This window comes from Phaethon aethereus, assembly GCF_964289735.1.
Source record: "Phaethon aethereus genome assembly, chromosome: 1".
NCBI classification, from domain to species: domain Eukaryota; kingdom Metazoa; phylum Chordata; class Aves; order Phaethontiformes; family Phaethontidae; genus Phaethon; species Phaethon aethereus.
This window is the reverse complement of record NC_138575.1, coordinates 22847253-22919341: the sequence shown is the minus strand read 5'-3', so window position 1 is coordinate 22919341 and position 72089 is coordinate 22847253. Positions and strand designations below refer to the sequence as shown.

Sequence of the window (72089 nt, the reverse complement as noted above, 5' to 3'; positions counted from 1 at the left end):
ATAAAAATACATATTTCAATTCTCGTGTGTGTCAATGCTGTATATTCTGTCTCGTTCTGGGTACTATGACATGGTGGTGAAGTCAGAGCAAATGTGTATATATATGTGTGTGTGTATATATATATATTTTTAAAATATTGGATTCTGTTTAAATTTGAGAAATTTATACTGATATGCCCAAGCAAATCGTCCTACCATCTTTCCCTACTCTTAGGGTATTTACACGGAAGATGAAAAGTGAGTTTTTTATGGGTGAGGCTTTTCATCATTTGCTTAACCAGGAATATGTTGATGCACCTACAGCTATGCAGGAAGATACTGTGAACACTTGCCCATACCTACTAAAGTGCTTCAGTATGGATCGTATAAAACGTGCGTAGTTCTACTGAAGTAATTAGACCATTACCACTAAAACAGGTGCCAAAATACTGGGTTGAGTTGGGTTCGAAAAACTCAACACCTTGCAACATCAAATATAGTCAGACACTTTCTGCTGTTTCACTGTGTATCTTCACTTCTGCAAGAAGATACATATAAGCAAAATCTACTGTTTTTAGATACGCGGGTGAAATCCAGAGCACTGTTTTTATCATGGTATTGGAGAAAACAAAAATGTTAATACCTTATTTACCCTCAGAATCTTTCAGAAAGTTGGTGTAGATTCATTAGTCACTCAGCCATCAAACACTAGCGTTTCAGCATAATTTGCATAACTGAAGTTTGGCCTTAAAGAGGCAACCTTTTCTTTCTATTGCATGAGAGAAAAGAATGAATTTTTATAGCTTTTCAAAGCGAGCTGCTTTTAAGTCGCACAAGTTCCATGCCCGTTGTAATTTTTACAATGCCTTTGAGATGGATCAGCTAGTGGGTCTTAGTCATAGCCTATCATTTGAGAAGTGCATACGTATTTTTTTTCTTACTTATCTAAAAGCTATGCTGCTCACGTGTATTAAAGCTGAAAATAGCTTAATCCTCTGAAGACAATGCCTTCCTTTTTTAAATTTTCAGGATAAGAGATTCCCTGCCACTGAAGGGTATTGCTCACATGACAGATACTTCAAGCACAGCAAATAATTGGCATTGCAGGGAAAAAAGTACTTTGGTTTTATAATTGAGGAGCTAATTTAAAATAGTTTTATCTTACTGATATAATGTGCTAAGGAAGATGCATGATACTTGACTAAGTAAACAGTACACAGAGCAGTTATAAGGTCAAAGAGTTTGAAGGGGCATGTACTGCGCTGAATGCCTAATATACAGAGTACACACCTTTGCCTTAAGCTTCTCCAAAGCTCCATCGATCAGCCAACTGGATTGGTAAAGCAGCTGAATTTTTTTAAAACCTTGGCCAGAGTCACCAGTGATGATTTTGCACTACTAACAGGCTTAGGGGAAATATATTGCTGCTCAATTTTCACTGTTGTTGAAGTGGAAAATGGCCACAGTGCACAGGATGATCTTAGGAGGTGTATAGAGTCTCTAAAAAAAATTCCTCCCTTTTTTTACTTCCACCCAGAATAATAGGCTGTTTCACTGGACTTCCCCAGAGTCTAATTTCCTCCTTTTCATTAGGAGGATTGTTGTTAAGTATAAAACCAAAGAGATTATGCAACAGTTCAGAAAGTATGGGCACAGATTTACTGTCTTCCAAATGTGTAAGCCCACACATATAGAACTTTTTAAGTGAATGTTAAAAGTGGCATGTGAATAGCGTTCTGCCTCTTAAAATGTATTTAAAATAAATGAGCGTTTGATGACATAAGGAAGAGGAACTTGGCAGTGGATTTTTTTGTTTTTTTTTTTTTTAATTTCAGAGCTTGGTATAGTTCAGAGAAATGCCTCAGAGTAAGGCGGCTGGTGCCAGTCCACTGCCCAAACTAAATATCTTTGTATGTACTAGGTTGAAGGTTAGTCAAAGGATTGATTTACCAGTGTTTCATTTCCAGAGGGCAAGGAGGCAATGAATTCCTTTACAATTATTAATGGATTGATTAGCTTTAGTGAAACAGAACTTACAATAATGTGATTTATTTTAGAGGACTTCTGGAATACCGCGGCTTCTGTATTGTCCTTCAAGTGAGTTCTTTAAATGCCAGCAGTAGAATACCACAGGACCCTGAAGAAAAAAATCAAGAAGAGAGATGTAGACACAGATAAAGGTATTTCTTGAGTAATGATATATTTTGTTTTGTTTTTAAAAAAATAGCCAAGGATTAGTTTGTAGTGAATAAGTTTTTTAAAGGACAGATACTGTTTTTGTTTTTCTTGCTGGTGTAGCCAAAATGGTTGCCTCTTACACAGTTGTACACATTTACTTATAATAGTTACAGTATAACTGTAGTAATGGAAGAAGAAGTCTTACAAAAGCGTAGTAAAGGTCCCAAATTTCTATTGTAATTCAAATCTCAGTTTTAAAACAGAAAGGTTGACTCTACCGTGAAGATGGCTTAAGATGTTTTTGAACACAAGGAAGAACAGTTTTGAGTCAAATGGGGCAGATGTTATTCTTGGGCAGGACTTGAAGCCATGGGTGACTGAAGTTAAAACCAGCCCAACCAAATTTCCTTCAGGCCCAGTCACAGCAAAATTATGTATGCAGGTACAAGAAGATACAAACAAGGTTGTTTTTAATAGTAAAAAATTTTGAAAAAAAAGCAAGGATACAGAAAAAAATTAATTTCTCTGGTGACGGGCATGGAGGATGTAGCATTACATTCTGGTCAAAGAGAGGTCATTCTGGAAATTGCTTTAAAGTCTAAGAAATGTTTTATTGGTGTAGTAGCTTCAGTTTAAAATGGAGCACTTAAGTCAATTGTGTATGTAAGAGAATAGTCCTATGACTTCATGTGAAACTTGACAAATTCCTTCTTCCAATATTGTACAGGTCTCATAACAATGACTAGTTAGTAATACTTTACCAAGAAAGCTGATACCTTAGAGGGTTTTTTGTCTTATTTTATGTTTATTATATACTTATGTTCTTAAGTTTGTAAGTTTTCCATATTGTCTGTTACGCATTTAGAGTTAGTGAATGAGACTGTACAGTGTTTAATATTTTGAGTCTGTCACTGATCTGTATCTTTGTCTCCAGACTACTTTCAGTCCACCTTCAATCAGTGTTACAGATCTCAAGACTGAAGGCTGTTCCCACCACTGATGTTAACATCACAGAATCAGGATATCTAAGAGTCTTTCAACCAGCTGCCGAAAGCAAGGAGAGTCAATAGTGTCTTTAGATTATGACAAACAAAATGTTTATATGGAAAAATTAAAAATGTTCATTGTAATGTACAAGAATTCTCAACTAGGGAGAAATGTAAAGTGAAAGATGTGCAGACAAAATCCTTTGGGCACACCAATTTCCCCAGCTGTCCTGTACAATCTACACAGAATATTCCAGGATCCAAAACTTTTCCCACCTATTAATAAAAGCAAAGCGGAAAAAGATGCAAATTTCTGCAAAATAGGTCATGCATGTCTTCCCTTTCAAAGAGTGCATTCTTTTAACTGGCCTTTACATCAATTTTCTAAAATACCAGTTAGTGTCCATTTAGCAAATATTTAACTGTAAGTGTCATGTACAGCATTTTTATGAGTATAATGTTACTAACACAGTATAAATCTTAAGTTGATTTGTGTGGTTTATTGGCCATCTGTATCATATCCACCCTTCTTTGCTTCCTCACTTTTTTAGCTGGCTCCAGTCTTTCCAGGTTTTTCTTTTAAGGCAGTCTCCTAATACCAGCTGAAGGTTAGGTTTCCTCAGGAGTCTAGGAAGAACTAGGTGGTGGTCTACCTAAAAGCCTTGTTCTAGGAGCATATTTAATGCAGTGTTTTGATCAGGTCCCATTTAAAAAGCATCTGTGACTACTTTAAATAAAGTGCTGATGCCTGTGTTTTATGTACTAGCTTGAGGATCAGAGCACCTGAGACGATGAGCACTTTGAGCCAGTGTGTTCTCAGCTTGGAGGGGTTTTAAACTTGTATCTTCTGTCTCTGAGCTGCCAATTCATAGATGAATAGGCTGAAATAGATGAATCTACTTAAAAGTGGAAGCCACTGTGGGTTGTATATGTATATAGACTTTGCTTTGATATCATTTGTGCATGATTTGTTTTCAATCCATTCACTATTAATGCAAAATGCCCTGCTTTATTTTTCTTTCCAATGTTTAAGTGCCTTAAGAGAAGATATAATTGCCTTTTAAGAGATTAACTGAGGTATTTGCAAAGTGAACAAAGGTGTATCTTTGCAGTCATGAACTCTTGAGGGGCCAAAGGTATAAGCACCGCCTCTTGTTAGCATTTCCTAATAGTCTCACACTACTTAGTTCTGCTAGGATGCTTGCAATTCTGGACCCTCTTCTCAAGCTCTGCCCACTCTCCATGCACTCTCTAGAGAGCCTTAGTATCTAACTTGGCTTCAGAGTCCTTTCTGAGGAAAAAGTGCCTAACTTGCAGCTTAGGCAGCTACAGCCATTGAAAGTCTAAGAGCACTCACTTATACTTGGATGAGGATGGCCTATATATACTGTGCCTCTCTATAACAACGATTTGCAATTAGAATCCAACTGAAATGAGGTTTCATGACTTCTTTTTTCCTCTCTGAAGTTATATGGAATAATAAGCAGAATAAATGTATCTAGAAACATTTTCAAGTGGGATAAAGTAAGTAAAGGCTTCAGCTCGTTTTGCTCAGGTATATTGCAAATACATAGATAAATATAAAAAATACTTACTTATGAATGCCTGCCCCAATCCAGAAAAGATGGACAACGAGGTGATAAATGATAGAACTGTTCTGTCCATACATCTGAAGCCATTCAGAGCACTTTGGTCTTTGAAAAAGATGCAGGGTTTGTTTATTTCTGGGTTGGTTGGTTGTTTTTTTTTTTTTCCTAAAATAAATAGAACTGTGCAAGACTTGAATAAAATTGTGTTGAATAAGATAATGTGTCATTAACAACTAACTTTAAACTGAGCCCTTAAGTGTTTAGCAGCAGCATTAGTGCAAAAACTGAGCATTGCTGACTGGTACAGAATCTGATAGATCTGAGTCAGTAATTTGTAGCCAATGTTCTATATAAAGGAAGCTCAGAATACAGGCAGTTACACTTTTTTCCAGGCTTAGAGAGTTTAGTCATCTTACTGAAGTGTCTGGCTAGTGCCTCTGGGAATGTGCAGAGGAAGAGCAGCACTGTTCCTTCAGCTGCAAGTGTTGCTCAGCTTGTCTTACCCAGCTTGTACCTGAGGCGGTTTCTATAACCAGATCTGGACGGAAAAGAATGGCAACAGTTCACAGATTCTGGGGGGATGAAGAAAACCACCAACTGGCGATTCCTTAGTAAGTCAAAAACTTCATGTAGGTAATTGTGTACATACCAATTCAAAGTATTGATTGTGCTAAGTGTCGGTTAAGGGATGCGTTACAAGGGGCTGCCCCTCCAGCAGCTCTGGCGCCGGGGCTACCCCCTACCTGGCTGCTGGAGCCCAGCCTGGGCTGTCCTGAGGTCTGGAGGTCTCTGTCCCAGGCTGATGGACGCAGCTGCTGCTTTTCAACCAGCAGCAAGGCTGAGCATGCGTCCCAGAGACACACACACAGAGGACACTGACACAGCTGGCTACAGCCACCACCATCAGGAGGCACTGCTTTCAACAGCACCCACATACAGTACCACCAGGACTCATGGAACCACAGCCAGCCCAAGTCTCCTCATCCTCTTCAGCTCCTCAGGATTGAAGCTCACTAGTGAAAGCACACCCACCCACTGCTCGCTCTATTCACCTGGACAGTCGCAGATCCCTGGAGCATCAACATGGCTTCTCTGCCCACTACCCCTGCCCAGATCCCAAGCCCTCTTACCCACTCCACACATCTCCTACCACCAGGTGGTCCAGTTTGATGGGTGCTAGCAGACACACACACACTCATTGCACAGGCACCCTACACTTGTGGGTCCTCTAAAATACCATGTGGTGAGTTGACGCTGGCTGGAGGCCAGGTGCCCACCAAAGCCACTCTATCACTGCCCTCCTCAGCTGGACAGGGGAGAGAAAATATAATGAAAGGCTCGTGGGTTGAGATAAGGACAGGGAGAGATCGCTCAGCAATTACTGTCATGGGCAAAACAGACTCAACGGGAAAATTAATTCAATTTATTACCAATCAAAATCAGAGTAGTGTGATGAGAAAACAAAAACTAAATACTAAAACACATTCCCCTCATCCCTCCCTTCTTCCTGGGCTCAACTTTGCTCCCAAATTCTCTACCACCTCCTCTCCAAGCAGCACAGGGGGATGGGGAATGGGGAATGGGTGTTGTGGTCAGTTCATCACACGTTGTCTCTGCTGCTCCTTCCTCCTCAGGGGCAGGACTCCTCACACTCCTCCCCTGCTCCAGCGTTAGGTGCCTTCCGCAGGAAACAATCCTCCACGAACTTCTCCAACATGAGTCCTTCCCACAGGCTTCAGCAACTGCTCCAGCCTGGGTCCCCCCACGGGTGCTGTCCTTCAGAAACAGGCTGCTCCAGCATGGGTCCCCCACGAGGTCACAAGTCCTCGCAGCAAACCTCCTCCAGCATGGGCTTCTCTCTCCACAGGGCCACAGGCCCTGCCAGGAGCCAGAGGTGCCACCACTCACTCATGTCTGTCCCCTCCAGAAGCTGTTGTTTGGGACACACATCGTTCCCACCCCGCTGGCTGTGGCGAAGACCTCCACCTGCTCCAGCTGCTGATGCCACCAGCCAGCGTTGTCTGCATACGGGCTTATTCCCGTTCCTGGCAGTGAGTGCAGTCCTGTCTGCCCCTCCAACTGCTGTCACCTTGTCCTCATGGTGCTCCCACACATGGGGTAGAGTGAGATGATGGAGAGATGGTTAAGAAAGGATTCAATAAGATAGGACAGACTGGGCTTATCAAGCTCTGAGCTTGGTCACATGCGTACTGACTGGACACTGTTTAGATGCAACTGGCTCCTTTCTGTCTATTCCCTCTTTGTTCCTCCCTGATCCCCTTCCCTTGCACATTCTTTACTGAGTTTTGTGTAGTCCAACAGGCTCCTCTCAAATGTCCAAAATCCTCATGTTCCTCTTGTTTTCCCCTTCTTACCAGCTACTAAGTCCAGGTTTGCCCTCTCCAAAGCTATGTCTATCTATCAAGCAGATGCTCTCACCTTTGGCATACCCTTGCATTATCCTTTCCTCAAAAAGGGAAGATTCAGAAAAAAATGTAAAGGAAAAGCATAAACTAAATACAGTTTTGATATTAAAACAAAAAGAAGCAGAGCATGTAGGAGGGAAGAAATGAAAACTTAAACTAATTTGACACAGGAAAAAAACCATGCTGGTATGTTTTCACAGAGTGTATTAGTGACTATAATACTGCTGATACCAGCCCCGAGGAGCAGCAATGAGTCTGTTGAGGTCAGTGCAGTCCACTGAGAGCACCCAGCAGACAAGTGAAGTGTGTTAATGTCGGTATTTGTATTGGAGGGAGAAGGGTGAGGGCAGGGACAATCTTCCAGCAATGCTTCATCTTTCCTGCCTTTTTCCTGGCACTGTGGGTGGTGAGAGGTGAAGAAGATACAAGGAGGAATTCTTGATTACTCACAGGAGAAAGTGGCTTGCTTTGGCAGCGAAGCAGTATCACTGGACACAATACTATGGCTAGTAGTTCTACCTGGAAGTAAATCACTTCTTAACTAGGCATTGCTGCCTAGATACAGTATACATGTTTTTAATAGTAGTTGCGTACACAGGGACACACTAGGTGTCTGGTGCACCTGACCTGCCTCTGCTTAAGGCCATATTTTGAAAGTTACATTTTCCAAAGTGGCCCAAATGCAGGATAATTGCAAAAACCGTAATCTCATCGACATTAGGTCTAGCTGTAGGCGCCTGCTTATAGTACAGCATCATCCAGGTAAAACAGCAGCCTTCTTGCACCCCACTGAGCATTTAATTTGCTGCTTGTACTGCAGACTTGTGCGTGAATGACATTTCCAGCCTCTACCTGCAGTTCTGGCTATGTTTTGACTGCTTCTACAGGTTGTAGGCAATGCTCCTGAAGTGCTACCTTACTGTAACGTTTGCCATCATTGCTGAATACTTGTCACTCTTGTAGGAAAGGGACGGGGTGGGGGAAGAGGGTGAGCATCCCCTTGGATCATGTAGATGAAATAAGGATCAATTGTTTTTGGACGATGAAGCTGGATACAGGAGCACTTGGGCAGCTCTTGTTTCACCAGCCTCTCTTGTGGCTCTCTGGGATTTATGTGCTCTGCTGGTACCCTCCGCTGAGTACCTGCCTTGGCTGCACAGGCTCACTCTGGACAGGAGATGTAGGCACGCTCCTGGAAAAGTGCAGCTCCCAAGTAGTTCTGAATCATTGTGTATATTTTGTTGTGATGACAGTAGCACCCCACATGGCTCCGCTCCAGAGCTTGCCCAACATGACAAGAAGCTGTTAAGTTATAAACACTCAGCTGTCCTGTGGTCGATCTTAGTGGCCCTGAGGCAAGATGTCTGTTGCCTGGTGCAGGCAGTACGACTGCACACTAAGTTAAAAGAGGAGTCATGGGACTGTGCTGGCCATGGCCCTTCATCTCAAGACAGCTGGAATAACAATAGTAAGATGTGTGTGCCTATGTTGGTGAGACATGAAAGAATGTAGTGCTCTACCACAGGATACTCTTGCAAAATGTAGTGTGAATGTGGCTATTGTGCTCCAAAGAAGGCTGGGACTTCTCCAGCATGGATGTGAGAGGGACGTACCTTCCAGCCTAGGCATTGACATATTAATGTCAACAAAGTCAGTAAATATGTAGCCAAGGTAGAAATCTGCCTGGAGTTCTGAGCCTAAACTTGTACACAAGTCACAAAATCCATGTCTGGCTGCTTACGTATGTCTGGTGATACACCTGTCCTAACTTTTCTTTCCATGTAATGCTCCTTGAACACACTTGAGCAACAGTGGAGTTGTGTTAGTGGTCTCTCTTGAAGTGGGACAAGTGTGTAGCCAAGCATGCAAAATTTGTGAAGCCAGAGAGCAATTAAGGAGAAGGAACCTGGTCTGATGGTCCAGCGATCAAGCTTGACCCAACAGGAAATGGAAAGTGGGAAATACCGGATTTTGTTTTGTACTGTAATGTCTACCTCTGCATTTTATTAAAAAACCTGAGCAGCAAGGTTACCATCCTGAAAAGTGCAAAATTTGGAGTCAAACCTTCTTGGACTGAGAAATGTTTAGGTTTTAGCTTTTCTATATCCTTGACCAGTGCTCTAATAAAGCTTTAGGGCACAAAGTGTCTATACTACTAAGTGCAAAAGGAGGCACTTCCTATTAAGGGTTTTTTTCAGAGTCTTTATTGTTAAGATGGAGGGAATGCTGGTAGAAGCAGGATAGTATATAATTTGCTATCATCTGTAAAAACATCAAACACAAGATAAATGTTGATTAAAATATAGGTAAAGTGTAGCTAGGAACAAGGAATGGAAGAAATCTGTTATCAAGAAATTATTTTCAAGAATTATAGTCCCATTAAATTTCACATGCATAGATACTTCTACATAAATTATAGTTTTCAAAGAACATGGCATGGGTCTATTATACTGCCCAGGTTTTAGTGGGAATGTTAGCCTAATGGGGGTTCTGTAACCTAAAATAGTAAAAACAATGGATGAACACCATAATTCCAGGATACAAACTATGTAGGCACGGTGAAGTAGATTGTGCTAGTTTAGACATGATTTTAAAAAAGCTTACTGCCAAATAAAGTAAATAACAATAAGGTTGTTTCCTGCTGAACTTAATAACAGGTATTACAGAAACTGTCTGGACTGAAACTCTGTTCCTGCATAGAAGTAGTATACTGTTAGGGCAGTGCTGCTAACCACTTTGTTTGGAAGGTGACAGAGGTGTGCTAAGAAACACCAGAAACAGTAAGAGAGAAGAAAACTTAATAAGTGAGCGACATCAGTCATTTCTATGGAAACCGGAGGAGTGTTACCTCAGGGCTCGATGCAGAAACTAAATTTGTAAACACTACAAATGACTGTTGCTTGGAGCAAGTAATCACAGACCCCATAGGAAGAGAAAGAACTCTTGGTCCCTTTCTTTCCAAGCAGCCACTCAAAAAGCTGCTCTTCAATAGTGGCACAAGTTCAACATCCAAAAAAAATGTGCTATGCTAATGTATAAGTAAAAAAGGAACTATATAAAATGAATAAGTCTCCAAAAGGAAATTAAAAGGAGCAGTTGAAAGAGTAGAAGCTTTCCAGGCAGAAGTAGCTTCTTTGAAAGTAATGTAGGGAAAACTCAGAACAGTACATATATAAGATATCCCCCAAAATGCCACCTGTAAGAAAGCATCTTTTTGCAGCTCCCAGTGCAATATTTTTAAGAAAGGTCAATACCATCTTTTTTTAACCAAAGATGAGAAGGAAGCCTCCTAAAAAGTCTATGGAGCTGACTAGTAATGGAGATATGAAAGGACACCTTTTGCTCAAGGAATCCAATGACATGGTAAAAAAATGAAGTGCTTGCTTGCTTGCAGTGGACTTCATTACATGGGAACCTACTGAAGGGAGAGTCGGAGGAATTGTCTCAGATCTAAGTTTAAAACAAATAATCCAAAAGAATAAGATTGATATCTGAAACAGTAATTAAACAGTATTCTACAGGGTCCCATAAATTGCAATTGAAATTGAAGTTGCAAAACTACTAGCCGTGGTGTGTGCTGAACTGGCTTGCTTGCAGTAGACATACTGGTAAATGATACACTAATGAGAGGCGAAATGGCTTTTTGGTAGAGGGACATCATGCTTCTGATGATTCAGTCAACATCACTATGCTATTGTGTAAAAGATCCTTGATCTGCTTACTCCTGAATATTTTGTGCGGGACCCCCATCTTACAAAAGGATGTAGTAAAAATGAAGAGGTATATTCTTAATCTTAGGAAAAAAATGCTAGAAATCAATAAAACTGTGACTATTTTGGCAAAGGTCAGACGAGAATGGATGTTATCTATTTTTTCTAAAGCAAGAACAAGGGGGGAACCCAAGTGAACTATTTGGAAGCAGTTTTAAAATCAAAACACAGCAAATAAACATAGATTAATTGTGTAACTTATTGCCACAAGAGGTGTTGAAAATCAAAAGGGTAAATAGATGCAAAGAGCTGTTGTACAAATTCATGTAAAAAAGGTCCAGAAACAGCTATTAAAAATGGTGATGTGCACATGGCTTTTTGATCAGGAAATCCCTAAGATCCAGGTCATTGGAAATTGGCAGCAATATAAAAATTAAAATAATCCACAGAAGTAGCATGTTTAACTTCTTTCTTATTTTTCCTAAGCATCTGCTACTGATCCTGTTCGGCAGAGGAGAGTGGACTGGGCATATCTTTGATCTGGTGTATTTTTATGTATAAATGACAAAATTTAATTGTTACTTTTAAACCAAAATCATTAAATAACAATTTGTTCAGTACTGTGATTGATACTGCTCTTTATCTTCCAAAAAAAAAAAAAAAGTCTTACTGGAAAATTGACTGATTGGACTCAGATGAAAGTACCTGAAGTATAGTGGACATATTGGCAAAGTAGACATTGTCTTTTATTTTTTATTAAAAAATATTGGTAAAGCCTGGTCCTAGCAGATGGTGTTAATGGTGTATTCCCTACTTTAACTGATGTAAAAGGTTTTGCAAGAGCACTGAGGACTTGGGTACTGGCACTGTTCTACCGAAAGATACCTCTCAGTTGTGAGCAAGCCCTCTCTATGGAAGAATAACTCCTTATTCCACCTGTGGGCATAATACACCACATATAGCCTCCATACGAACCGGAGAGTGTGTTTCTTGGAATACTTGTTCCTTGCGATGGGTAGTAGGACTATGCAAGGCAGCACCCAGGAAGGCATTCCTGGGCATTTTGTTACGCTACCAGGCGTTGAGGTGGTGTGACTCACTCGTACCCTGCTTTCAGAGCTGGTGGTGTTGAGCCGCTTTGGCAAAGCGTGCACACTTCCCGAGTGCGTTCAAAACCCCCAAACTGGAGATATAAGCTGTAGAACAAGAGGATTCTGTTGATACAATTAAATAATAAATAAAATAAGCCTAAGGCACAGGTTTCTAGGGTAAAAGAATCTGTTTTTCCTGCTGATGAAAAGCGAGAAGCCAGTCTTCCAAGACTACCCACCTCAGCAAAACTCTTTTTCTTTTTATTCAATGCATTAGAAAACCAGGAAAATAAGTAGACATAGGAATGCATTTGGATTCCAGTGAACCTGCCTGGTACATCACTCTAGCAATAAAATTCCCATTTATACATAGAATTTACAAAAAAGAAATTTGCTAAAACCGATCTCAAGCTGACATGCTGAAATCCAGAAGTAAAAGACTTTTACTGTGATTGTTAGAAATTCACGTTTCCCATTTTTTGCTATGGAACATAAGAAATGGGTTGAACATGCTTAATATTTCCCACAACTAGCAATTTTCTGTCTTTGGAAAGTTTTAGAGGGAGGAGCTCAGAGGTGCTGTGGGAGGGACTAAATTTCATATTAAAGTTTTGGCATGAGAGGGAGAATTGTCAGAGTAGAAGGTTTCTTCTGAGGTTTTGCCTTTTTTTTTTTTCAATTTAGGATGATAAGTATTCATGTTCAGATTCTTCTAATAATTCTTTTTTGGAATTCTGATTGTCAGATTATTCCCAGGATTGAAGAATGTGGACTTTCATGTTCTCAGGTAATTCCTTACTTGTTCCTATTTGCTATCTATTAATATAGTAGTTGGGTGCTGCCAAAATAATTGTAAGAAAAGCAAGAAAGCAAAAATAGAACAATATTTCAGCTGTCCTGAACAATCACTTTTTACTCCTGTCATTCTGATTTAAGTATCCAAAGCAGCAAAGATGACTGTTAGGAAGAGAGTAAGAAAATGCATTTTACACTATTTCCAACTGATGCTTTTATTACCTTTTTAAATCTGTCTTTTGTATTTGAGAAAAATGATTACTCTGGAGAGTCAGTTGTTACAACAGCAGCAGTGCCAAAGAGATGAGGAGGGAGGAACGGGAGGTTTCAGAAATTGCTAATTATGTTAGGAATATACAAAACACTGTCTTTCCTGTGAAGAAATGAATTAAGCCTGAGAAAGAGTAAAATCCGTTTTTCATTTTGTGGGATGAATGTAACTGCAGTATTAAATGTAATGACTTATGCATGTGCCTAAGTGTGGGATGTGAGCCGTACCGTCTCTTTAATAGCTTTGAATGTTGAATGTTTCTAAATATCCCCACAAAGGGGCACTGTGGAGATAGTCCGCTTCTGTTGGAGTTCTGAAACTGTAAGAATACGGTAAATTGAAAGAGAAATAAAAAAGGGATAAAATAATAGGGAATCTGACTTTCAGTCTTAGTAGAGGATGGTAACTACGTACTTGCTACAGAGAAGTGGAGCTGATGGCATGAAAGAATATCGCTGTCTGTACAGACTTTTGCTTGAAGATGTCAGTGTTTAGGACAGGCAATGAGACATACTGAAGATTGTCTAAATGTGGTGGTACTGGATATTAAGTTAGTACATGTTACAGCAATTTATTCTATATTTTATATGTTTATCCTAGGAAATATCAGGAATAAAGATGCTTATAAACTACTAGATTGAGAGGAAAAAAACCCCCTTTATATTTAAAGTTGTTTTATGTTCCCGCTTTCAAATTCTATAGTCGCTACCCACTTAGATAATGTTTTCGCAATAATAAAGTATAGTCATAAGAGATTAATCTCTAGATGTATGGGAGCACTTTTCAAGAATGTTTATGTAGTTATGTTTATGAATACAAAACCACATGCATTTTAAATAATTTATGTTCCTCGGTCTGCTGCAATGAGGGTTCAAAATAGAAGTGATTTACCACTCTAATGTATTCCTCCAAAGACCGTATGACTATCAGACTCGGCATGTAAAAAACAATAGCAACCTTTTTCGGTGGGATTCAGTCTAGGGGACAGGATTTACCTCCGGGGACCTGAAAGGGCACCTTTCTCTGTCATATCTTAGGTATGTGTGTTAGGAAGACTGATTCACTAGATGCCTAAGATATAGACACAACCCTGAGGTTTGGTAGGCTGGTTTCCTTTCTTTGCCTTCAAGAGTTTTTCTTACAACTTTTCCAATACTGAGGGTTGGACAACGGAGAAAGGTTGTATTTTTCTTAATTTACAGGGGAAATACATTGTTTCCAGTATAATGGAATCAATCAATCATTTGTGATGTTAAAGATAGGATTCAGTTCATGTTCTCTATGTAATGTTTCTGCTAGTTGTATTCAGTAGAATCTTGAATGCATTAATAACTTTTTAAGACAAAATGTTTTCTCACTGGGAACAATAATGATCTCAACAGGACAAATTACTGCCAGCGTAGCATTTTCAATCTAGTGCAGAACATTTTAGCTACATGAAGTTTAGAGTCTCATGACTAGCTTGTTAGAGAAAACTCCTTCCTTTTCCTTTGGAAGTAACTTCAATTTCCCTACAAAACCGACCACAATTTGTTGCCTCATTCCCATTCCTACCTGAGTTACTTCAAAAGGGAGCAGTTTATCTTCTCCATAATTTATAACTCAATGGTCTTTATAGGGACACTAACCAGGGGTTACAATTTGTCCGTTTCTATGTACAATATATGTGTGCTGCCTTCTGCTACAGCACATCAGGTCACAAGGTAGAGAATCGATGCCTTTTTTTCTAGCAATTTGCTTAATGTGATAATGAGATACTGTCATTTTAAAACTATCACAAGTTTTCTGTAGCTGCTATCACACAAGTGAGTATTATAGGAAATTGATTTTTCCTTCATGAAGTTTTCCCATAAGTTTGCATAGCAGATTTCTCTTCTGCAGAGTCAACCCTGAGGTTGTGTGGTTCTTCATAAAGCAGTAGGGGAATGAAAAGCAATTAATTTGCATTTTTCTACATTTTTCCAACTGTGGGTATTGTCAGAAAGTTTTGAGTAGGTTTAATAAGTGAAACTTCAGTTTGACCAGCAGAATAGATTTTAAGGCAGCTATGTCCCTTGAATATTTGTAAGCAGTTTTGACCTCCTTGGGTACTCCTTATCAGAGTAAAGCATTGGTTGCACTTAAGAGGGAAACAGCGACATAACTGTTTTCAGGTATGTTACCTAAAAACCCTTCACACTGAACTATTTAGATTTTGGATCTTATTACAACTTTATGAATAATTCTTAGTTTACCATGAGTATTCAGCAAGACATCCTTGCATTGGCTTGTATAAGGCGATATACAGGTTTCATTACTATACTGCAAACTGTACTTCTGTCTAGTACAGGAAAGGAAAAACCAAAAGAACATTGGATATTTATGCAAGTTGTACATGACAATATAAAATACACAATTGTGGGTTGAGTGATGGCAAAGGAACAACCAAGCTTTTATTATGTATTATGATTTATTTCTCCTTCCTTATTTTAATGCCTTGGCTTTAGAGCTCATGTGATATTCTGGTATTCAAAGCTTAAATACAATGGGCTTGGTCTCCATGCCTCATCCAATAGCAAACACAATTATCAACCAAGTTTCCCTCTAAAGGCATAGGGGAATCCCAGCCTGCAATTGAAATTGGGTTTGTGCCCTATTCATTTTACAATCCACATTGTGTGCAGGTTGTACACAAAGAAAGAGGCTTAAGCTAAATTTGACTCAACAGCTGGTAAAGATCAAGAGCACTACATTAAAAAAAAACCTCTCCAGAAAAGTATGAAATAATATTTGTATTGTCTGCCATTAAATGTAGTAACATTTCCAAAGTCCATGGATAAAGAAAGAAACCCGAAACTGAATCTGGGATTTCCCTGCAATTATAAAGGTTATTGGCAGCAAATTCTTGATATAGCTGCTGCCTGTTCATGCTATTCATAGACAAAGTATGTGGTGTTTCTTTACTGGATATTTATGCCATGGATCAGACCGTTCTGGCTGAATACTACACACTGCAAAAGCAGTGATATAATACAGCCCTTAGGCCAGTAACTCAGCTGACATAAATTGGCATTCTTTGTTCATCATTAAGGTGAGCAATTCATATTTTAAAAGTGATCCCAAGCCTCTAAAAAATGGACATGATAATCTAGGTGACATAATCCAGTTTTCTCTAAAATCTGTTTGAAAAACTAGACATGGAAAATGTCTAAAGAGACTGATCAGAGACCTGGCTTCCTCAGAATGAGAGAGACAGTGTGATGTTCCAACATAGGAAGATGATTCACCACAAACTTTTTTGTGTATGCAACGATATACCTGATGACTGGAGGGGATGCACAAATATATAAAACATATCCTCTGCTGATATTTGCTGAGATGCAGTACAGTCCGTGAGAGCATGCCCTAGATAGAAAGGCTGGGTTTTGCATCCCTGCCTGCCATAGACTCACTTGTGTGGCCCTCTTCAAGTAATTTCCTTTCTCCAGTTTTCACAAGTACGAAATAGTGCTGACCTTCCTGTGTGATGTGTCTTAATTACATGTTTTAATTAAGCGCTTTGAATACTATAATTAAGTGTTAAGTACTCATTAGTCAAAGCAGCCATACTTAAGGGGCTCAGTGATGTTGAGTCACTGTATTAGAGTGATATTAACCCATTTGCTTAGATATCTCCGCTTGCCTTCTCTGCTGGTAGTCAGGAGAGCTGCAGTTTAGCAAGTTTAGGTGACTTACCTCTTGGACTGTGTTTTATATTTGCTCTTTTAGGGTCAAAAATAGCTTGGCAATGACATAAGGCACCTAGCTTCCAGGCTTCCTGCTGTGTCTTATGCCACTGGTTGGGTGCCATCCCATTTCCTCACCCCGAGAAGAAAACCGCCAGTGACAGGTACAAGCAGGGACTTAACAAAACTCTCCAGTGTTCCTTATTACTAGAACATTTACCACCACTTCTTTCAGGACAGGTGGAAATGGAGAAAGCTCTGCAATTCAGAACTTGCAAAAAATGCAGTGACAGCTCTTCTTTTTTTTTTCTTTCTCGCTTCTCCCTTCCTCAAGAACTCTGGAAGAAGTTTACAAGGTCTGGAAAGAGATAAAACACTGGAGTAGCAAGAGCAGAGGCACTAGACACAGTCATGAAAGTCTGGGACACAAAATTAACAGAACTGGACCTGACAGGGTGTGCTGAAACTGAAACAAAAGGCAGTGCTAGAAGCTTCACCACCATGAGACATCAACTTAAGTATGTACAATCAGTACCCATAGCAGAAGGTAGATATTAAAAAAAAAAAGGGGGATATATAAGCAAGCTCAGCAGGAGATGGGAGCAGCTGACCTTTATTACTGGCTGCAAATTTTAGCTCACAAATCTCTCTCAGCCTTGATCTTAGGGAGGGAAGATATCCTTCAGCTTCATTTGGACCCAAAGCTCAATGGTGAATATTGAGATTTGGGAATAGGTACCTTCCACAGCTGCAGAATATTGCTGTCTGACTGACTGCTTTGCAGTTGGAAAGCGACTTCTAATTTGATCAAGTCTCGGCAGGGCCATTTTTTTAGGAGAGGTAATAACTTTAGTGACACCATGTGTTGTGATCTAGCTGGAATTCTTGCAGTAAGGTCTAGGTTTATCTTAATTTGTACATTTGCTGGAGGTGACGATGCTGTACCTGTTACTTTGTCATGTTCATTTATATTGTCCCATTCTTCCTGTCTTGCCAGAATGCCTGTGCATGGGAGAGAACCAGGGATGGTCAAAAATGAGAAGGACCAAAAAGAGGTTTTAAAAGACTTTCTAAGGATAGCTTTGGATAACCTTCCTGGCTTTTTGTCTCAGCATTGAGAAGCTAGGCCTCACTCCCAGATAGGTGGGTAATTTGGACCTAAGAAAGAAGTTTCCTCCTACCCTTGACTGAAAATCTTTTAATTTCTGGGAGCCATGAATTCCCTTGCACCATGCTGTGTCTACTAGGCTGTTCAAACCAGGAACCCACATTTGAAGTTCTATGCATTGTGTTACCATCCCTAGGTTTTATATGTCAAGTCTGGCACAGATATTTTCGTGGTAGTTTTCATACTCTCAGGAAAATATTTTTCCTTCTAAAACTTTTTTTTCTGGTTTTGTTAACATTTATTGCTGCTTTTTGAAGACCAGGAAATTATTTGCCCTCTTAAAAACAACGAAAATATGCCCCAAGCAGTACTGTGTTGCTGAGGATGTTCCAGACCAATTCTGAAGTACTTGGCTAGGAATGATCACAGAACTGGTAAATTCATGTACACTCAGATGTGATATGGACGCATCACAACCCTGCCTTCACAACCGTAGGAATTCACTGGGCCAGAATTTTCTGAGGTTATGACTAAGCTGGAAAGTCACAGTAGCTAATGATGCTGAACACTGGAATAGATTGCCTGCGGAGCTTATAGAGATCTCCACACATGCTAAGCAAATATCTCTCAGATACGTCTCAGATAAAGATCATTCTTCCTAAGGCAGAAATGTAGAGTAGATGGCATCTTTAGTTCTCTTCTAACCCTAATATCTCTGCTTTCATGCGTCATTTTCTCTTTTGTGGGATCTAAAGATGTTTTTTCAGGTCATATTTAACTTAGTCTTTTGGAACAGTCAACAGAGCCAAAGACCTGTCTTGCTGTACTGCATATCCTGCTCTTTCAGCACATAAAATACGGGACTCACCGTGAAAACTGTATGAGCCATACCATCTCATTCAGGAAGTGTCTATGGAGAAATGAAGAGAGTTTTAGTTTTACTTTGCAAATTATCTGTGTCTCTCTTGCAAGAAACTGTTCAACTTAGCTGCTTTGAATATGTGTGGTAAATTTTAATCATTTCTGGAAAACTGATTGTCTTGGAGTTGCCTCTACTTGCCTGCATATTTTCAGAAATTATGAATCATATAAACAACACTGTACAGTACTAGATGTGCATTCATTGTCTTTTCTTGGAAAAACTTTGAGGAAATAGAATTTATTGCAGTTAATACATTTCACTGTCTCCAGATTTATTTTCCCTTTCATCCCTACATATGCAAACTTCCTTGATCTTTTTCCCACTTCGTCATGTCCTCAACCTGCTGCTCTTACTTCAATGATTGCAATGACAGATTCTTCCTTTTTCATGTTTTGATATCTTTGTATTATAATTTTTACCCATTTGTGGTTTGGTTTTTCTTTAAATTTATTTTTGCAATTCTCATTATAGTATCATGCTTCATGCTTAGTTTTGGTCAGTAGTATGTGTTCTTTTAATTTTTTCCCTCCTTTTCAATATAGTGTATTTATATATGATCGAATAATTTTTAGAGCATGGTCACATCTGTGTTACAGATGTGTTACAGTCTGCCTTTGTAGCTTATTTTCTCTTCCACTTAGGGGGAAAAAAAACACATACGCTTTTTAGGCAAATGTGTGGCATAGGTGGTTTTCAGTGAGTAAGGGCTATCATTAAAAATGAGACATAGTGTGAAGCAATGTATGAAGGTACTGAATGCTGATGGATTTATTAAGCTGAGGCCATGCCCAGGAATTATTGTTGCCTCTAGGGACAACAGCATGATCAGGAGAGTCAGGTGAAACAATGCTGGTGTTGTAAAGTTGGTGGAATCTTCCCTTTTTGGAAGCCCTTCTTTTGGACCTCTGCCTCCTTTAATTGGACTGTGCTAACTTTAGCAACTACAGTACATGGAAGATGCACAAGATAAAGCAAAACTATATGATTATTCCACAGTTTTTGGGTTTTTTCCTTTTTTTCAACCCCTACAGCCCCCTCAAAATGATGAAAAACAGTAGAAAGAGAAATAGACTATGTAATGACTTTTTGAGTAATTATTTTTTATTTTGTATTTTATATGATTTATTCTTCCTTAGAATTTCCAAATTTATTCTTAACTAGCTTCTTATCAGTTATCCCATAATGCAGCTGAAATGTACAGTATAGATATTTTCAGTAGGGCTTTTCTACATGGCAAATTCTGAATGTTTTTTACTTTTTCATGCATTCACACAGCTAGCTCTTTCAGGGTAAGGTGTTTGTTGGTCTTGATAGGAGAGGAAAGACGTGTATGCAGGGATTCTGGTATAAGATTTCTGATGTAGGATTAAGACTTCCAGATGCCATAATAATACAAATATGAATAGTTAGGAAATAAACCTCTCTCTCCCAAATTTTCAAGTATACAGCTGCAAAGAAAAGTTTTTCACCTACATGTACTGAGAAGATTTCCCTCATTTTGCTGTGGCTAGAGTGTTTCTGTAACTCAAGCAAGCAAAATTAGACCTAGCCAGGCATCTTTATCACTAAGTCTTTAATGGAAGCAGTTCCTTAACTGATACTGTGGCACCAGCAAGGAATGCAGTGGCCTCTCAGGATTGCCATCCGATACTAAACCACCGCTTCTAGCACGGCCTGAGGGATCATTTGTATGGCCTTACATCCTTACACAACAACATAACAAGGTAAAGGCTAGAATAAAACCAAAGTCAACATTTAAAAATATTTCTCAGCAGAAAGAGCTGTAATCAGGGGTAGTTCCAAGTTTATTTAGGTTTGAGATTTTTCTCTATTTAAAGCGAAGAGGGGACCTACAAAAACCAGAGACCTGTGCTGCTGTATTTCTCTCCATGGCTTTGAAGGGTGTCTCAGCCCTGACATGTGGCCTCCGAAGTCTTGAAACTGTTATAAGAAATTATTGCCAAGTGTGTTTCTTGTTCTAAATTTTAGTGTGGCTTTGTGATCCACACTGGCAGGGTTGGGATTAGCAAATTAATTTTTGTTTTTAGGCCCCGCTGCCCCCAACATTTCAGGATAGTATCTGTGTAACGTTCACCCATTCTATGACCCTGCTCCTCTCCTATGGTTGCAGGTTATTAAATACAGATTAAATGGAGATCACAAGGAAGCATTAGTGACTTGTCATGGCAGTATGAGAAACCTGCATGCTCAGCATGGTGCTGCCTCAAGTTAGCCAAGGGAAAAAGTTAAGCACCAGGTTAGTCTGAACTCCACTCTCTAGAGCCCAGGCATCTGAGTTACGAACCAGAGTTTGATCTTCGCTCTTCAGAGTTGCTGCTGAGAGCCACTCTTCCGAAGTTTCAGTTTCTGTTTTTTTCTTTTTCTGATGACTGCTTCAAATAAAATATAAGTGGCCTTTGAAGTAGGAAACATCTCCAATTTTAATGTTGAAAGCACTCAGTTTTAAAAATTACAATGCATCTTGCCTGTCCTTCTCTTAGACCTTCATTCTTTCACTTCCTCTCTATATAATATCACTGCTTTGACAGGAGGCCTGGGAAACCCTCTCATTTACAGGGCAGCGTGGCAAAATGGCAACTTACGGTTAGAACTGCTTCAGGTTAAAGAGGATGTTGAACCTGGCTGTCCCTTGAGGTAAGGACTTGAAAGCTAGAGTATAAAGGCTGGAACATGCCCATATTCTGCTTTCCTCTTCTACTATTTCCAGTTTGAAAGCAGCAGGCTTGAGCTTTGTTAGTCTCCTCCAGCCACCCGCTATGCTGGGGGACGTGAGTGTCCTACAAGTGAGTGTAGGCTATCCCGAAGAGCTTTGCATGAGCTAGATGTCATTCTAGCTTCGTTCTGGTCATGAGCTAAACACCAAACTACATTCAACCAGGGAGCTTTCAGATCAGAAAGGGAGGTGCCTAATAAGCTTGGGTGCTTTTAGTGTTAGGTGGCAATTAATAGGGTATTATGTATCATAGTGTTCTGCTGAGATTACCTCAGTTTGCTTAAATCGTGTTTCAGGTACCCAAATCCTCTTTTAGATTCGGCTGACTTAATATTATTTTGCAAATGACTGCAAACTTTGGCTTCATTTCACTACCAGTAGTGGTGCAAAATCCGCACAGAGAAATTGCCTTGCTTGGAAATGACGTGACCCTCTTCTCATGAAGTTTATATAGGTGTATTGGGTTTGGTAGCAGGGCGGCTTCTGTGAGAAGCTGCCAGAAGCTTCCCTGGTGTCTGACAGAGCCAACGCCAGCCGGCTACAAGATGGACCCACCGCTGGCCAAAGCTGAGTCCATCAGCGACGGTGGTATCTTCTCTGGGAGAACAGAGTTAAGAGGGGAAAAAAACTGGCAACAGCAATTGCAGCTGGAGAGAGGAGTGAGAACATGTGAAAACAGCTCTGCAGACCCCCAGGTCAGAGCAGCAGGAGGGGCAGGAGGGGCTCCAGGCGCCGGAGCAGAGGTTCCCCGGCAGCCCCTGGGGAAGCCCATGGTGAGGCCGGCTGTGCCCCTGCAGCCATGGAGCTCCACGGGGGAGCAGATCTCCACCCGCACCCGGGGAGGGCCCCACGCCGGAGCAGGGGGATGCCCGAAGGAGGCCGTGACCCCGTGGGAGGCCCACACTGGAGCCGGCTCCTGGCAGGGCCTGTGGCCCCGTGGGGAGAGAGAGGAGCCCCGGCTGGAGCAGGGTTGCTGGCAGGACTTGTGACCCCACAGTGGGGACCCAGGCTGGAGCAGCCTGTTCCTGAAGGACGGCACCCGTGGGGGGACCCAGGCTGGAGCAGGTTTGCTGGCAGGATGTGTGACCCTGTGGAGGACTGTTGTGGTTTAGGCCCAGCCGCTCACTCACTCCCCCATGGTGGGACAGGGAAGAGAATAGTAAGAGTAAAAGTGAGAAAACTCATGGTTTGAGATAAAGACAGTTTAATAGGTAAAGCAAAAGCCGCGCACACAAGTAAAGCAAAACAAGGAATCCATTCACCACTCCTCATGGGCAGGCAGGTGTTCAGCCATCTCCAGGGCAGCAGGGCTGCATCACACGTAATGGTTTCTTGGGAAGACAGATGCCATCACTCTGACCGTCCCTCTACCCTTTCCTTCTTCTTCGTCCCAGCTTTATATACTGGGCATGATGCCATATGGTATGGAATATCCCTCTGGCCAGCCTGGGTCAGCTGTCCTGGCTGTGTCCCCTCCCAGCTCCCCGTGCACCCACAGCCTTCTTGCTGGCAGTACAGCATGAGAAGCTGGACTGTCCTTGACTGCTTAGCAACAACTCAACACATCAGCACGTTATCAACATTTTCTCATCTTAAATCCAAAACACAGCCTCACACTAGCTTCTGTGAAGAAAATTAACTCTACCCTGGCTGAAACCAGGACAGGGACCCAGGCTGGAGCAGTCTGTTCCTGAAGGACGGCACGCGTGGAGGGACCCAGGCTGGAGCAGTTCATGAAGAACTGCAGCCCGTGGGAAGGACTCATGTCGGGGAAGTTCATGGAGGACTGTCTCCCATGGGAGGGACCCCATGCTGCAGCAAGGCAGAGTGTGAGGAGTCCTCCCCCTGAGGAGGAAGGAGCAGCAGAGACAACATGTGATGAACTGTCAACAACATCCATTCCCCACCCCCCTGTGCCGCTTGGGGAGGAGGGAGAGAATTTGGGAGTGAAGTTGAGCCCAGGAAGAAGGGAAGGGTGGGGGGAACGGATTTTAATACTTAGTTTTTGTTTTCTCATTACCCTACTCTGATTTTGATTGGTAATAAATAGAACTAATTTTCCCCTGTTGAGTCTGTTTTGCCCATGACAGTAATTGCTGAGTGATCTCTCCCTGTCCTTATCTCGACCCACGAGCCTTTCATTATATTTTCTATCCTCTGTCCAGCTCAGAAGGGGACTGATAGAGTGGATTTGGTGGGCACCAGGTGTCCAGCCAGGATGACCCTGGCTGGACAATCAACAACAGGCAAAAATTTTTTCCCCACTTGGGTCAGATTCAAAGTTTATTCAAATCATTGGAAGGAGTTTCACTCAGCCATAGTCCTCCACAATTTGTGAACGTGAGCAGGATGGCATTTATCATTTATAAAGGTCACAGCATACGGCAGAGGAGTGTTCTGTGCTTTGGACTGACTCTAAACAAAATTAAAATGAGTAGTTGCCTAGAGCAAGACGTGAGGGCTTCGCTGCGTATGCCAAAGCACTGGAAAGCCAGGCCTGCAATATATGCCCTCTTCTGCTGACCAGTAGCGTTAGGATATATGAGAAGACAGTAACTGGAATAGAAAAGAAAAGTAAGTTCTTCCAAAAGAAATAACCACTTCTTCCAGCAGCAGCAGGAGGAGCAATTCTATCTTGGTGTGTCTCTTCTCATAATCTTCACTTCAATTCTTGTCTTTTTTTTTTTTCCCCCTCTTTTCTGCGGCAATCTCATGGCCCGCTGGTTCCAGTCACCTCTGAGGCTGCAAGTGTCAGTGCTGTCAGTGCTGTTGAGGGATCTTGACTAAGTTTTTCTTGTAGCCTCTTCTGTGCTACAGAGGTCATTATACCATCCTAACCTCAAAGCATGGGATATCCATGGTTGCCTGGAGAGCTTGTGGAATCTATGTCCTCCAGTTTTTCAAGAAATGGCCAAAGGAATGGCTAACTTGATCTGGTGTTGGTGACAGTACCGCTTCTAGCAGGAGGCTGGACTTGGCGACCTCCAGAAACACCTTCCACCCTAAATTTCTTTGCTTCCATGTTATCATCATCCATATGAGATCTCCAGTCATTCACTGAAATAGCCATTAGAGCTGTGTTAGAATTTCCCTGTCTCATTGTTAGACTAGAAGTGCTGATTTGGTAGATTAGTTGTCCTTTCAAGTAGCTGAGCGGTCTGAAATTTTTGACACTCTATGTATGGGATGGTGCTGATTTATACCAGCTGAGGGTATGGCATTCAAAGTGCACTTTAATTTTACTTTGTCTATTGTATGCAATTCTATTTTTTTAACAACTTGTATTAATATTTTAGGAAACATGACATCAAAATGAATTGACAATTTTTTTTTTTTCTTTTTTCGTTTTTATTTCTAAAAAGAAGAAGCTAGATCGTACTGTTGCTTCAAGCAAATTCTGTTTCTAGTCCTGGAATTGAAGCATACAATAGAACAGGCAGCTTTTATTTCAGACTGTCATAGCTCCCTTTGGTCCAATAAATTTAATAGCAAGTGGTTTCTATGTAGGTCCTTTTTGTATCACAGCATTATTTTTACATAAATTCACTTAAAAAAACTATAAGGGGGGATATTCTTCCCAGTTGTGAGACCTCAAAGGAATATTGTTTTGACTGGACATTCACTTATAGGATAAATGTATGTCACTGCAAAGAGTTCCCAGAAATGTAATTACTGTGCTGCCAACTCTTTCACTTGTTCTGCTCCGTAAAAGAGACACAGCCATGCAGCCACAGTAACAGCTAGAAGACATTATATGCCACGTGCAGTCCAGCTAAAATATGGGACAGTCCAGTTAAAATCTGGGAACGGGGTTCCTCTGCATCACTGCAGGAGGAAGTACCTACTGACTTGAAGACAGAAATCTCTGTTATACCTGAATAGTAGCAGGTAAACAGAAGGACAAAAATCTAAGGGGCCTGAGGCTCTTGTGTCAGTCATGTCTTCCTGCACTGCTGAAGTACTGCTAGACTGTAATGGAAGTGTTGCCTTCACGACAGCAGGTTGTGGAGGACAGGGTCCATACTTTCGCATATACATGTGAAATGACAAATGGTGCAGGAAACAAAAATTGGTAAAAGGCTATGTTTTAGACCACTGTGAAACCTTACTGAAGACAGCCCAATAATCTTCAGTGAACCAAATAGTTTCTTCCCTGTTTGCTCATTGTCAGTTCACTGTTTAGTTGAGAGCACAGCAACATGGCGTTAACCCAGGCATACGTTACCTTGTTGGAGACGTTGGACACAGGCCAGCTCTCATCCAAACAGTGTGCGACCTCGTTAGCACTGTGCTGAGCCCAAGCTTAATATCCCACTTCTCAGTAGTACTTATCCCCTCAGGTTCAGCACTGCACTAATGTGGTGGGATCATTTTTGTTCAGCTTGGAACACACACAGAGACTCGCAGCTGGATAATATGTATGCATGACTCAGGTGTTTTGTTTTTAGCATTCTGTAAAAAAATCCCGCAACATCCAGGCGCTCTTGTAGCAGCAGTAGTTCAAAGTAGTCCAAATAATGCTTTGCTGTAAGTTCAGGTGCCTATTTCTTTTCTGCATGGATAACAGTCCAAATGTTTCCGTCTATTATTGCTTAGTTGATCCCACTGCACGCTGTTCATATGTATCTGATTACCACATTGTCAGTAAAAGTTGAAGAACAACCTTGTGGTTTGCCAAAAATTAAAAAGGATAATCAGTAAGATAGTTTTACCTTGGCAATGAAAGTAATTACACATGACGTCAAAACAAATACAGATGCTCCTTTTGAGAAAAGGTCTTTTGGGTACACTGTATCAGCAGTACTAACTATGAATTTTTAACAGTTCTAAATCATCGTATTATGTGTATTAATCATTATAATTCCTCTGGCTCTCAGCAAATATAATCACAATTTTATTCAATTGCCATGTATGTTCTGTAGGCCTGTTATTTTTCCTTTTCACACATTTCCAATAACATGCTTTTTTTATAAGTAGTTGACCATGATATAGTTAAGACTTCTTTTTGTGGGAGAGGGATCATTATATTATACATGCTTTCTCTTACTGTAAAGAATTCTGTTTCCTTACATTTGGTAAGATAAATACAGTGATGACATTTGTAAGAATAGAACAAGAAAAGTCCTGTGAGGTTCCAATCCTCACCAGCATCATGGACATGTAAAGTGCAAAGCCATTATCTCCTTTGCCTATGAAAATAGTTCTGGAAGAAGCTAAAGCATACTCAGTTGTTTCCATTTGTGAAGTTCTCCCTAGATATTTTCTGGGGCTGAATGTCTTTCTATGAAAGAAATTACAGGCCTTTGTTCATAGTCTGAGGAGCTTATGATACAGCTCTGAATCCTCTCTGTTTCCATCCAAAGTTCTTAAATTGTATAGATCCATATCACTTTGACTGTGGCTATCCACTGCTCAAAGACCTTTTTCTTTATGGAGGTGATTGAGATCACATTAGCATTGTCAGATTTTTTACTAGAGGCCATGAGAGATCATCTAGGACTCTCAGGGTCCAGCATCTGTAGGCTGTTCCCTCCATGAACTGAATGGGGGGAGCAGAAGAAGAAAAGGCGGCTGCCGTGGGATTGCTTACATGGAAAGGGTAAGTAGCTCCCTCTCTGTGTTGGAAGATAACTATTGATATGACATGGTTGTGGTGCTCCCGAGACAAAGAATATTACCACTTTACAAGGCACCAAATAAACCCTAGTGGGAAACTATCTTCAGAACTGTGTGTGGTTCTGGTCACTCCATTTGGACAGATGCATTAAAGTAGAAACAGTTGCTGAGAAGGGTGATGGTAAGAGGAAGGCCTGTTTTATTAGAGAGGAATAAAAGAACTTGCCTTGTATAGTCTCACAAAAAAGCTGAGAAAAGGCGTATTACTGGCTGTAGATAAATGGAAAGTAAATTCCAGGGTGGAAAGCATCTATTTAAGTGAAAAGATAATGAGCACAATCAGAAGTCAGTATAAGCTAACCATCATTGTTTTTACATTAGAAATAAAAGCTTTGGTGCTGTCAGAGAACAGGACTTCTGGGATAGCCTTGGCTATTGGCGCAGTGCATGTGAAAGCCTGACTGATTTTAAAATGAAGCTTCACCAGTTTTTGAAAGGGATTAGTTGATGTGGCACCTGTGGTTATCAGGGGACCTGGGAGATCCTTTTTAATTCTGTGCAGAATAAGATGGATTTGTGCAGAACATCCCCTCTCTACTCAAAATCAGAAAGAACATGATTAGATTAATCATCTTTATCAGCCTTTTGGCTACAATTTGAGCATCGGTTATTGCAATGCACACCACATTAAGACAACGCTTTCCCTGTGTTGTAAGACTATGTACAGTCCCATGCTTGCTTTTAATGGTGGTCAAAGAACAGAAATTGCTGGAATAGAGGGAAATGTCAGAATATATGGTCATGTTCCTTTTTCTCTGCCCTCTCCAAACCTAAAGTAGGAATGTAGCTTTGCCACTGAGTATCTCTCAAAAGGGGGAAAAACTGTTCACTCTACATTCACTGACTTTAATGTATGCACTTTAATGAATGAATGTTATGTGTCTGACAGCCTGATCCCAATTAAAGAATACATTTTAAGGTATTTTCAAGTGTATTACTATTCCTTATGGAATTGTGGAAGAGCTGCCACCAACTCTTCAACAGAGCTAATGGGTAGACCGTGAAACCAAATTTGCTTCAGACTCTTTCCTGCATGACAGAACATTCAGGGAAGAATTTCCACACTTCTGCACTTGATTCAGTGCCTGGAGATATGAGAGGAAATGGGAAGCAGGTCTAATCTTTGTTTCTTTTCCTTGGCAATTTTAATTCATGAAAATACTCTCTATGCCCCCAAATCCAAGTCTTCCTCTGCTGATCTCACTTTCTTCTCTACAGTCTTTAAAAAAAACAATGTGATATTACAATTAGCTTAGACTGAGGAGAAGTTGCTGTGCTAGCTAAAAAGTTGGCACCACACCTTCTATTCAGAATGATGCACGTTGGTGGTGTCTGTTCAGATAACCTCTAGCTACAGTTGAGTAATGCCACAAATGGGGAAAACCCTAGAGAAATAGGAAAATCCCTAACTGTTTGTGCATTGTGTAAGTATATTTTGCCTAGGCTCTTTGCCAAAGCAGATATGAATCAAAGATGCTCTCTGTATAGGAGTAAAATGTACTATCATGTTCAAGATCTTATTTTTGCATAAAAGACACCCACGGCATTTGTGAAAGGGGAAGAAAATTTCCATTCTGGTTTTAGTGTGTTATGTTTTTCTGTTGCATTCATCACTGAAAATTCCTGAAAACAAAAGATATAGAAAGTGGGAGAGGAACTTGGTTAATTTATTTGAGTTATTCTTTGAGACAAACAGTCTCTTTTGACTATTTTGCAAAATCGTTATAAAAAAAAAATACCACCCCCCCCCTTGGTATTGTATAATAAAAAGAAACACTTATTAAAAAAAAGGAATTGAGCTGTGACCAAATGCTCGCTGTAACTGGCAAGTGTTTGTGCAAATGTTTGATTATGTAAACCTTCCCAACAACTCCTCACTCAGAACAAAACCAAGTGCCCAAGAATGACAAAACATCTCCCTACCAGAATAAAAACCTCTTGTGGATATGTTTCTTTTTTCCCATGGAGAAGATGAGAAAATAAATGCAAGATGGTATTGGAAAGTGCTCAGATGGTAGGATTCATCTGAGCAATAGTGAAAACCAAGAATTAATTAGGAGAGACTAGAAGGTATAGGAGGATTTCTGCATCATCCCACAGCCCCACAGAAGTGGGTGGGGTTTTTTTAATGTTTGTAACTTAAGATAATTTATTTATATACACTTTGCATTTTCAAGTGTCATAACAGGGACTCCAAAGCACTGGTCGTCTTTAAGAAAAAGGCTGAATCCTCTGAGTTTTGTGAGATTTTTGTTGTCTGCTTCAATGGGATCTTGATTTTTTTCTAACGTGTTTTTGCACCATGACTGTAACTAGAAAGAATGGTTAGAGAAGTTAGTTTGAAGATGATATTCTAAGAAATTTTGACAGGCAGTTGGGAACTCTCTCAAGCCACCTAATGGAAGTACTTTCAATAGTCTGGCTGCAAAATGGGAAGTTAAAAATACAGAAGTAATTTGCTAAATTATCAACCTCATGAGAGATTAATTTCTTCCAGTTAAGCAGTAGCTCAGCAATTAGTTGATCCAACAGTTAGGTTTTCTCACCAAGAAAGCTAGCTCCCAACTCGCTCACTCAATCTTTTTGCAGTTATTTTGTATATTTGTCTATTCCACTCCCTAAGGCCATGGAGAACCTCAAGTGAAGAGACTGAATCAAAATTGTCCTTCTGCATACTTCTGCAGGGATTGATTACAAATAATTCAACACTAGGGCTTTGAAACAGCAGTTAAAATTCCAGCGGAGTTTTATGTGAGCTGGCATGTTCCACTTTTATTGGTTTAGTGTTGCACTGAATTATTCAGAAAGCTATAATCTTCTCCTTTCTATTGATAAATCTGTATTGGGAGAATCAGCAAACTACCAATGAAGCTTTTTTTTTTTTATTTTGGCAGAAATAATTCATAAATGACAAACATTTCTATGAACACGTTGCAGCAGAAATGAGGCCACATCAGTTACATTTTTCAATCCTTCAGGGGGATTTGAGGAATTTATGAAACCATTGAAATAGAAGTACCCCAGCTACAGAACAGTTATGTAAAGAAGTTTGGTTTCCTTTAGATTTCCTTCTCTGTGTGCTCATGCAGTATTGTGTAGAAACAGCCAAAGAAATATCTTTAATAATGTCACAAGTAATTTTTGTAGTTTTCAGTCTATGAAAGTATATGATCATCTCTGTCTTCTTATAAAAATGCTTTAAAATACCACCTTTTATGCATCTGTACTTTTATGAGTCATAGTGATAAACTGCCAATTGTAAAAGACGACAACTTAGCTCCAGAAGTGATTATTAAAAATAAAAGTGCCAAAAGGTCAAAGGAATAACTACAGGTTAGATACTGGTAACTGGTTTTCTAAAGGCCTTCTTTAAAACAAGCATATCTAGCTAAAAACTTAAAAGCGGCGACGAAGGGATAGAAAACACGCTTCTCGGGTACTCTAGGCAGCTGCCACAGGGTAGCTATCACACTGCCATTTCCTACCTGCAGCAATAATCTGATTTTGCTCTACAGCTGTGTTTATAAAGAGGACAGAATTACCTGTGGATGAAAGCCTCATGGAAGACCAAGCAATAATTATTTTATGATGTGCTAATGCTTGCCCAGGCTGTAAGCCTCTGTGTTTGTCTGCAACTTGAAAACTTCCCAATGTCCACTGAGGGACTTTTGCTGGCTCTGAAACTCGCAGATTGCTGGCTTACTGGCAAGATCCGAAAAGGTTTTAGAGGGACTGAGAGCTGCCAGTCCGCTTGAGAGCGGAGGATGGTGCCTGCTCCTTTTGTGGGTGTGCCAAACGTATCTCTGTGAATGAGGCACTGATTTTAAAAGAAAGCAGAGGGGAACATATATGCTCTATACAAAGGAATACTGATATAAATGCTATGTCAGAAACTTGAACATCAGAAGAGTAGAAAACAGTATTTACTGGGTAAGTAATAGCCTTTCTTTGGAATGTCTTGCGTATTATTCAAAATAAGATTTGTTATTTTTATACTCTACAGGATCCTAGTGTGTGGTTAAGTGTTTATTTTACTGGGAAAATGGATGTAGTCTGTCTGAAAGATAGCTGGAAACTTGCTAAAATCTCAGTTTCGGGCTCACTTTGCCTCTTACAAAACACTTCCCCACTCGAACATGGTAGGTACTATGCCTGAGTAATGAAATTTTCAGGGTTCTGAGCCAGATAGTTATCAGAAATAAAAAGGCAAGTCTTATTTCTAAACTTTATTTGCAATTACTGTAATACTTTCTTCCATTGGCTTAGTGTGATCTTCTAAAAATCATATAATATTCAGAAGTGTTCTTGGATATCTTCCATTAAAAAAATGTTTGGCTTCTTTGCCCTGGTATGAAGCGGTCCATTGTAATGTCTGACAAAACAGTAAATAAGCTATTTGTCAGTGTGAATGGCCATACCTCATAAAACAATATCTGTATTTGGTGGAACTGTTATACTTGTTATAACAATTACACCTCAGTAGAAATACATGAAAATAAGGATAATGCTGATCTTGTATTCCCATTTCTATCAGGTTGTCATATGCAGAAGTGATGTGCATTTTCATTGTATTTGAAAATATTTTTTTCATCTTTAAAATGATTTCTGCTGTGGACTGTAAATACGTTTACTTGTTTATATTTGTTTATATTTGTGTACAATGATTAATCAATATTTATTTTTATTGTTACCTCAGCTTTTATAATATTTTTGTTTCTGTTTGCAGGGGATTCATTGTAAAAGCAAACCTTCCAGTGAGTATACATCATTTGCATTTTTACCACCCTTGTTTTTGAAAGTTAAAGATAATTTATTGTAGATAATAAATCCACTTTCCTGATGACATCAGACTCCTGTCATGACAGGGTATTTACCACAAGTTTCCTTGTACAAAACATAGGAAATTGGTAGGCTCTGATAAACAATGGGTTAATAAGGACCGTGCATTGCTGCTTTATAATTTTCCTTACCATAGGTGGTCATTGGGAGAATTTGCTTAGCCATCTCACACGTTTTTGTTGCTTCTACTTATTATTATTGCCGACAGTAATCATACAGGCTCTTGAATTACCTGCACTGCGAGGCCTCCATCAGCCACTCCTCCCGTGCACACAGTCGCCTGGCGGGGAAGCAGGAGGCAGAGGCCCCCTCTGGGAGGACAGCCCTAGCTGGAGGCCCAGCTCTGAGCTCTGCTCGTCTCCACGGTGCCTTGCCTGGATCCGTCTGGCAGAGACTCCACAGACAGGGAGAAGCTGCAGTGCTGAGCCGCAAGCGCGTGAGATGCTGCCGCTGTGTGATTCAAAAGAGCCAAAGAAATTTAAAGTCACCTTTAGTCACCTCAAAGTGTCATTAAGCAGACATCTTTATCACAGCGCTGGACGCATGGGGGATATCTCCTCCTGACATGCGTGTGTTGAAACAAAAGTTCATCCTTTATATGCCTTAAAGACATGAATATTCACACATTTTCCAAGAAATCACCGCCTCCTTGCTCATCTACTACATTTATGTAATGCTGGCGTTGCAAAACTACACCACGCATGCGTGGGGGTCTCGGGTGGTCGTTTGGGGAGACAGCCCCTGCTCCTTTTTCCCTTTTATGGTCACAGGTCTCCTGAGGATAGTTTCTTCTCCTTGGATGTTTGCCCCTTCTGTTGTCCAGCCAAGCGGTTCCTTATCATCCTTGTGAGAGCGCTCCTGCCAGTCTGTCTCTATGCTCAAGGACAAGATATCTTCTCCGTTCTCTTTAATCTCTCAGTCCTTGCTCTTAACTCTTCTTTGTTTTAATTTTCATGAGGCCTGCTTTCCTTGTGATTAACTGTTTACTCATAGGTACAACGTTAGCACTGAGGCAAATACAGCCTAAGGGCTATAAGAGTAGGCCGTTAAACATAATCACACGGTTATTAGGCTAAAGAATTCTATACTAAAGTTAAACTAATAATGTAATCAATAACCTTCCATATATTAAGAAATTTACAAAACTTACAGTTGATTAGTGACACATGCTAAAACCTTATAACCATTTTAGATCCTTGTTTCATGTGGACATGAAACCAAACATCAGCTGTCATGAGTCTTACTCTGGAAACATGACATTTATGGAACACGTGCTAAGGTGCAGAGAACGAACACAGCTGTGGAAAGGATGCAATTAAAAGTCCCACCTGAAAGAGTCTCTAGCCTTCTACTGGCAAGCAGAGTGAACCATCAATGGCTCGTTCAAGGACTGTGAATGGGTCTTTTTAGGATTAGGCAGCTGAGCTGCTAGTTACACAAACTACGTGGAGAGAGTCGTAGAAGAAGAAACAGGGGTGTTGACCTCTGCTCTGCCTAGCTGAAGCATGCCTTCATGCCCTCAGGCAGCACAGGCTGAGGAAACCAAACCGTTCAACCCTGGTCTCAAAGGGAAGGACACTTGCAATACTGTTGGTTAGGAGTTAAAATCTGTGCTGGGTGTTACACAAATGCAGATCTAGATAGTGGAGACTCACTACAGGTACCACGAGGTGGTGATTCATTCCACCTATTCATTCCATCTTAGGACAAGGTGAAACTGTGTGCTGGGAGGGAGGCGAGAGGGGTTCTTCCTCTCTGTTGATATTGCCAAAGGTGCTTAGATGTTGCACATAAGCTTAAACTAGATGTTTAAGTCTTAGCTGGATGTAGACTTTGGTCACTGAAGAGTTTGTAAACTAAAGATCCTTATCTTTCAAGATGATGTACATGAAGCAGAGCTGGTTGTAGGTTTTCAGTGCTGCCTGAAAATGACTTATCAGCTATCTTTAATACAAGTAACATGTAGGATGACTCAGTCTTATAGGGGTGACGAAAAAACATTTTTTTAGTCTTCGTTCTAATTCACTTGTGCAACAGTGGGTGTATACTCATTTCCATACTTCCTTTTCTGTAGTCATTCTTTTTATTATTTATTATTTGAGGTAAAATTACCTTAAAAGACCTTGATTGTATAACAGAGCACATTTGCAGTAGTCATTGCTTTTAGCTGCAACAAAAAGGTGACTTTATTTCCCAGAATTTGCAGCTATCAGCTCAGTAGTATGTGGCAACGTAGCTTTGACTCTGCTTTCTCCCTCCTGCTCTTCTAGACTATTAGTAGTACATAAGGGCTACTGTAGTATTTGAAATTCACTGTAATATATCCAGACATTGATATCAATACATCAATGATTCTAAAAAAGCCTTACATTCTTCATAAAATGGATTTGGCACAGTATATCACCATGTTGTCCATTATCCTTGAAGGTTTGAAATACTTTCTCAACGTACAACTGTGAAACCCTTCTAATTTATTATGCATTGAAATCTATTGTGAAATGGATTTTGGGCCGTCAGCCCGAAATTTAATCAATTTCATAATTGGTGTCAATACTTTTAAGCAGCGAATTTTGGTATTTATTAACTGAAGTGCACAATGTGGGTATCTCAGGAGAGCATATCTAGGTTGTTTATGAAGTTTGTTGAATCATCATAATGCACAGATGTAGCAGATACTGTGGTAAATCATATGCAAATAGGTTTGAAATGCTACTGTAATTTATACTCATGGAATGATGCTCCAGTGAAGCAATTTTAGTGTGCTTTAGATATGCTCACAGATTTAGCACTGTCAGTATCCTAAGTCATTCAAATTCTTACAATTCTTGTAGGGAAGAAAAATCAGACCAAAAACCACTTAGGATTTTCCATTGGGTGTTGGCCTGGACCTGTTATTAATGGGTTTTCTCTGCAACTTTTTTTTGCTGTTCTCCAATTTAATCTTCTTGCTTGAGGCTTCAAAATATCCATCTAATCATTTCTGTTGCTTATTCATTGCTCAGCTCTGGCTTCTATTATACAAGTGTACATAAGGTGTGTTTTGCTGTCGTGACAGTTCTGGGTTGATTGCTGCATTATCAGATAAAAAAATAATCTGCTGTGGTTGAGCTGATGGCAAAAGTACAAAAAGTGTCTACATGCTGAATAATAAGCCTTGGCTTCTCTATGCCTGGGCTTATATGTGTCCATAATTAAGGAATCTTTTATTACAGCAACAATCCCTCTCTCATGTAGGGCTAATTACAATTATAATTCATAAATATAAAATTTAGGCAAGATTTACTCAACAGATGGTTTGTGTAGGAAGATGTATCTTTGTCTTCTGGGGTGTACATCAAACTACTGGTGAGAAAAGGAAGGAGGTGTGTGTTTCAGAGGAAACTATCTAAGGGGGGGATTAAATGATGATAAGGTAAGAATTTACTGAAGAATTAGTCAGAAATGAGTGATGATTTACAGATATAGAATGAAATTTATTTTCTGTCAGCTCTTCCTTGTATTATATATTTATTGTGATCCAAAACTAATATCCTCATGCATGATATGATCCATTTAAATTATTATTAATGAATTTTGCAGCATCTTTTGCAGTTCTCAAAATGTGTCATAAAATTAATGGGAAAAAATCCAAAGTGGAAGGGTAATTTCATTTTACCCAGTGTATTACTTGTTTGTTCTCAGTTTGAAGGTAGAGACTGTGATCAAGGGGAACAGTGTCCCTGCTTATGGACAGACAGTAGTCTGTCCATAATGCACCTAGGTATGTCAATAATGTCAATGTCAATAATGCACCTAGGTATGACTTAGGATTCTCCTGAGCTAGTTCCAAACCTGTGACATCTGATAATACCATACTTCAGGTAGTACTAACTAAGGACTGAATTCAATTAAGTCATGACAGTCTCCCCTAAAAATAAGTAGCGTCAAATAATATGGTCAAATTCACCCAAACAGAATACTTTGTAAAGAACTGTCAGCTTTGACACTGTGTGTGTATATGCATATATACATTGCTCTTCCCTTAAATAATTTCTACACAGACATAGGAATGGGCAAGGTTATAGACCTGGATCAAGAAATTTACACCAACAACCAAAGAATTAAGCAGAAACGGTTGCTCCTGGATACCATTTGGTATCCACAACAGCATGTCATATGATGCAGTCAAGAAAATATCTTTTTGAGCAAAGAAACAGAGCTAAAGCATCACTTACCACATCGTTAGTAATAATTATCAGGTAGTTCTGCAATATAATAACCTCCCAATTAATTGTGGGTGGATTGATTGGGTGTTGTACAATAACCGTCCACTCTGAGATACCTTTAGGATTATTACAATACCCATTCTTGGAACATGGAACATGCTGTTCGCATCTGGCTGATGTGCACTGTACTTCTTAAGGCTACCTCATCTCTGTGAAAACATGTTTACAAATTCTGCAAAAGTCAATGTACTCCACAGCTCTTAAAGCCTAATTTGTGTATTTTGAATGATCTGTGGTTTTTCTTTGATTTGCACAAATTGTCTTCTCTCATTACAAATATTACCTTGGATAGTTGAGAGCTGACTTTACTGTCAGTTGTGGTAGTGTCCTTGTTTTTCCATTCTTTTCCACTTGGTTCATACCAGCATACCCTGTTGCCTTCAAAAGATGCTTAATGGCACAAAACCAGGATAATGGAGTGGACATTCAGGTGTGAAGTGTTTGTCTTTTCTGACTTTTGATATGTATCACACAGGATTTATTTCTCCTAAAACCAAGTATGAGGGCACCTTAAGAGCTGACAGATTCAAGCCAAGGTACCACATTTATGTCAGCCTGTCTTCTCATCCTGCATGTATCAGTATCCAATGCCTGAAAATGGGTTTTGGCTACAACTGGACACTGTGAAAGTGAGGATCTCATAATATAGAAAGAGGTCCTGTACAGGTTAATACACTTTCAATCTTTAAATTTAGAGTACTTTATTGGAGGGGTTGGAGGGGTAAGTAAGGATAAGCTTTGACCTTCCTCCTCCTCCTCCTCCACATCCTACCTTTCATCTGTGAGAACTGTGGACATATCTTCCATGTGAGTCAATGGATATCCACACTTGACAATAATTCTTGGCTAGACATTGAGGGATGCACCCTTTCCTGATGAGTTAAGAATGTTAACCTGTATTTTATAGCAAGCACAGTATTGTGGCACTGCTGTTTCATACTATGCTCTTTGCCATACTAGTTAAACTCCTTTTAGGAATTTAGCAGTATGACTAATAAGAGTCAAATGGTTTTTTTTCTTCTTTCAGCCTCTCCCCAGGATGAGGAGAAGGTGCAATAAAATATTTTTTTTTTGCTCAGGTGTCTTTTAACTTTTATGCTATGTACCAAAGTGAGAAGAAATCTTTCAAAGAAATTGCTATGATGTAGTTGCAGCTAAAATGAGGTGTGCTGCATTGCATACTGCAAAGCCAAAGGACAAAACCCAATTCCCTGGCTATTTGTTCTGATAGTTTCTTGAACTCTTAATTTTTGGGACTACAAACAATGTATGTGAGGTAGAGAAGCCCAAGGAATGCATTGGGGATTAAATCCACTGTACCAACATAAATTCATAAAAAAATAACTGATTTCTGTGCAGGGCAGTCTCATAAGTAGCAAGAGATTAAATATGCTTAATTGATGAGAGCTGGGGCCTTAGGACTGGTGTTTTTTTTTTTCTTTTACATTAGGCTGTGCAAACCAATGTCCTAAGGCTTTGGGATGACTAGGAAAATAAGATGAGACATAGTAGTTGTGTTCTTTGCCTATTGTTTACACCTTGAAGAAGGCCTGGGTAATGTTTATTCGGCTCTTGCTGTTCTGGTCTAAAGCAGAAGGAAATCCTGTAGGTGTGAGGGATTTTTCCATGGCTAGGAATGCAATGGTGCCCTCTTGTGTGAAAGTGATGTTTTAACAGCAGTTGAGACCATCAGCCAACCCTAAAATTAAAATACTACCTATGAGAGTGCTCACAGTACACAGGTAATGGTTTTGAAAAAAAGTTTAAATAAAGTATTAGTCTAGCCACAATCTGGCAGATTTGATTGTTTAAAAACACTCTTAGTTTAGGTGTGCTCTGCTAGTCTTAACTGTTAGAAGTGTGACTCCTTCCTCCTGTGGGTTAACACTTCCCTAAACCAGGAAATTTATTATCACACGCCATCTGTAGTGTAGTTCTTTCCAACCCCTCTGCATTGCTAGTGAAGCCAACTAGCTATGTTGGCCATGTGAAAATCTTAGGTCAAGTACTGGCTTTGCTGAAGTCAGTGGTGACTTTCCTGCTGATTTCAGTAGAGCTGGAGATTCACCTTCGGTGCTTTCTCTCTTGCAGATATCTTGTGCACGATGAGATTTCTATGTCTTTGTATTTGCATTGCAGATGACATTTTTAACAGCTTCTGCCATGATGCTCCTGCATCTTTATCTTCTATGGTACTGAAAAGCATGAAGATCTCAACAGTGATGAAATGTGTCCAAGGAAGCCCATGCTCTCTTCATTTAAACATTAAAGGAACTCTGAGTCTGGATGGTAGGAAGTGGATTTGCTGCTGAATAATTTCTGTTTATTTTTTGTTTATAGATTTTCAGCCAAGTTTTGTTCCATATTGCAATAGTTATGTCCAAGCTCTTTTCACATAATTATATCAGAAAGATATTTTTTGTGAAACCATTTTATCATAGAATCATAGAATACTTTGGGTTGGAAGGGACCTTCAAAGGTCATCTAGTCCAATCCCCTTGCAACAAGCCGGGACATCTTCAACTAGATCAGGTTGCTCAGAGCCCTGTCCGATCTGACCTCAAATGTTTCCAGGGATGGGGCTTCTCCCACCTCTCTGGGCAACCTGTGCCAGTGTTTTACCACCCTCATTGTGAAAAATGTCTTCTTTATATCTAGTCTGAATTTACCCTCTTTTAGTTTAAAACCATTACCCCTTGTCTGATGGCTACAGCTCCTGCTAAAAAGTTTGTCCCCATCTTACTTATAAGCCCCCTTTAAGTACTGGAAGGCTGCAGTAAGGTCTCCCTGGAGCCTCCTCCAGGCTGAACAACCCAACTCTCTCAGCCTGTCCTCAATCCCTCTGATCATTTTTGTGGTCCTTCTCTGGACCTGCTCCAACAGGTCCATGTCTTTCCTGTGCTGAGGGCTCCAGAGCTGGATGCAGGACTCCAGGTGGGGTCTCACCAGAGTGGAGTAGAGGGGCAGAATCACCTCCCTCGACCTGCTGGCCACGCTGCTTTGGATGCAGCCCAGGATATGGTTGGCCTTCTGCGTTGTGAGCGCACATTGCCGGCTCATGTCCAGCTTTTCATCCACCAGCACCCCCAGTACACACATTTTACTACAAACTAGAATAAAGACATGGCCCTTCTCAAGGAAATGAGAACTGTGATAATGAATTTAAGACAACTGAATTTTTGCTTCCAACATAATACACTTAACTTGTCCTCTACCAGTGCCCCAAGCATACTGCTACCCTTTTCTTTCTTGCTCTGACATGCGTGCATGCACATGTACACTCCCCCTCCCGCCCCCCAAATTCTGTCTGCCTTGGTAACTCAGACATGAGCGACTGTCCCAACAGAAGGAGAAACAGTCTGTGTGTCTGAAGTTACAATTCTGCGCTAAAATAAAATGAAATCACTCAAACATTTTAGGCATAGTCTCTTTTTACTAACACCCTGCCATTCATGTGCTTAGCGTGTTACCATTTAGGTAATTCCTGGTGTGCTTCACTCAGAATTAATAGGTTTATTTTTTAAATTTGCACAAGAATTTGCATAATTAAAGCTTTAATTTATAGCTTTAAATAATATATATATATTATTTAAATCCTTGCTACTACCCCTGTGTGTGTGTTGTTTTAACAGAGATAAAATAGATGTGCCTTTCACTTAGAAGGAAAGCTTACTATATGGTATATTTTAATTTATTTTTTGGTTTTCTTAAAGTTGCTCAAATTATATTTTTGAAATCTATTCCTAACTCATTTCAGAAAATATCCGTGGGCTGGAAATATGTTCTCTTTCACTGGACACACAGCAATCTCAGTGCACAAACGTGAGATTTGCTAGGAAAAAAAGCAAGATGCTTAATGGAAAGAAGGTAGACTCCTTTTTTGGGTTGTTTTTAATTTAAATGTTTATGAGCCTTTGGAAAAAATATTTTGTATCTCTCATTTTCTTCTCTTATTGACTTTGTGGAAAACTGCAATGAAATTTATGCTTCAGCATTGTCAAATGAAACTTCATAACAAAATATCCTTTTATAATCTATAAATTCAGTTCTCCACCATTTTTGTACTTCTTGCCCTTACCTTTTTGCATGAGAAACTGCTCTGCAAAGCCGAATTTTCATATCAATCTTGCTAGCTTTCTTTTTGTGCCCACCGTATTGTGGGTAAGCTTTTGTAACTCCAATTGCTAGGAAGCATAATGCCCCAGGGATTTTAAGTACATAAATATGATTTAAGTTCAACCATGTCAATGGAATTTACACTTCTAGAAGACAGCGAAGTGCCTAAGCACTTGTGCATATCTGTCCTGAAGTCATTGTAATAATTGCAAAAGCAGAGTACAATTTTTTACTAAACTAAACCCAGAAGTATTTGTTATTAAAATACGCAACTAGGAAAGAAAGAAAACCATCCTTGACCAACTGAATTTTTGCTTCCAATTACTGGTGGATAACTGTTATTAATCCCATACAAAGTGTGTTACTTCATGTGCTTTGTAAATGTTATATTGATTGCACATGTGAAACAAAGTTCTTCTCCCAAACTGCAATTGCAGTTTACGCTCTGTATCACTTGATGATCAAATGTGCCTATAGGCAATGCGGGGCCAGCAATGAACAACTGGTAGCTTTTAGAGTAAGGCAAGACTCAACAAACGCACTTAATGAAATTTTCTTAGCTTCGGTTCAGTGACTAGAATGGTGACACGAACTGTCCTGTACCCTCCAAATGCCTTCTACCAAATAGGAGTGTATCCAACATGAAAACCTATATGGAATTTAATAATTACTGCTAGCAGTGAGAGAATGACCTGCTGTAACTGGACCCCAACTTTTGCCTCCTAAATTACTTTCTCAGTCACAAACTGTTACTGGAATGAATAAATTTGCTGAAGTTGTCATTAAATGTTTAAACAGACTTTTTTCCCTATTCTGCAAGTGTTTGTGCTTGTAAAACACCTACAAACTGGGACTTTTGGGAGTATGAAAGACCTTTTTGCTTTTGAAGTTCAATAAGCATCGGGTACCTGTATTTCTATGCTTTTAGTATTATTTCATAGCTTGTAGATATTTGGATTTCTGGAAGTGAAAGCAACATCCTAGATTAGAAGTAATGATATGCTTGGAAATGCTTTCATTAAATGGTATCTGCTTCTTTTACATTCTTAATGCTGTAATATCTGAGACTGCTTAATGCTCCTCATAAATAGCAATAAACCTGAACAAAGAATATTGCTTGCTTAACTCTGGTAACCAGTGGTTTTCAGGTATTCTGGAAGTCACGCACAAACTTGATTTTATAAATGTTTTAAACAGGTACAGGTACAATTCAATTGCATTGAAGTCAATGTAGCACAACACATCTACGTGACCATGAAAACAGTACCAAATTACTGTGAAGTCAAGCTGAGTCAGGAATACTATGTTGAAGGTAGGAAAACACCTTAAATCAAATGTTTTTCAAGAAACACCTTTTCAAAGAAAAAAAACAAAACAAACAAAAAAACCCCCCAAATACAAAGCCAAATCATGTTCTGGGATACACTGATCTAACTGATGGTAGATCTCCTATGCCAGGACCAGTCTTATTCTACATTTCGATGATTTATTTTGTGCATAGAAATGTCTGACTAGCTATAAAAAACAGAGACCAGAGTTTATAACTAAAAGTAGATAGAAAACTGAACTGCATTATGCATTTGTCCTAACTGACCTTCTTGTGTCCAGCGTGCCCTCTTTCTCTGCCTGCAGTTCAGTCCTGTGTGCTCCCTGTGCGTAAGATGGAGCCTCTGCGTCTCTTCATGGCTAGGCCACGGGTGGTTTCAGAGATTGAGGCAAGCTTAGTAAGAAAATGTAAAGAATTTTCTTTTTACTTTCATTAGCTAGCTGTTCTATTGCCTGTTTTCATGTAACTGGATAAGATAAGGTAGCATTTTTCCATGTTTTTGGAGTAAGGTGCCTACTGTGTGCATATAAAAAGAGATTCAGCACTGTGTTCCAACCAAGATACAGCGTGGATAGTGAAGACAAGTGCACCAAATGGTGTTGCAAAAATGAAATGAGACCCCTTGTTTGGTCTGGTGCCTGGGCTTGTCCTGCCTTCCCGTCTCCAGAGCCTGTGGGTGGGTGGCTCTTGCCCTTGCCCCTTGGTACTGTACCATCCCTTGCACACAGTATCAGACACGTTGTGGCTGTTTCACTCTTTCATAGAAGTAAAGCCTTTTTGTATTTAAAAAGCCTTTAATTTTCTTGATAAATCCTGATTCACTATTGAAGTGGATGTGTACTTTGTGAATTAAGAGGGGGGGAAATAAGGTTTTATAACGCACAGTTTTAAGATGCTTTACAAAGGTGAGTAAACAAATGAAAATAGGAAATATTTCTCTCGGGAAAAGAACTGTGTGGGGAAATGAGAGCAGAGTGCTGCTCTAATACTGAGCTAAGCAAGGAGAGGTGAAAACAGTAGGCAGCACATTATGGGCTGATTTAGTATTCCTAAATCAAGATTTAAGTTTTGGAGATAGATAGAAATACTAGGTGTTAGTTCTGAAAGTGTTGCCTGGCCTCCAATTCCGGTAAGCTCCCTGGGAGCTAAATAGGATGTTCCTTTGTAAGCCTAGAGTAGAGTCAGAATAGCAAAAATAGACAGTTGTTTATAATAGAGGAATAAGCCTGGTGAGCAACAGGAGCAGCTTTCAAGGAAAGAATAACTGAAATTATTATTATTATCATTGTTATTATTACTTAAATTATTGTTAGGCACTAGGTAAAAAAGTGCACCGTTATATCCTAGATTGCCACCTGAAACTGCTGATGAGGTTTTCCAGTAGAAACCCCACACTGGTGAGATAGCTCCTTAAGGCAAGTTGTGATAAGGGTACTTTTCTTTTTTGTTATTTATCTACAAGTGGATGTAAATCTGCCTTTAAAAAGGGGTATAAGAGATAGGTTTCCTGTTGGGAAGCTATTGGACCATTTGTCAGTTTATTTACACAGTTACACAAATAAAGCAGCACTGAAGAAAACTGTGGCTTCTATTTTGCAGATTGCAGAAACAGTGATGTGGGAAAACATATTTCAGCTTGTTCGGGTGAGCTGACCTTCTATATAACTTAAAGTTGTGAGATATTTCTGGTGACATATACGATGCGTTTTCATAGCTCAATGAGAGGGAGAAAACCTGTGTTTTACAACTACCAGTACTTATAATTACCGTGTAGTTGATACCTAATGTCCTGGAAAATGTGTTTCTTTATATTGTCTTGGAAATGCTAGATAGCTGATAAAGATATTGACAACTTATTTAATACTTAAACTTTTGGAAATAGGTTTGTGTCTTTTTCATGCACTTCAGATTGCTGGTTTTATAGTCTATGGTCTATAAACAGACCTCATAAATAGATTGAAATTAATTTACCAAACTGCTATCCTGATTTTGGCATACCAATGAATTTAAAAAAAATAAAATATTCCCCCACATATTGTATTTGTCTAACATAGTTGCACATATTCTCTATGTAATGAAATTGGTACCTTGGGATAATCAGCTTTTGTGGTAGTATCAGTGTGTATATTTTAAGTATTTGTACATGAACCACATAACATTTCAAGTACTGAGGCTGAGGTACAATCGGCAGGTGTCCTGGCTTCTCAGTATTGCCAGTGCTAATTTAAGACAATAATACTGAAATTTATTGTAACGACAATTATTATATCTCATAAAATAAGAATACTTTTAGGAATATCAGGCTATAAAATAATTAATTCAAACATACTAGGTAAGAATCTATAGATATTGAATTTCACCTCCATCACATTATGAAATATATTCTGTACCTTTTATAAAGAAATAACAAAATCAGAAATAACAAATTAATAAAGAAACAGATGTGATAATGTTATGCTTGAATTTTTTTTTTCAGCTGGAATGTTTGATTATAATGTAGACAGGGCAAGGAAAATTATATCAGTGAATGTATCCAACTTTCTTCGAGATCAAGATTATTACGTTCGTCTGTGCCACAAATGGTTTACCTGTGAAGATGTAGGGGCATTTGCTGTGGTGAGTTACAGCTCAAAGCAGTTTGTTGAACTGGTGGGTGGTGGCTTATAGGTAGAAATGCTCACTGAGGTCATAGTTATAGGAAATGCCCTTCTATATCTTTATTTAGCTTTATTAAAAGTCATTTAATGTCCTGGATTCATGGCCATCTTTTTCATTTCAGATAAAAGGGAAGGAATCTTTAAAATCTGTTTCTCTGAAATATTCTCAGCTACTCCCTTGTCTTTGCATTGAGGTAATACAGTCTGGAATTTGGTATATACTTGTGTTTCTGATTTAAAGAAATTTTATCTGGGTTTTGTGCTAGGAAAGGAGGAAAAATCTGTAGAAAAAAGGCTCTAGACCTAAGTTTTTCACTAAGGCTTGTCTGACCTTATGATTATGTAAATGTAGAAGAGGTTTTTTTTAGGAAACACTAATTAAAACATGGAGATAAGAAAATAGGATACAATTTACATTAATTTATGGAAAGTATTGTGTAAGATTAATTTGCCTGCTTTTTTTATAAGCAATGCAAGACAGAAAATTTAATCTGACTGAATTTCAGCATAGCATTTGATATGGCGTTGCATGAGAAACTAAAAGAAGAATTGAGGAAGCTGGGGGTGAGAACAAGATTTATATGGTTGATAATAGCTAGCTGGAGGGCTAACTTGACTACTCCTGTTGAACGGGGCTGTGCTGGTAGGAAGGTTATTTAAGGACCACACTTAAATTCTTATACAAATGTTTTCATCAATGACATGGGCACAAAAGGTGGGAACGTCTTAATGAGATTTGCTGATAATACAGTTGAGAGGTGTAATCAAAATGGAAGAGGGTCAGGATAATTAGAAGAGACTAGAGATTTTAATATGTAAAATAACTACAGGAGGATGAAAGTGCAAGTTCACGCACTTGCTCTAATAAAAAGAATTCTTGCTGTAAGATGCAAGTCCTTGTTTAGAAATAAGAGTGGAGGAAAAAATATTTGGGTATAATAGTTCATCACAGAATGATTAAACTAACATGCTCACAATGATGTAAACATGAACAAAGGTCTAGTGGGTTAGATTATTCCAAGCTAACAGCAAAGTATGGGCAAGGCCTTCTTTGAAATACTGTAGGCAATTCTTGTGTCCATATTCAAGAAAGATTAATCCAAATGGAAGATGTACCATCTAGAATGGCTGGTGAATGGAGAGACTGTCACACAAAGGAGATTCAAAGAACATGTTTTCAATAGCCTGGTAAAACACATGCGAAGTGAATATGTTTGTTGACACATGAGAAGGGTCACATAAGGAAAAAACCCAGATTTTTTAAGCTAATGTCATTTTTGCCACAAGAATGAAGGGGGATAAACTTTATTCCATGAATAATTCATGATAGCTACAGATTTTTTCCTGATAATCTGAGAAGTGAGATTTTGGAATATCTTTCATTAAAAAAAACAGTCACCAAACCAATTTAAAATGATCTTGGTAAGATATAAAGATACTATGTGACCTAGTTTCTCAGTGAATTTTGGGGTAGAATTTACCTTGCAGACTAAGATACCTAAATGTAGATGTCCAGATGTAGATACCTACATTGGAATTAAATGTTCAAACTCTTATGGTCAGTGACGATCTAATTAATGCAGTCAGTTACTCAACTGACCAAATGTAGATGGCTATTTTGGGATGTGCTGGATAGCACTGTAGACTCCACTGGCTGCATTGGCTAGATATTCATATGGCTACTATAATAGTAATTTGGGCACTTTGGTCACACTCAGATGTGTACATTGTAGGCATCTAAAATCACATACCTTAATACATGTGAGTTGAACCACAAGGTCTCTTCCAAGCCTAGGGATTTTTTTTTATTCCACTGTGAAAGGTATGAGGTTACTGATAAGATATTATTCCTCCCAGCATAGACGCAGAGAATTCCACAATACAATTGCTCAGCAAGTAGATGGGAACTGTGAGTAACAGAAACATTTGCGCATGAATCTAAATAATTAGGGTATAGTAACAGCCATGCACATATACTTGCAGATTGGGTTCAGTGTTAGTCCTCAGATTTTAAGGATACATCCTTTACCATAACAAAGGCCAGGAAATCTGATATTCCGATTCTTGAATGTCTTTTGATACCCCTAGAAAGTAATGACACTGTAAGAAACTTAATGAAACTTAATGAAAATCAAACTGAAAGACTTTCTCCATGAAATTGGGCTAAATATATGACTCAGAAATTGTTGGAATATAGTGCTAGAAGGGATCACCTTATTTCATCAGCTCCAATCCCCAAATGATGAACAATAAAATAGGTATCTAGTGCAAAATGTCCTTTAAAAGAACTACTTCCAAAGCTTTCTAATAAACATAGCATCTTTATCTTTGGTGGAAATGTTTTCTGTTACCTTCTGTCTTAAATGTTAAAAACTGGTGTATCTGAGAATCTCTAGCTAATGGCCACTTTCTGGGTTGTAGGGTTGGCTGGCAGTTCCAGATGCAAGGAGGATACAGCTCTGCCCCTTTGAAAATGGCAAGTATTGTGTGATTACTCTTTATATGAGTGACTTTCAGCAGCTCCAGTACAGTTTGAAATTCATGTAAGGTGAAAATCATGCATTGCAAAACTTCAAGGAAATTGTCATATTGGTTTGTTATACTGTGGGTAGATGAAATAGTTTACTTTCAGACTGAAAAGTTCACCAAGGTTATGCCAATATCAACACTAAGTAACTTTCTAGTCATTTCCCACATTTTCCATGCAAACTGGCCAGAAGGCAGAAAAGCCACCGAGGTCAGCTTTGAAATGCTGGTGTGAGAGAGGGATTCAAGGAGAGATTTGAAGAAGGTATCTGACACCCAACTTAAAGGAGGGAAAAGGGAGTTGAAAAAGAAGACAGTTAACTGCATATGACAGTTCCCATACTTAATGGGAAATTATTCACAGAAAGTGTTCCAGCAAAGTCAGAATCTGGCCTGAGATGACAGCTGAAAAAGAAATTGTCATATTACATAGGTCTTTAGTGAAAGTTTTACCAGGCAGATAGAAAAAAGCATTACCTGAAGAAGTGTTTTATTGTGTTAAGTCCAATGTAAGCACAATAATATTTTTTCCCCAGACTTTACTAAGAAGCCCATTAAGGGATTTTAGTATTTGATTAAAAAAAAAAAAAGAATAAAACCACCAACCCATAATAGCACATCCAAACTCCATTAAACTGCATAGACATTCACTGCAATCCTTTCACAATCTTGCAGGGCTGATATATTTCTGTTAAAATGGAAGCAATTTCCTCTTTGGTTATCCCAGCCTTCATTTCTGATTTATTTTACTGTGGCAGAATATAGTGTTTGTGACATTACCATTCCTTTGTAGTAATGAAGTGCAGTTTGACTAAATAAAAAGGGAATTTTTTCCTCTATTTAAGCAGTAGAGAGACTTACAGGAATGCTAAGCTCTGTAGCTGTGTCTGTCATGTAGTCAGATCTCACTTTAAGGTCATCAAAGCAAAGCCTGTTGGCTATCCACAGTATGAAGTCCTCACCTGTATTCTTAGTAGCTGTTCAGCCTGAGGCTGGGTCTCATGGGGCACAAGTTGTTTTCTTCCAAATTTTCTCCTATCTTTACCTATTTCCTGTGCTTGGAATGCTTATGCTTTGCAAGTGCAGGAAATTTAGCTCATGAATCCAATGATTCCTTCTTTCCTTCTGTATTCTGCTTCTTTTCCTTTCCCTCTTACTACAGTCATTCTCCTCTCTGGTACCATTTTATCATAGAATCACAGAATAGTTTGGGTTGGAAGGGACCTTTAAAGGTCATCTAGTCCTGCAATGAGCAGGGACATCTTCAACTAGCTCAGGTTGCTCTGAGCCCCGTCCAACCTGACCTTGATGTGAGAAGAGGGCTTCAAGGAGAGGGATGAGGCATCTACCACCTCTCTGGGCAACCTGTGCCAGTGTGTCACCGTAGCTGAAGCATAGGTTACAAAGCTTTATGTAGTCAGAGGAAAGACATTATGTGCTTTGGCACACTGAAGCTCTTGAAGCTTATTTCTGTCCATTCAGGAAGTTTCAATGGACAATTACAATCAAAAACTTAACTTATACCTTTGATAATGGAGTGAATACGGGAAATACCGTTTTACAGCTATGCTTTTTGTTTACTCAGCTATCCTCCTTGCAGATATCTCAAGCAATTTTTCAGACTCGAGCACGTAGCAATTTAAGTATATAAGGAGTGCCAGCTTTTGAGCCACATTGCTTTCTTTTTAAATCTTTTTCCTAACTGACAGCTCTGCTGGAATATCTAGAGTAGATTGGTTCTTTTTTTGGCTCATTTATCTTTCATGCAATAAAGTTGGGATTATAGATTTAGTTCTGTGTACGAGGTAATTAACAGTTGTGTATCAGAAAGAAGCCTCTCTATGTAATAACTCTTTTGAGTTAATGTAACTAAGAGAAGAAAAAAAGGAAAAAGCAATGTCTATTGGTTACTAAACAATATAATTATATGAGACTGAAGATGAATGAGCATCTTTATTATGATATAAATAAGTAGATGCCACAAAGGAGTAAAACAGAAAGAAACTCAGGTAAATAAGTCAATGAGCAGGCTTTGCAGTCAGGTTAAATATTCTCTAAACATTACCTTTATGGTACATGTCCATTCATTAAAAACAGCATTAAAAAAAATACCAAAATTTCCAGAAGTTTTTGTAATAATAATGAAGAATAAAAATTTATACTTCATAGAAAGTTTCAGTATTTTGATGTATATACATTGGGACACAAAGTTAAGACAGCAAGAGATTTGGCAGAATTAAAGGGTCTGGAGGTTTCTATTAGAAAATATCAAAAGGTTTTATTTCAGGACATTTCTGAGAGAAGCAATACCAATAGGAATTGTTGTTATGCTTCATGGGTGTTGAATTTGGACACCTAGTGTTTCCACTTTTTGGTGTTGATTGTGCTTCTTCACTTTGCTACATTTTCTAGTCATGGGTATTGTCTGTTCACTCCTCTTGAACATCCAACTGGCCATGTTTTCAAGTTTTTGCTTCACAAATAGCTGCAGAAGTATATTTTTCTCCTACTTCTGACTACTAGGCAAACATAAAATTTTCCAAATTGCTTCTTGATGTATATGCTGAAATATCAGTTTGAATTTCATGCCGGAAATTGTCTAATCTATGTGCAGGTAAACGGAAAAGAAAGTCAGTACGAAGTGACTAGTTTGACCAATCAAATAAATCAGACAGCTTTTATTATATAATAGTGCCTATTTAAGATATCCCCAAATATATGTTGACTAGCTCTGAGATTATGGTGTGCCCAGCATACATAGAAAGAAGATCTACATAAATGCTGTAGAAAAATTATTTATTGTGAATTGCTTGTATAGCTTTATTTACTATTGGAGTTCATGATATTCAGCTAAAGGCTTGAATTTATTTTCTTACATATACATTGTGTGCATGTAAATCCTACAAGATACACAGAGTCTGAGTCTCCAATACCATGACCTCTAGTCACTAATATCTATGGTTTAATTCCAATTTACTATACACAGTTAACTGAAGGTCCTTGGTTAGGAATTCTCTTGCGTTACACTCCCTCTGTGATTGATGGGCAGAAAACACACTTCCAGTGCAGCCGACTTAGGAGCTGAGGCGTCATTCCCTGGTGATGCCTGTCTATCACCGTAGTGGGAGACTGGTAAAACCAAGCTGCCAGGTTGAGTACCTCTGGTAAATGCCAACACTTCAGTGGGATGAATTCAAGTTTTACACTGTTACAATGTGAAACACTGCGGTTCTAATTGATTGGTGAAAATAAAAAGGAAATGGAAAAGCAATGCTTTTGGTTTTAAGCACATGTGTAGGTACCAGATTTATGAACAATTCCGATTCATTTTTAGACATCTTGAATAATGTTTCCCTCTTTGTGTACAGATACAAAGGTGCTATGGGATAATATCGTTTACAACCCAGCGACACAAACCCTAGCTTGGGAGCCAGCCTGTCCTGTGCTTGTCACGGTTAACCTATGCAGGTTAATGAAGCCTAATGACCACTGTGAAGATATACAAAACTCTTCAAAAAATTCTACTGAGAAAGTAAGAGCTATGCAGACTTATTAAAACTGTGCGATTGAAGGCCATGACCAAAGGCATAATGTGAAGAACTAGACTTTGGAATAAGAGCTGTTGCAAACTCCTCTCTTCTCTGATACTTAAAACTATTCATAATCACAGTCTGTTCTGGTACACTAACCACATGATTTATTCAAAGAGCTCATATTGAATGACTCACTATTAAGGAATAAAAAGTGGAGATGACTGTGAAGCTAGTAATGTTTGCTGCATTCTTTGGTGTAAATAGGGTCTGCTTTTCATTTATAGTAAAGGCATGATTCATCTGCCCTGACTTTGCCATCTAAAAGATAGGTCTTCAAGTCTACGCTATTCATCTCAGATTCCCTTTAAAGTAAGTAAATGAAACAGACATATTGAGAGGACAACCCTTCTCATCTGAAGATAGGCATGCAAGAAAGGTTGGAAGGTTTTCTCTCTGAAGGTGCCTCTTTCTCTTCACTGACCATGACAAGAGCCTATTATGATTAGATCATATTTGGATATTTAACATTTAGACACCTAAAATGTAAGTGAAATGAAGCTAAATCTCTTTAAATCTTACTGGAGACATAACAGTACCTTGGTAGGGCATGATTGGTTTGTACTCTATTCAGACCTCTTTGAAGTGCGTTCCTCAAACTGGTCCAATGTCTTGAAATAGCGGGTGTTGAAATATCAGGTTCCTCAGTTCTTCCAGCACTTATGTTCTAAAAAGTTGAAAAGAGTTTTCACTGCATGTATCTTGAACTGGTTAATACTGCAGTCTGAAGTCTAATGATGCTGAATGCACTGGAGTTATGAGGTTGGTTAGAATTCTGGCTTTCATCTTGAAAAGTAGGTTTCAGCTTTCCTGAATGTGGAGAAAGCCAGTAAACTTCAGGTAACAACTGAAAAGGCAAATAAAATCAAATACAAATTCTTAATTTTTGACACTTGATGAGTATTATTCTGATGACATTATTTTGGGTGGGGGGCTGACTCAAGACTGTTGAATGCTTTTTTGATTAGGAACTCCTGGCCAAGTGTTTAGTGATTGTTAAATAAACCACCATTTTACGGGTTTCAACAAAGCTTTGATCTTGCAAAACCAAATACATTTAATTTTATACATGTGAGCAGTCCCTGTGGGACTCACGATCTGTTGACAACAAGCACAATTCATTGCTTGCAGGAAAGAAAAAGAAAAGAGAAAAAAAAAAAGAAAGAAAAAAAAAGAAGGAAGCCTAAAATGAGGTTTGGCTAGTAATGGTGGTATCTATCACCCGGAATACAATCCAAGATTAGTTTGTAACAGATGATAAATGTTTTCCTGTATTTATTAATATTCATGGACAGAATGAATTTTCCCTTTTTTCATAATTCATCCTAAAAGGTTTGATACTGAATTGAGTCCATTTCTTGTGCTGTAACCCAGAAGATCTCGATAGTATGCCGGAGACTACTGCAGAGATTCCTCACATAGTGCCAGCTCCCCCAGTAAATCCACACAATGCCGCACACTCTAATACCATACGCATGCAGTGACTTGGGCCCAAAAGCTACGCAGCACTTCTCTCTAATTAGGTTGGGGCTTTCTCTGTTGACGGCAATGCTGTCTCCAGTATCTGAGTGGACTCTTACAGAACTATCGTCTGTGAGCCTATTGTAGACATACCTGAGGACATCCATTATGTCCTCAGTTACAGGAAAGAGGTGTTACTTTGGTCATGATGCCATGTGTTGTGTGTAGGGTCCATTGTGATCAGTCGCTTGAGCAATGGTGTTTATTTAAGTAAGATCACTTACATGGGTAGTAATTGTTTATATGAGACAAAGCTTTTTATGCTGAAGCCCTTGGTGGGTAAGCAGTTGTTAATCAAGAATGCAACACTTTGTAGGTCACTTAAGTGGATGTCTAAAATTCAGTCTACATTTAAATCTTTTCTGGAATAGGGATATGAAAAATTGAAAAATTTCTGAAGTGAAGGTGGAACAACACTTTTGGGTGTATGTTTAAATGTTCTGCTGAGTTGTTGATAAGTGGTAAATAAGTGACTGAAACAAGATGACTGTGTAATCAGAATTTTGCACACAAGCCACCATAGAATCAATTAATTTAGTTCTAATTTGTTAGACTGATGATAAAAATGCTAAATGTTACAGATACAAAGAAGCAAATTATTCAGTAATCCAAAGTAGAGATTGTTTCTATTCTTACTATTTTATGTGATTAACTTCCTAGGATGTCTATAAAGCAAACAAACCAGTTCCTTTCTCAGTAATCAAACAATGAACATTTTGGGTAATTGATTCTGTGAAATTAGTTAATGAAACTAGCTAATGCTGAGTGTTCTCTTTTCAAGCAGGTTAAATATTCTCGTGTGGACACTCACCCAAGACTTTGCATGAAGGTAAAGGGGTTTCTTTGTAAAACACCTATTAACTGCCCTCTTTCTGTCAGCTCTAAAAAAAATGATTTGCTAATGTTCTTTAGGATCAATATTTTGTTTCATAGCTCTGATGAATGGGAAGTAAGAATTAAGGAAATCTGAAAGATAAGATTAAAAGGAGGTTCTTCGGAGGTGCAGCAGCAATGATAGGACACAGGTTAGATTGTGTCCTCTGTTTGCTTAAGAAAAGGGAAAATATGTTTTGGGTCAATGCAAACTCTGAAGCACGCACTAAATTTAACATATAAAGTTTTCCACATTAAATATTTGGTAATAAAAATGATCAATACACTACATTTACTGGAGCACCCTTTTTTATTCTAGTTGAGAAAAAAATGCCATGTAAGGTTAATATAGGAATATTATTTTCTTTTAGATTCCTTTTAAGTCAGTGGTACTACATGTTTCTGTAAAATGAGCATGTGCATAAATATCTGAAGAATTGGGGGACCTAATTTAAATCAAGGGTTGGAAGATACAGGAAAGCTGTGAATTCACGTTCTGCAACTTTCTAGAATGCACTGATCGTCTCTAGTTGAATCTGTAGCCACATATTGAAATTGAAAAATTGATTTTCCTAACAGATTTCTCTGTTTTCAGTTTACAACCAAGCAAGGCTTTTGGGTTAAATGTCCATTTGCTCATGGAGAATTTCCAGGTAAATATATTTTTTTAATTACATAATATTAAATTGTGAAAAATATTGAAATCAGTCACTAGATATGAGCTCTCTCCAGTAAGCAAGCGAGATGTGTTCACATCACTGTAGCTTGTAAATTATGGCAAAGGGATTTGTCAGCTTGCTACTTCTGTGTAACCCCAGTAGATCAAGTGTTTATCAGTATAAAAAGTAACTTGTGGGAATCAAAATAATGACTTGCATATCATTTGATGGTACTTAACAAATTAAAAAGACAGTTATTTTAAATATAACAATTTAGGATATAATATGTGGTCCTTGTACATCTAAAAGTAAGTCTTTTCCCCTAATATCAGCTTGGAAAATGAGAACTGCTGCAGTTGCAGAACAAATACAAGTTTTCTTCACATCCCAAACCAAGGCACAGTTCTCAGTGCTTGTGTGTAACAGGATGCAGCTGGCCTCATGTGAATCTGTTGGGAAGCACCATTCAGTCTCTGTGGTTTGTATATATTATTTCTTAAACATTGTAAGGCTTTTAAACCTATCTAACTGCATTCATTTGTTATTCCATTTATCACTCTGCAGCTTGAAAGCATTAATAAACACATGCATGTACATATTGGAACAATTACTTGAACATTTTTAAAGCATGTAGTTCTAATTCTGAGCTCACACTAAAACAAGAAATAAATAAGGATCCTGAAGTCAAATGAGTCACATCAAAGGAAGTGGCTATTGAGTGGAACCTTAATATTCTTTTAACGTAATTTTTGTGGTGTGGTATTTCTGTTACGTATACAGCAAATGCTAGTGTTAGTATTTCATACATGGGTCAATGGTACAGCTGACCTGGCAAATCTCACATCATGAAATGTAACACTTGAGGCATAAACCCATGATGATCTTGAGCCACTCTGAATCTCACAGCTGCCAAAACAAACTCAACAGAGGAAAAAAAGGTAAGTTTTCAGCCAAATTAGCTTTTTGAGCTAGCTGATTGTGTGACTACACAACTGCTTCCAGCAAAGCAGGGGAGACAGGGAAAAGATTTTGGGAGGGTGAGATTTCTGTTTCAGGCAGCAGCTGGTCATGAAATGGGAGCCTTATTCCTCTCTTGCAACTAAGCCTGTATGTCATACAACGCCAGTGCAGCGCTGTGGCTTGGCCTTGCCCTTTAACCCTGCCTACCAGAGTTACCTTGTTGGCTTGACCTGTGATCTAGTGAGAGGTACACCTGGGAAGTGGGGTCAAAGAGCAGAAGAGTGGCCATAGCATTATTTTTCAAATAGGAGAATATTGGCAAGATAGGTCCTAGGAGCTACTAGGACCACCATGCTGAAAGGAATCCTGCTGGTTCAGCTCCTCAGTACTCTTATGTCCACCCCTAAATGTTCTCTCCCCTGGCCAGGTATATGAGATGTCATATGATAGATTTTGTCAAAGCTGAGAAATCCAGACATTGTGATTCCTATTGTTATTTATCACTATGCCTGTTGACTTCACTCTGCTGTAGTGTGATGTTCTTTAGAAGACATAAGCATGCTGTAGCTCCTACACCTCTCCTCTTTTTAGGATATATTCCAGCTGTACTTCTTTCTTTCCTACTGTATGCAGGTAAATGCTGCAACTGTGACTTTTTCAAGTACCTCTGATGCTTTCAGTGTGCAGGGTGCACATACCAGGGGGTAGCTGACAAGCAGACAGCTATGAATAAGGACTTTTTAAACTCCAGACTCAAAGGAGTGGACACTGAAAGCTGAACTTACTTTGTAATCATAGAATCATTTAAGTTGGAAAAGACCTCTAAGTCCAACCATTAACCTAGCACAGCCAAGTCCACCACTAAATCATGGCCCTAAGCACCACTTCTATGTGTCTCTTAAATACCTCCAGGGATGGTGACTCAACCACTTCCCTGGGCAGCCTGTTCCAATGCTTGACCACTCTCTCAGTAAAGAAATTTTTCATAATATCCAATTTCAGCCTCCCCGGCAAAACTTGTGGCTGTTTCCCCTCGTCCTATCACTTGCTACTTGGGAAAAAGAGACCAACACCCACCTCACCAGAACCCCCTTTTAGGTAGTTGTAGAAAGCGATGAGGTCTCCCCTCAGCCTCCTCTTCTCCAGGCTGAACAACCCCAGTTCCCTCAGCCGCTCCTCATAAGACTTGTGCTCCAGACCCTTCACCAGCTTCATTGCCCTTCTCTGGACACGCTCCAGCACCTCAGCATCCTTCTTGTAGTGAGGGGCCCAAAACTGAACACAGGGTTTGAGGTGCGGCGTCACCAGTGCTGAGTACAGGGGCACGATCACTTCCCTACTCCTGCTGGCCACACTATTCCTGATACAGGCCAGGACTCTGTTGGCCTTCTTTGCCACCTGGGCACACTGTCGGCTCATGTTCAGCCGGCTGTCAACCAGCATCCCCAGGTCCTTTTCCACTGGGCAGCTCTCCAGCCACTCCTCCCCAAGCCTGTAGCGTTACATGGGTTTGTTTTGACTCAAGTGCAGGACCTGGCACTTGGCCTTATTAAACCTCATACAGTTGGCCTCAGACCATTGATCCATTCTATCCAGATCCCTCTGCAGAGCCCTCCTACCCTCCAGCAGATCAACACTGTCACCTTCAAACTTACTGAGGGAGCACTCTATCCCCTCATCCATATTCTTGATAAACAGAACTGTCCCCAATACTGAGCCCTGGGGAACACCGCTTGTGACCAGCCGCCCACTGGATTTAACTCCATTCACCAGAACTCTTTGGGCCCAGCCATTCAGCCAGGTTTTTACCCTGAAAAGAGCTTGCCTGTCCAAACCATGAGCAGACAGTTTCTCCAGGAGCATGCTGTGGGAAACCATGTCAAAGACCTTACTAACGTCTAGGTAGACAACCACAGTCTTTCCCTCATCCAGTAGGCGGGTCACCTGGTCATAGAAGGAGATCAGGTTGGTCAAGCAAGACCTGCCCTTCATAAACACATGCTGACTGGGCTTGATCCCCTGGTTTTCCTGTACAAGCTACGTGATGGCGCTCAAGATGATCTGTTCCATAACCTTCCCCAGCACCGAGGTCAGACTCACAGGCCTGTAGTTCCCTGGATCCTCCTTCCAGCCCTTCTTGTAGATGGGCATCACATTTGCTAACCCCCAGTCAACTGGGACCTTCCCGGTTAGCCAGGACTGCTGATAGATGACTGAAAGTGGCTTGGTGAGCATTCCACCAGCTCCCTCAGTACCCTCAGCTCAATTCCATCTGGCCCCATAGACCTGTGTGTGTCTAAATGCTGTAGCAGATCACTGACCATTTCCCCTTGGATTATGGGGCTTCATTCTGCTTTCCGCCCCTGTCTTCCAGCTCAGGGTTCTGGGTACCCCCGAGAACAACTGGTCTTACTGTGAAAGACTGAGGCAAAGGCGGCATTAAGTACCTCAACCTTTTCCTTATCCTTTGTCACTGTTTCCCTCCACATCCAATAAAAGATGGTGATTCTTTTTAGCCCTCCTTCTGTTGTTAATGTATTTATAGAAACCTATTAAATTGCCTTTTATGGCAGTAGCCAGATTAAGTTCTAGCTGCGCTTTGGCCTTTCTAATTTTCTCCCTGAATAACCTCATGGCATCTTTGTAGTCCTGAGTTGCCTGCTCCTATTTCCAAAGATCCTAAACTCTCCTTTTTTCCTGAGTTCCAGCCAAAGCTCTCTGTTCAGCCAGGCCAGTCTTCTTCCCCTCCTTGTCCCCCATGTCTTTTGGCATGTAGGGATGGTCTGCTCCTGCATCTTTAAGATTTCCTTCTTGAAGGATGTCCAGCCTTCCTGGACTCCTTTGCCCTTCAGGACTGCCTCCCAAGGGACTCTGTCAACCAGTCTCCTAAATAGGCCAAAGTCTGCTCTCCAGAAGTCCAAAGTAGCAGTTCTGCTGAACCCCCTCCTCACTTCTCCAAGAATCAAAAACTCTACCATTTTGTAATCATTGTGTCCAAGACAGGCTCCAACCACCACATCACCCACAAGTCCTTCTCTGTTCAGCGGTGTCCAGCGGGGCACCTTCCCTAACTGGGTCACTCACCATCTATGTCAGGAAGTTATCTTCTGAATCAGTTTAGTTCTTTATTACATCTCTGGTGATGAATGTAAGAGAGTGGCTCTTTAAAAGTGGAGTTTTCCAACTCAGCTTTGCTGCTCAAGCTTAAGTGGCACGTGATAACTGCTTCTGCAGGGGATCCTAGAGCTGAATAATCGTGGGGAAATTCCTGGGAAAAAGCAGCTATCCTAATCAACACAGACCACAGAGAGCATTGGTGGCACTGTCAAGAGTCTGTCCTAATGGAGAAAGGTATCTGGGGAAACGCTGTATTACCAGCAGAGTTGGAGATCTGTATGGTAGAAGAGTTGTCAAACGCTGTGCTTGGTGAACACTTACAGTGGCACTTCCCTTCAGCCAGCTTATTTCGCATGAAATCTGTAGAGTTCAGACTTTCTGGTTTTAAAGACTCCCTTTGTGAACTGCTAAGTGAGAAGGGTAGTGGTGGAGCACCAATAAATCACAGCTAGGTATTGAAGTCTGTGTTTCATGAAGGGCATTAATGCATTTAAAAAATGCTGTTTTCTTCCCTTTGGTACAAAGCTGTTACGTCCTCTGCTACTGTGACAGAATGGGAGCCCACACAAATTATATACAGTTCTGTCTCAACAACACGAGCAGTATACACAAAGTTTTCATCAAGACTTAGCTCTGTGTTCCCAGAAACCAATGTTCATTCTCTACCTAGTAATCCCTGTTCAGTCATGCTTGAAAAAGAATGTATTCACTTAAATTGCTCCAAATTATTTTAGGAGTTTGCCACACTAAAGACAGTGGTGTAGGATTCACAGCTATTAGTGGAGTAACGAACATTATTTTGAGGACAAGCCATAAACAATCAAATGTTAAATGTCAGAACAGTCATTTAGGATGATTTTACCCTAAGGCAGAACTTGTTCTCAGCATGCAATGTGATGGGAAATCCAGAAGAACTGTAAAGAAAGGGTGATTCCTTCAACTCATGTACACCAGGGAAAAGAAGTGAAGATGCTCATTGGCTAATGTGGTATGAGCAGCCGTGGCGGGGAGGGTGTCCCGACTTATGATGCTTCATAAAATACAGGAACATTAGCCTTCTTCCTGTGCTGCCCAACTCGTGCTTGGCAAAACTACACCAGCTGCTTATGGTCATTGAGATCTGGGGATATCTCTGAAAATAAATAACCTTCCATAACGTTTATATACTTTATTAATTCTCTGACATAGTAAAACATGTAGCATTATTGGGAAACAAACCAAAGAGCTGGAGAGACACAATACATTTCCATTGTTCCAGAGTAAGGAAAATAATAGTTTTAATTTTTTTTCTTTTCATCAGGGAGATTCTGTATCAATCACTATGTCACAGGAAATGTGTGGGTCAACAATTTGCATTCAGGTATGTGTCTTGATTTTGCCAGGTACTCTGTAGAAAATAAACAAACATTTAAAAAAAAAAAAAGAAAAATAAAACCAGCAGGCACTCTCTCTGCTTTCTCCTCCCAGCCAAATCTGATTACTGTGTGAACGGAGATGACAAAGAGCATTATTTATAGCTTGATGTGCTGCCACCACCTCTTGTTGAGATGATGTTAATTAACAGAGAAGTTGCTCTCCATGATCTTGCTCCTTTGTCAGTGGTAGATAAAGGGATATCATCAGGAAATTGCTAATCCTGTCTTTATATGTTCGTTTGTAATAAAAAGTTCCAAGGTATCAAAAGATGCAAGTAAATCATACAGAAAATTTTCAAAAATTGCCATGAGCTGGAAAGGGTTAGACATAGAGCAAACAGCACAGTAAGTGCATAGTGTGCTAGAATTAGCACTCCTGAAAGCAGAGCTGAGCAAATGATTTCTGACATTTTTGCACACTATTTCCATAGCTGAACTTTATTAAGACAACTTTAATAGAAAATGACCATGAAACTGATAGGTTTATTCCTCTCTGGAGTTACTGTTCTCAGCAGACACAGGGACAAGAGAGACTGGCAGCCGGAGCTGCGAGGCTGCAGCAGCTGCCCTGGATGGCCCTTGTCAGCTTCACTTTCTGCGGCTAGGAAGAAGGGGGCAAGCTGAAAGTGAGATTGGCAAGAGCCTTCTAGGTAATGAGAGCTGTGCTTCTTTCCCTAGTGAAAAATCAGATTTGGTGGCAAAATTGATGTTTTCCTGCTTAAATCATTTATTTTGTAAATAAGACATTATCTGTCAGAATACAGTTTTCCCCCTGTCACCCCCCCCCCAGTCTGATCAGGTTTATCATTTAGAAACCTAAGAGTGATTGCAACTCACTAAATATACACTAGACCAGTGGTCTCCATATGCATTTATTTAAAAACATATTAGAAAATGCAGTACTTGAGTAAACTAATAAAGCAATCTCATTTTGTCAACACAAGTGTTTAGATCTGCTGAAAGGGGAATAAGCCTCAATTCTTTCTTTTAAAAGGGCTGGAGGACAGATGTAGATTATTCAGTTCCACTGCAGATCTGTGATATCCACTGTGGTAAGTATTAATGATAACGAAAGAAGAATTATGTCTTGACTGTATAGAAGAGAGCATCTCAGATGATGTGTGTTTTCATTGGGAAAATGACATCTACACATGGTAGATGTCTGCGTGTCAGCTAGGTATGCTCAGCTTCCTTTATAGGCAATGGCCTCATGTATCTCAGCTAGCTTTTAATTAGCTACTGCAAGGGCATCTTGTGTGGCTGGCTCTTTTCTCTGTTCCTGGGTGAATTTTCCATCCTGTGCCAAGTTCTGTGTGCCACACCTGTATTTACCTTGCTCTCGGTACATGAGGTAACTAGTTAAAAACAATCCTTGGCAAGTAGGCACACAGTGCTGTCATTGTAGTGATTGCAGCACAGCCCTACTGTTAATTCCCCACCTCTGGAAGGACAGTAGTACTTCCCTCCACCGCAGAACAGTGAGGATATTATTATTATTTGAGGTACACTCAGATAGGCTCATGGAGTCAGAATATTCTGAAATCGCCAAGTCCTTCCAAGGCATTGTGGAAGCCAGTGAGTTCAGAGTGAACTAAGGCTGCGGGGTTTTACGGTGAAGAGTGCAGGAGTGGATTGAGTAGTTTACAACTAAAAAGTCTAAAAGGAGTCAAGCTGAGAGAAGGCTCAGTCTGAGCATTGCCAAAGACATCTTCCCAAACCCACCCAACCAACCAATCTCCCCTCCAAGTTCATCGTAAACATAGTGATTCCTGTGGCAGATTTTCTTTGTTTTCTGAAAATACCTGTCAGTTAACTATAGCTTCAGATTTGGAAGCCTGACACTAAAAACGAGGGGGCTTGAAGTTGTAGCCTACATGAAGTTCTCTATGCAAGCACTTGCATAATGCTAGTTCAGGTTTCTTCTCTACTTAAAAACTGACAAGAAGCCCACCCAAGGTAAATCAATTAAATAGAGTGTGATAATTCTTGTAAGAATGGGATGCTATTGTGTTTGAACCTAAGATGTTAAAAAAACCCAATCCACATAAAAGTGAAAGGAATATTAAACCTACGATTTCTCCACAATTTGTGACAATTTGGATTACACAAAATGCAGAAGTAAATGAGAAATAATCTTATAATGGCTTAAGGAAAATAGTGAAAATATTTACTGCATACGTCTTTGTAAAATAGAAATTTACATTGTTACATATCACTGTCAAAGATACCAAGCAGTGTCGGTATGCCCAAAAGAGCCATAATGTTATTAACATGTATTTTGTTACTCAAAACTAAGATTCCAGTGATGACAGTATGTATTACAAAAAAATCAGTGTAGCTAACCATAATGAAGGCTACTCACTTTCCAGATGCAAGAAGAGTTTTCTGGCATGTAAAATGCATTATACTGCAATGCATTGCATTTTTCTATCAGTAGCTGTGCTTTGGAATTAGAATGGCATAGCCTTATTTGCTCTAAAGAGGATGGAAAAGGGAAACCCCCCCCCTTTTTTTTTTAATTTAAGAGCATTGGCTTAGAGACAAAACTTTGTGTTCTTTTTAAATTTTATTTTTCCTTTGGCCACTTTTCTGGATTCTGTTTAATGTAGCCAAACATACTTATTAAAAAAGAAACTTATCTATTCTGAATGAAACATTAACTCAAATCAGTTAACTTGAGAATAAATATGTGAACCATAATGAAAACAAAATCGCAACCTACATTTGAACTCATTTCTTCAGGTTTTCATGGTCAGACATACGGTGATGGAAGCCCAGCAAAGGCCATGACACACAGGTATCCATCCAATGTATAGTTTAAAACATCTTTGAGAGTTGATAGAGTTGTAAATCCTGCAAACATTTCACTGGCCTCTCTAAAGAACAGGAGCAATGTTTGAGTGAATTTTGTACTGGCCAGCAGGAATACCAGGTCTCTAGCTCTCCCCTTGTCTTGCTCCCACTGAAGACATCTCTTGCTCCTGTGCTCTCTCCTCTTGCTCGCTCTCTGTTGCACCACAGTGCAGTCTGGCATCAGAGGTAGCCGCCTTGCTGCCAGAGAGAGAGCACAAAGGGAGACAAATAACCAGCGGAAGGGAGAAGTTTGTAATGTAAGAAGACAGCCTTCAAGAGCCCTGGAACAATCTCAGATTTTCTGAGCATGACAGTCACATTGTTAGCGCCTGCCCCTTGCTTTGTCCCTTACATTTGCAGGCAGATCAGTCCCCTCTGTGCTCTCATGCATTGGACGTGTCTGCTCAGCTGTTCCAGTGCTTCTTTTCATTCCCACAGCCATTTGCAAAACACCTATTCATAGGTTGTAAAGAAATTGAGTAAGTAGTGCAGCCCACAGATGTATGATTTGGTAGACCCTGAGCTCTTAAAAATGCTCTTGCTTTAAGGATACCCATTCAGAGGCGACCTAGAATAGTGGGATCAACCTAGAACTCCAGAGAGAGAGCAGAGATGCTCTGAAAAGTCCTTGTTCAAAGATCGGAAAAAGATGCAGCCTTGCAGAAGTTATGCAAGTCATGTGGTTGAGAAGGGGCTACCATCTTTGCCTTGAGGCCGTCTTTGGCTTTTCCTTTGTCAGAAGTTACCATTCAGGATAAAGTATCTTGGTTGTGTTCATTTGTTGATGTGGGTGCTGTTTGGACTGTGACAGTCAAGTCCACAAGCTGTGGACAAATGGTTAGATTTCTCACTTAAGTTCAACTATATATGAACTCTCTCACACTTCAGAGAAAAAAAAAAAATCTTCTTTCCTCTTCTGTTTTTCCCCTAGAATGAAGAGTGTGCATTCCTTGTACTGAATTTAAAAACACATTTTCAAGGTCCTTAGTACCTTCTCACCATCAAGTTGTATTTTGGTGTAACTTGCAAATCTTGTCTAACTGGTCATCTCTCATGTAAGTTGTTTCTGCTAATTACTGTGAGATTATTCTCATGAGTGAAGCATTTAGCAAGTTAAGCCTATTCTAACATGTCCAGAAGAAGCTGGATTATTATTCCTCATTTCCCAGTATTTCAAAACAAAAAAAAGTCTTACATCACTTAGAGAATTATGTTCACATTTTCCTTCTAAATTAATATTTTATGTATAATATGTTATAAATGAGTACTTTCATAGTACCTTGTGTACCTGTAGAACAAGTATTTCAGATTTTCTTATTTGTAACCTTTGTGTTTAAACCATAAGCAGAAGTTTTTGAGAAATGAAGAATGGAGAAAGTTTTCTCAGCTTAGTTACATTATCCTTTTTTGTAATTTCCTTTTTTTTTTTCTGATGCCATTCTGATGATCTCACGATGACAGACCGTATTCCTTAAAAAATATCTAACAACTGCTTTCTGTGTCTGCATTTGTATTTGACTTGGAGATAACTTTCCCATTTGCCTGAGGAGGTACATGTCTTTGGTTTAATAGTTATTTAAAACTGTCATGTGGAAATCCAATCTAGAAGGAAACAGTTTAGTGGAAAGAATTGAAGGTTTTTTTTTTTCATTATATTTATACTCAGCTGTTGAGAATAATATTACACACTGTACTGATTATCAAATCGTTGGCCTTTATTTCACTGAATACTCCTGTCAAACATCCTTACTTGCTGTTGTGTAACAAGGAAATAAAGTCAACTAAAAGATGATTAATAGCAAATCCTGAAACCATGTGGAATTGCTCATGTGGGATGAGGAATATGGGTGGGGAGTGAGGGTCTGGAACAAGAAGTTGATCAATAAAAAAATATTTTCCATCTGAATGTGTTTTTTTGTTTCAAGACTTTCAAAGTGCAATTTACAGGAGACAAATATGGTGTAAGAGATCTGCTGTGTTGAAACACAAGGTTTCTGAGGTGCCCTGAAGAGGACAAATCCTGCTTGGCTCCTTTGATATCAGCGCTTCATTGTGTAGGTTGCACATCTATTACATACATTCTTATTCCAAGCAGTGCTACAGCTCCAAAAGCAGAGGCGGCAAGGCAGCTTCCCTAAAGCATTTAGTTACTTGCTTTGGCTGTGAAATAGAAGCACTGATCTATTCAGACATCTGCTTTTCCTCGAACACCCTCCAGACTGCATCCAGAAACAAGACATTCAGCCATTCAGCTGAGAGAGCATCATTACTCTCTTCACTTCCCTCCAGTGGAAAAGTCCTTTCTGTAGGAAAAGTTGATTTGTACACTGTACTTTTTACTGCAGCAAAATCTTAAGATCAACCTTTTGCATATGTGCTCTGACTGAAAATGAATGAAAATTATACAGGCGTGGCAGGATCTGGAAACCTAAGTGTGGCTCAGACAAAACACCACCTCCAGTGACAAGCTCATACAAGGTCTTGAAGCAAAACCAGCTGTACTGAAGATGGATGCTTTCAATGGTAAGATCCTGTTTCAGCTGTACAGATACTAAATCTTTCTTCTCTTGTTGGCTGCAGCAATGAAAATACCAAACAGAATGTGAGCAGCCATGGTGCTGAACATTTTGGTGCTGTTTTAGAGGAAATCTTAAATGGTGAACATAGCAGGCAAGTCACTGAAATTAACTGTCTGAAAGTAAAGTGTTCATTCAAAGGTAGTAGTCTAGGCTGCCATGATGGCCACTGCAGAGAGACAGGTACTTCCCAAGCATATTTCATTCTGCTTGGATGCTTGTTTTAGAGGGAGCCTAGACAACTTAGCCTAAATGCTTACCATTAAGACATTCCTGTTTATGGCAATGTTTGCAACTAAACCCCTAATAGTATTTCCATACTTTGGCTTAGGTCTGCCTATTTGCATTTGTGTAGTGAGAAAATTGCTGGTAGCTGACCTTGAGCCTCTTGAGGACCAAGAGTCCTGTTTCTTCAGGTAAACATTTTCTCTTCTGATTACAAAATTCCTGTTCCGCCTGAGACCAGCTCTTCCTGCTCTCTCAAATAGTGATTGGACCACCCTACACATATAATGCACTGGAGGGAGTTCCACTCAGGTGGTGCCTTTTCTAAAGAAGTTAGAGTTCTGCACTACTAAGCTACAAGACTCTACTGTCCTTGTGACATTACAGCTGCAAAAATAAAGCTTTTTTTTTTTCTTTTTCACAAGGCATTTTAAACATTGGTACGTCAATGCTGAAAGATGGAGAATCTTTCCCAACTCTAAAAGTATTAATTTCACTCTGCTGACCACTGAAATGTTTTCTTTTTCTCACCCAAAATATGCAATAGTTTTCCAATATTGACCAACACACAAGCAAACATGCTGTAATAACAGTCAAATGCAAAAATCCCCTATATGATTGCCTATAGACTTGGCTAATTCTGTAGAGCCTCCATTCTTTTGTTGAAGGAAATTCCTTTCTTGCTTATTGTGGGCCCAGTCCAATCACCCTATTTTGAGACAACCCACAGTTGTTGGTTTTCATTTCACATGTACATTCTTACTATTATCACAGAGCACCTATGTCCCAGTTCTTCTGAGATATTAGCATATATCAGAATATCATTGAGGTATAGCAAAAGCGCTGATAGATGCTTTGTAGTAACCTCTTCAAAAGACTTGTAGTTGTATCTAATGCATTGCACAAACCTGAAACTAATATTTAAAATTACCACATAAATTAAACCAGTTTTCCTCCACTTATTTAGGGCTTATTTTCACTTGCTACACCCATATTGGGTCTGGTGTGGGAAACCAGACTGATGCTACTGCAGTATATTGGATATCTTCTTTTGTAGTAGTGTGGATACATTTCCTTGATCGCAAGTCATATGTGAGTGGCATGGTTGAATCGCCACATCCTAATGAGCAGCTGTGTATTCACTAAGCCGTAGTAACAGCCACAGCAGATCTAGTAGATCTAGTCCAGTGCCCTGCAGGCTATGTTCCCGACCCATCTCTTTTCTGGGCTTCTGATAAACTACTTCAGAGAAATAAATGGGAAGAGAAATGACGACTGCTTTGTAGGGTTAATTTACTGCTGATTTCACTGCCTGAACTACAAAGTCAGGCATATGTGAGCCAGCAGAAGGGAAGCACCCAGCTACAGGGGAGTGGAAACAGTACTGCTCCCGTTAGTTCCTTAGATAGCAGATTGACTGAAATGTAATGTAACACTGCAACCTGATCACGTACCTGTGCTTAGCAAACAGAAGAAAATGTTTTTGCTTCAATTTACTGTGAAAAGTTTCAATGAGCAAATTCCCCTTGCACATTTCCTATTAACAACTGCCTTAAAAAATGGTGACTTATCTTATATCTCATATTCTCTGATATATTGACTAGATAAAAGATAGGGAGAATGTACTTTGAGCCATCTATGGGCACAAGTGGGAGAAGCACTCAGCAGGGAACAGTGTATATGAAACCTGCAGAAGGAAACCCATAAAGGGTGAAGGATGAAGTGGACATGCAGAAGTAGAGGCAGGGATGACTGGCAGTCGGGCAGGGGAGGTGGACTGGCGGGGACACAGAGAATAAGGCAGGAGAGGGAAGGGGGAGGCAAAGCCAGTCAGCCCAGGTGTGATCCACATTGCTGGCTCAGATCTAGTCCTCACTCAGAACCTCCAGGTAAAATGGGAATGTGAGTGGAGATGAACCAGGCATGTACTGTTCTGCATCCAGTGCATACATTTGCCCTACCTGGTTCCTTCTCACCTTCATCCCTGTCCTACACTATTGGGGTGGGTTAACCTTGGCTAGATGCCAGGTGCCCACCAAAGCCACTCTAATCACTCCACTCCTCAACGGGAAAAGGGAGAGAAAGTATAATGAGAAGCTTATGGGTCGAGATAAGGACAGGGACAGATCAGTCAGCAGTTACCATCACAGCCAAAACAGACTCGACCTGGGGAAATTAATTTAATTTATTGCCCATCAAATCAGAGTAGAGATAATGAGAACTAAAACCAAATCTTAAAACACCTTCCCTCCAGCCCTCCCTTCTTCCTGGGCTCAACTTCACCCCCAATTTTCTACCTCCTCGCACCCTGGGTAGCGCAGGGGGACGGGGAATGAGGGTTGTGGTCAGTTCATCACACGCCGTCTCTGCCGCTCCTTCCTCCTCAGGGAGAGGACTCCTCACACTCTGCCCCTGCTCCAGTGTGGGGTCCCTCCCACGGGAGACTGTCCTCCATGAACTTCTCCAATGTGAGTCCTTCCCACGGGCTGCAGTTCTTCATGAGCTGCTCCAGCCTCGGTCCCCCCACGGGTGCCGTCCTTCAGGAACAGGCTGCTCCAGCCTGGGTCCCCACTGTGGGGTCACAAGTCCTGCCAGCAACCCTGCTCCAGCCGGGGCTCCTCTCTCTCCCCACGGGGGCACAGGCCCTGCCAGGCGCCGGCTCCAGCGTGGGCCTCCCACAGGGTCACGGCCTCCTTCGGGCATCCCCCTGCTCCGGCGTGGGGCCCTCCCTGGGTGCGGGTGGAGATCTGCTCCCCCGTGGAGCTCCATGGCCGCAGGGGCACAGCCGGCCTCACCATGGGCTTCCCCAGGGGCTGCTGGGGAACCTCTGCTCCAGCGCCTGGAGCCCCTCCTGCCCCTCCTGCTGCTCTGACCTGGGGGTTTTGCAGAGCTGTTTCTCGCACATGTTCTCACTCCTCTCTCCAGCTGCCATTGCTGTGTGCCCTTTTTTCCCCCCTTCTTATCTATGTTACCCCAGAGGCATTACCAGTGTCACTGATGGGCTCGGCCTTGGCCAGCTGTGGGTCCATCTTAGAGCCGGCTGGTGTTGGCTCTATTGGACATAGGGGAAGTGTCTACCAGCTTCTCACAGCAGGCACCCCTGCAGCCCCCCTTGCTACCAAAACCTTGCCACGCAAACCCAATACAGCTTGCTTGTCCTCTCCTTCATGGAGCACAACATCATGGTGAGTGGGAGGCAAACAGACCCAGAACCTCCATGTATGAGAGGGAGTCCTCTTCAGTGTGCCTATAGGCTTCTTACTGATAGGACTCCCCAGTTTGTTGGGTCCTCAGCAAGTCATCTTACTCCTCAGCTTCTAAGTGCAGAGCATCAGTTAGAAAGGGTGTGGAAACAGCCTGTAATTTTTTGTTCTTCTTCAATAATAACAGTCCTAAGAGTGGGGAGACAAAACAAAGGTGTGATTCAAGCAGAGAAACACCGAGTTAGACAATACCACATATCTTTAATAGTCCTTTCATGACCATTTTTCCCCTTAAATGTACTGGCACTTGACAGACCCGTTTGTTTCATTTTTTTGCATTACTGTCAGTTTCTCTTTATTTTTAGAAGTAGAATTTTCACTTTCTTTAGTTACTTAATATTACCATGAATCTCCTCCTCTCTTGCAGTGTTCAAGTTCTGTGGCAGTCAGCTTCCTCTCCAGTGGCTCTATCTTTTTTGCTCTCGATTCACATTCTTTGTCAAATCCATAATCTCTTCCTACATCTATAGTTTTTCATTGACTTTTTTATCTGCAAGGCTCTGGCCAGCTGAGTGCCTTCAAATTGGGCTGTTGGCATCTCACCCTGGAAGTCTGCAGATACTAACATCGTAATAACCCTTAAATGTTCTTCTTGTTCTCTTTATGTGTCCTTTTTATCTACCCAGTTTCTTATCTGTGCCCTACTCAGGCCACACCAATGAACCTTACAACCATGAGTGTCTGAATATCTCAGAATATTTCTAGACCATTCAAGCTCTTTCTGTCTGTGCTCTAAGATGTCTGTATATCTGAGTCTTGAAGTCACTTAACTGCAGTTGTGTGGGAATATGCCTAAACTAGTAAGATTTACTGAAAGGGAGGATAGAACATTTTGACCACAGCACTAATGTAGTTTCCAGATTGAGGAAAACTTGTTCTGGCCAAGTCAGAGCACAGACAGCAATCTGGTATCTGTCCTCACCTTGCTATATAAACAAAACTTCAGCCTTTTTTCTGGATACATGTTCTGTAGTGTTATTTGAGCTGTGTTTCACAAATTAGCTCTTTCTGTCTTGGATATTTAAGGTATGAGACTGAGCTAAGACAAATGATCTACCTTATTTGGGGTCCCTTCCTTCAGAGAGTGTGGGGTTTTTTCACAATTCAAGCCGAGGCATCCCTCCTTTGTTCCTTTAAGTTTCTGTGAGTTAATGATGAGCAGAAAACTGTCAGAAATATCTAGCCTGACTCAACTTCTTTGGCCTGTTTTCAGGCAGCTGACTTCTATGGCGTTTTGTGACCCTCAAGTTTCTTTCTAGAGGCACATTTCTAGCTCTTGAACGATGTGTTACAGATCACCTTTATTTGTAAGCTCCAAGGTGATCAGACCTCATCTGCTTCTACTGCCAGGAGAATATTCACCAAATAGCTAGTTGTTGCTGGCCAGCTCACCAGACAGCATCCCCACTTCCAAAAAGAAGTGCTGCAACAGGGCTTCCCAGTCTGTCAGTAAAAACTGCAGTCAAATACAACAAACATTCTTCTTCTGCTTGACTTTATGTCCTTCAACTTGCTGCAAAACTTTCAGATGCCATCATATTGCATTGTTTTTTAATTTTGTTTGCTAATTTTCATTCCTGGGAGCTGCTCCACTGCAGCTCCATCTGGCCTCCACATGAAAATGAGCTCACAAGTTCTTGAACTGGATACCTTGGGGGAGATTTAGGCCTTTGTGGCATGCCCAAAGTCCAACAAAGGCCAGGGGCAAATCAAGAACCTATGCCTTCACAGCTGAAGCATGTATTAGTTCCTCGTTGATGAGCCATTTTCTGACTTTTCTTCTGTGAGTAGAGCTCTTGAAGTTCAGAGTGAGAGCTTTGTTCCTCTGCTTTTCTCTAGTCCAGAAATGCCTTTGGAGATCTGTTTCTGTCTTCTCCTATTTTTCCTTGTGTCCCATGAGGTGGAATGCCCCTGAGGAGGCAGACCTTTCAATCACAGCCAGCTGGAACTAACTTAAAGGAATACTTTGGAGACACAAACACCAACAGTATGCTGAGGTAAATGTGTTCCAGTTGCTACAAAGGTCTTATCGGGCACTTAAAAGACATAGAGGGCCAACTTTCAGGAAACTGGGTCTGAAGAAGCATTGTGAAATGACCCTCGGTTTTTGGGGAATACAAAAATCTCCGATATTTTGTTATTTTCTTTGTTTAAGAAATATTTTGTAGTCCCTAGGGTGAAAATGTATTGTTCCAGTTTACTTCAGGGTTCTGATCATCTACTTTACATACATATTGATTCACTCCAGGGCTTTCATTTGGAGCAAACCGCCTTTTTCCATCTGAGAAAAAGCATGGGCACAGCTTAGGCTCCAGGGTATTTTCCCTCCCTTCAGGGTGTGTGGATGTAGCCAGTCTGCTCTTGAAAGAGCCCTGGAACAGTATATATACGACCTAGTCTGCACAAGTTGATATTGCAGACTAAGATTTACTCCATGGAAAAGATCACAAAGATAATGTAAATGTATTTGTGAGGGCTGTTTATCACTTGTCATTACCTGCTTGGTGCAGAGACATGGGGTATCATGGGAAATAGCTGTAAAAAAATTGCTGCTGTTGTGTCACCGCCTCAGATGAAAGAGGACTCTGTGATTCCTGAATGGATGCTCTACTGTACTCCAGCTTAGCAACGCTCTGTCTTCATTACAAGAGAGAAGTACTGACTGTGTTTGAAGAACATAAGCCACCACCTATGTTTCTGGTATTTTATGAGACTCAAACATGCAGGCTAATTTGGGTTAGATTCTCATAAGGTTTCATTCTCTTTCTCCATTAAATACTCCGATATTTTGGTTCCAACTCACAGAAATTAAGAACCGTTACATCGGGTCTGACCTGGAGATAGGTTTGTGTAAGACTCAGCGTACAGGGTAGCAGCATTCCCTTATCTATACCTTAAAGTCTGTAAAGAAACTGCTTTTAAATGTAATAGGCAATTTTATGGAATTCTGAAAAACTCCAGCAAAACTGGGAGGGTCACTTAAAGAATGTTAATTGTAATATAATTGTAATATAGTTCACAACCACAATTCCCATCCCATGTCTAATCCGACAGTTGTAAATTTTTGTGAAGGGTGTGTGTGTGCATGTGTGTGAAGTGTGAGACAAAGGGAGAGAAAGAATGAACTTCATCACGAGAAACTTTCTCTCAGTATTATCTGCCCTGTGGACCACTGCTTGACAGCAACAATTGCTGTGCCTGCCAGAAACAACATAATTCACCGCTCACTTAGTATTGTCACGAAGAAAACACTTTGTCCCCCCCAAGGAAAGTACGCCTCTGATCTGTAAGTCATCTGTAGTAATTAGTAGTAAATCCCAGTCAAATATGGATTCCATTTGTCTTTTGTACTATTTTTTGCTTGGCAATATATGCACACTACTGAGTTTCATTTCCCAGAAGCACAAAAGCTCTTAATTCTCCTGTGAAGTCCAGTGATTCATTTCCAGGTAAGTGGAAAACAATGTACTTTTTAGACTATGAGACACACAGAACAGCTTTTGAAATGAGGGTAATTACAGGTTTTGTCCAGAGAGTACAAATTATATCTATGGTATAAAAGCAGGAGAAATCAAAGACTTTTTCCTCACTGGGCAAATTTGATGGGCTCTGGATCAGGACATTATGAGCTTCCATGCTTTTGCTGTCATCCTTGTTAGTTCCCCTGCAGGCATAACTTTAGTTACCCATTGATGTAAGTCGGGGCGGGATGCAGTTCTGATATTTTGTGGGGGTAGCTACTTTTTCACAGTTGCCAGGACTGTGTCCTGTGACAAAGGTGCTCCTCCTTCAACCGTGTTTTATCACATGATGAGACAAGCGCCTTCCCTTTATGCCATCTACAAATCAAGTCCATCCTGGGGGAGGATTGTGGGGCCGGAGGTAGATGCACATATTCCCTTCTGGCCATACAGCATTGCATTTTCTTTCCTATTCTTGGAACCCAGATGATTGGGATCTGGGAAACTGGGGCTGAGGAGCCGAAGGAATCAAAAAGTACTGTCTAGGGAATGTAGGGAATCAGAGGTAGGAAAAGTTAAATCTTTTCTCCTGTAAGATTTTCTTACAGGAGAGTAGATCTCTCTTCCGTCCTTCCTTATCTATTGCAAAGCACTCCAAAACCAGCCTTGATGAATTA

General features: G+C 40.0%; 1 protein-coding gene across 1 annotated transcript; it reads left to right on the top strand.

The window, feature by feature from the left end:
- Positions 1-12533: 12533 nt before the first annotated feature.
- Positions 12534-62846, top strand: IL17REL (interleukin 17 receptor E like; the record flags this gene model as incomplete). Its single annotated transcript, XM_082014125.1, has 17 exons — positions 12534-12746; positions 31896-31923; positions 38413-38562; positions 40031-40140; positions 41587-41701; positions 43316-43360; positions 44193-44332; positions 44496-44567; positions 46795-46858; positions 50268-50431; positions 52792-52839; positions 53479-53536; positions 53875-54020; positions 58920-58979; positions 60029-60086; positions 61777-61831; positions 62819-62846. The coding sequence occupies exons 1-17, from the start codon at positions 12645-12647 to the stop codon at positions 62844-62846; spliced, it is 1443 nt and encodes a 480-aa protein (XP_081870251.1). The 5' UTR covers positions 12534-12644.
- Between the last annotated feature and the right edge of the window lie 9243 nt (positions 62847-72089).